This window comes from Amphiura filiformis, chromosome 12 (genome assembly GCF_039555335.1).
Source record: "Amphiura filiformis chromosome 12, Afil_fr2py, whole genome shotgun sequence".
Classification (NCBI taxonomy): domain Eukaryota; kingdom Metazoa; phylum Echinodermata; class Ophiuroidea; order Amphilepidida; family Amphiuridae; genus Amphiura; species Amphiura filiformis.
In genome coordinates this window covers 45,551,356-45,619,601 of record NC_092639.1, presented here as the reverse complement: position 1 = coordinate 45,619,601, position 68,246 = coordinate 45,551,356, and the positions used below count along the sequence as shown (strand labels likewise).

The window sequence follows — 68,246 nt, the reverse complement described above, 5'->3', positions numbered from 1 at the left end:
CAGAAAACGCGAAAATTTGAGTGATGTTTACGATGATGAGCGCATGAACACACGAGGTCAAAACGCGGTTAGCAGTCGGACGTAAACACGGGAAAATCGGGCCTTTTATATAGCGCTATTTTTCTCAAAAAGTAGACCTAAAATATGGTGTCATTTTCAGATATGTTATGCAGAATTTTGTTCTGATTAAGATGATATCAAATATATATTTCAAAGTAAGACGTAACTCGACTTATAGCCTAAAACGTGACCCCTATTTTGCACGTAAAGTCTATGGAAAGCTATTTGGTGGCATGTACCCTTAATAGGCCCGTAAAATGGCGGCACTCCCTAGCTTACTGTAGCGGAACCGGCCTTCGGTATATATGGTAGCGAAGTAAGGCCTATGATGTAGTAGGTGTACGAAACATATCGTACCTGACACTGGCAAAGGAAACACTCTCACACTCACAGATATGAGATCAATTGGCTCAACACCTTTATTGGGCTTCGGGCTGATCCAAGTTCGGAGTGGAATCAGGAGCGGAGAGCGGCGGCTTGGATGCTTAGAAGAGAGGAGAGCTAATTGACCAGTCATCGACCAACCACACTCACGGCTACAGACAGACTGGCCCAGAGTGCTATTGCACTCCGCTTATATAGCCAATGAAACCACGTGACTGAAGGAGGCCCTCTATCGTCTACATCCATTTCCGCCACACACTCCCCTCCCCAAACCGATACGTCCCGGATCGTACATAGTCGGGCCAGGGCGGAAAATGGGCGGTGATTGTATTTCAGAGCTGATCAAATCACACGCAACTGAATCGTTCCGACTCAGGAAGGATTGATCACTTACGCCTACTCGGAGCGGGGATCACCAAAAGAACCAGACAACGGCATGCAAGAGCAATACGGGAGGATACGAACATGGAACGATCAACCATGATCGTGCATTACCCTCACCGGTGCTCATACATATTGCTCTCGGATTCAATCGCTGCTCCACCGGGTCCAAAATCCGGAGTAATTGATGTTTCCATAAACACAATCATCTTTATATTAAAGGATACTCTTCAACACTTTATAACATATAAATAATGTGGGGAAAATTAACTGAATTTTCCCAAAATATCTCCAACAAGTAATTTGGCATATTCAAAACATATTATCATCAACTTAAAAAACAACTTGTTGTCATGCTTTGTGATACTGAATTGTTTAAACAAAGCAGTTTTAAATAACTTCACAGCATGTATTATTATATGCTGGTAACCTTTATAACATTACAGTTACAAATCCGGAGTCGCTTTAAAAACTGTATAATTGCTCCGGTACAAAGCATTATCGCTGGTTATTAATACCAAAGATCATTAAAAAAAAATTGTTTTACTGTCACGATTACAATGTGTATTTAGTTCACACACAAATAATAGAAGTAACCATTTACTCTTTCACGGAGCCATCACATCAAAGAAAGAGCCGGCCAGCGAGGAGCAAGAACACAGGAGGAGTCATCATAGATCGATCATCTATGACAGGCTAACGATCCTCGCTAGTGCACATACCACTCACCGGTAGACTCCCCCTCCGATCCGATGAATCCCCATCCGGAGCAAACAATGTATCCTATTATCATTTAAAACAATCATATCATACAAAATCAACCTGATTAGTTGTGTACACAAAATGCATGGCCATGCTCCTATAAGTACTTTACAAAATAATACAACAACATGAAACACTGTACATCTGTACATTGTAACTTCTATACAATCATGATAAGTCATGCAGTAATATGTTATCATAACATATGCTATATACATCTTTACCCTGTTTTAAACATGCTAAAATATTTTTGGTACGCATACAGGCTACACATTATAATCGCGCTAACTGACTCCGAAATTCCGGAGTTTGTTTTTGTACCAATTATTGCAATGATCAAGTGTTATTAGAACATTGTAAAATTACACAATGTTATGGATTAGAAAGGTGTAGATGGGGATGAAAAAATGTATGTAGTGATATGTGGACGGATGATAAATGAGATGAATGGAATGGACAAAATGGAAATGAACAATTTAAATATATCAGCGGCACTCAATTATGACATGAATTACTGTAATACATAATTTTGGGAGCTCTAGATGCATGGTTTCAGTTCAAAGTTTTACTCAAAAGTATACTCTCTGGTGATGGTTTCCGTAATTCGCACCAGTTTTCCTCTGTGCCCTCCAACATCTGCAAGATGACTCATTGGGAGAAGTCCTGAGGCTCCGGGGGCTCCCGGTACCTCCCTTGGCTGCTCCGTAGTAGTAGTAGCTGTAGTACTAGTAGTAGTACATGGTGCCGGAGTCTTGGACTTACGCGCTCTCTTCTTTGGTGACGTCCCCATTTCACTCGTACCCTCAGATTGTGCTGACTGGGCTTGAAGAGATGCTGAAGAAATAGTTACTGCAGGAATTCCTGATATTTCCGCCATCTCAAGCTCTTCTACTTCTTCTACATCCGCCTCCGGATGCTGGGCTGTATAATGGACTCTCAGATCCGAGCGTCTCGAGAACAACCGTGCCGGGCTGAATGGGCAAGCATATCTGTACGTTACCGGCCCATGGAAATTGCGCTGATGCCGTAAGAGGTTGCGTTTATGGGCGAACCTCCGGTCACATTGTGGGCATTGTATTTGGTTAGGTTCCATCGCCTCTCGCCGGGGTGAATACGTCGCCAGCGTTCCCTGTGGCCTGTATTCAGGATTTACTCGGGCTGTATGTTTTGTGCGAACCATCTGTGTTTTACTTGTGGACTGGAAATATCGTACGGCACGTCTGACACCCAAGAAGCAACTGAGGTCAAAACAGCGTGGCGTCTTAATATATTTACTACAGAGTGACGTCACACTCTTGATGCACGCCCTCTATCAGAATAGGGATTTCCTATCATATCTCGGAGCCACTGAGTTATGCTCCGGATTTCCGGAGCGTAAAATAATTTGAGCGCCGGAGCATATGAGTCATTAATATCTCGGGTAACTGTGCGCCGGATTTCCGGAGCTGAATATCTTTGAGTGTCGGAGCATCTGAGTCCATAATATCTTGGAGTAACTGTGCGCCGGATTTCCGGAGCTGAATATATCTGAGCGTCGGAGCCTGAAATTCACACTTTGTTTAATTTTTCAACCAGTTTCTTAATTGTTCACCTTCGTATGGCTTGAGTCTGTCAAAGTGAACAACTTTGGGCTTCGACTGTGGCGATTTCTGTATTCTGTACACAACATCAGACAACTTAGTTGTAACTAAGTAGGGTCCATCCCACTTGAATTGTAGCTTTGGACATCGTCCTTTCTTTCTGACTTCCTGATGTAGCCATACAAAAGACTCTACTTGAATTGGCTGTGTTATGATACCTCTGTCATAATTCCTTTTCTGTCTCTTCGCTGCTTGTTTTAGGTTTTCTCTAGCTCTATCGTGTACAGCTCTTAAATTGTTTCGCATTTCTTGAGCATAGTCCGTCTTCAACACTCTATCTGTTTCTGCCTCGACCGGAGTTGATGCTAAGTCTATCGGGAGTTCCATCTCCATTCCATACAACATAGCATGTGGTGTTTCAGAGGTTGATTCCTGCACGGAGCTTCTGTATGCCATAAGAGCGAAAGGTAACACTTCTTCCCAATCCTGTTGGTGCTTCTGTGGATCCAACAGGACAGCAATCGTATTCAGCATAGTTCTGTTGAATCGTTTTATGAAGCCATCTGACTTGGGGTTCAGTGGAGTAGTCCGTGTTTTGTCTATTCCAAGCAATGAACATACCTCTGCCATAACTTTGCTTTCAAAGTTTCTCCCTTGGTCACTGTGAAGAATTCTCGGACATCCGTGCCGACATATCCACTCATGTGTTAACTTATTGGCACAGGTGACTGCTTCCTGATCCGGTATAGGATATGCGTCCACCCATTTGGAAAAGTAGTCTCCGACAACAAGAATGTAACGATTACCTTTCGGAGTTACGGGAAGTGGACCAAGGATATCCATGGCTATTCTCTGTCCTGGATGTCCTGCTATGTCTTGTTGTAGCTTGGCTTTTCTTCTTGTAGAAGGTGATTTCCGTTTGGCACAAATATCACATTTTCGGAGCCAAGAACGAATGTCACTGCTAATTCCAAACCAGTAGAACCTGTCGTTCAGCTTGTTCCTGGTTTTATTTACTCCCAAATGCGCTGCTGTTTTGGAGTTGTGCAATTCTTCAAGCACAGTCTCTTTGTACTTCTCTGGCATAATTAACTGCCACTTTATGACTTTACCATCATTAGACTCCCATCGTCGATACAATTGACCTTCTTTCAGCTCTATTCGGTCCCATTCTAGATAATAGACCTTAGCAGCTTTTGACAATGGTGATACTACTGCATACTCCGGTTTCTTATTTAATTCCTTGGCCGTCCATAGCCATGACAAATCGGAATCATTGATCTGCGCATTTTTCATTTCTTCATTCGTCCATTTTGGTGCAGGACATATGGCTCTTACTTTTCTTGTCTGGTTTACTTGACTGTCTGTTAATTCCACTGTTCCGGAGCTGTTTTTACTAACGGATGCTGTTCCATGCTTCTGCGTATTTGGAACTGCTGAGCTTTCTACTTGATCTGAGTCATTACAGCTGGCTGAAACAGATCGCTCGGTAGCACTTACTTGATCCGTGTGTTCCTTATATTCCTCGGAGCAGCTTTACTGGATGTCTGTTTCTTTGGTACTATCCTCGGACTTGCTCCGAATGGCTCCCATTGCTTGTCTTAGTCGAGTCATGATCACCGTATTGCTGCGGGTGATGGTTGTCCTCTTGTCGTGCTTCTCTGGAGTTCGGAGCGTTATTTTGCTCCGGGGGAAATTGGCAAGATTTATCCGACATTATAATGTCTCTCTTTGGCTCCGGATCCTCCTTTATTGGAGGAGTGGTTTCGCTCTCGGAGTCGCTCCTATTACATTGAGAGCAAGGTTTTCTGGATAGAGAATCGGCGTTTTGGTGGCTCTTCCCTGCGCGATGTACGATTTCATAGTCGTATTCTCCAAGTATCTGTAGCCACCTAGCCACTTGACCCTCCGGATTTCGAAAGTTGATAAGCCAACGGGTGATCCGTGGTCAGTGCGGATCGTAAAGTGTCTGCCATATAAGTACGGTCTGAAGTACCGAACAAAGAAGACTACTGCCAGTAGCTCTCTTCGTGTGACGCAGTAATTCCTTTGAGCTCTCGTGAGCGTTCTGCTGGCATAAGCAATAACTTTTTCCTGACCGTTCTGTTCTTGGGAGAGCACAGCTCCTATCCCGTATGCACTGGCATCCGTGTCAAGAGTGAATTGGCCGGAGTATGTAGGATATGCTAAAACCGGACTTGTTGTTAAGCACTGCTTCAATGCCAGGAAAGCCTCTTCGCAACTATTTGTCCAATTGAATGCGATGTTCTTCTGTGTCAAGCGGTTTAGTGGTCTGGCAATATCACAGAAGCTCTTCACATACCTTCTGTAGTAAGATGCTAAGCCGAGGAAGGCACGCACATCTTTGAGGCATTTCGGAGTTTCCCATTCCTGGATAACTCGGATCTTCTCCGGATCTGTAGCAAATACCATCTCTTGACACGACGTGTCCAAGGTACAGCACACTCTTCTGGAATAACACACATTTCTTAGGCTTTAGTTTCAGATTAGCTTGTCTGAGTTTTGAAAAACTCTCATCAATCTGTTCAACTCTTCTTCTATGGTCTTGCCGAACACTATCACATCGTCTAAGTAGATCAGAAGACTTTCCCATTGAAGTCCTGCCATTATGTTTTCCATGAGCCTTTCAAAAGTCGATGGAGCATTACATAACCCGAAGGGCATAACTGTCCATTGGTATAGTCCTCCCCGCACTACAAAGGCTGATTTTTCCTTAGCTTCTTGATCTAACTCCACTTGCCAATATCCGGAGGCGAGGTCTAGTGTTGAAAACCACTGTGCTCCGGATAATGATTCCAATGTTTCTTCAATCCGGGGAATCGGATAAGAGTCTTTAACAGTTACCTCATTCAGCAATCTATAGTCGGAGCAGAATCTCCGGGAGCCATCTTTCTTCGTGACTAAGACAATCGGAGAGGCCCAAGGGCTCTCGGATGGCTCAATTATCCCTCTCTTCAACATGTCTTTAACTTGCTTGTCAGCTTCTGCTTGCATAGCGGGTGCGAGTCGTCTCGGCTTTTGTCGGATTGGTGGAGCATTACCAGTGTTTATCCGATGTTTGACAATGCCGGTTCTCCCAAGATCACCATCTCCGGTTGAAAATACATCTTGATATTCCGTCAGCAAATCCGCAACTCCTGCGTGGTACTCTTTTGGTAACTCCTGTACGCTCGCTTCATACAACGTCTGCAGGTGCTCTGGTACATTCCTCTCCGACTTTTGTTTATTTATTTCTTGATCTATCTTGTTCACAGTCTCCCAACCTACTACAGGGCTGACTGTTCCAATTGCTGTATTCTTCTTTACTGTTAGGTTTGACAGAGTTGGATTGAATACTCTGACGGGTATGTAATCAGGTTTTGTTGTATCTAGGTCTACAACCACTCTTGCTACCACAGCTCCGGCTTCTTTAAGTTTACTGCTCCCCGGTTCTAGGATTCCGAGTCCTTCAATTCCCGGAGTCTTATTAATTTTTCCAGGTATGAGCATCTCATGCCCCGGAGGAATTGTTATGTTCTGACGGAGGGTGACTTTGGCACAAAATGTGCGTGTACTCGATGTCTTAACGTTGCATTGCACAACCTTGTCTCCGAATCTCAACTGCTCCTTATATGGATCAATGGTGCATTTTGACATATACATGAAATCCATACCCAACATAGCGTCGTTTGTTATTTCGGCCACTACTACTGGCGTGAACATAGAAGCGGGTCCAATGTGGACGTTCATTGATGCCCATCCTATAGACTTTAGAGGACTTCCATCTGCTTGTTCTGCTGCCTCTTTCATGGGAAAAAGAGCAGGCCTTGAATCAACTGGAATACTGTTATACATCTGGACGGAAATAATAGTGTCTGTAGTCCCCGTGTCCACCAAGTATTCTACTGAGCAGTTGGCTATGTTTCCTTCTACAACTAGAGAGCGACCACGTTCTACATTTTCAGATGTTGGGTTTATTGACGGTTTCTGGTGATTTGTAGTCGCATTTCTGTTTACTGTTGGTTTTCCTGAGCCCACGCTACCGATTTCGACCCTTCCGGGGCTCCTAGGTTGGGCCGAAAATCGTTTCCCGGATGATTCCATCCTCCTCTCGAGCTGCGAAACGTTTGAGGACAGCTTGCTTTATAATGATCCAATGCTCCACACCTGTAGCAACCTCTTCCTCTGCCTGGGTCTTGTCTACCACTTCCTCGTCGCCTTCCGCTCACTCTGCCGTAGTTAGGAGCTTGTGGGGCTTCTGCCGCTTGTCCTTTCTCAGTAAACTCCGACTGTTTGCTCGACTCCGATTTTGACGCCTTCTCTGCTACGGTCTTCAACAACCCAATGACTTCCCTCAACTGATCCTCTAATACTCTATCACTCTGCTCTACACTTTTCACAAACTTCGTAGGTTGTTTTTGCTTTTCGGTTGTCAAAAACGCTTCTGTCTCTAATGCAGTCTGTAATGCTGCTTCCATAGAAGTAGGACGGGAGAGGTGCACCGCTGATCGTATCTCCCTATCTCGCATGTTACCCATGAAGTGGTCTCGTGCTATCCGGTTCCTGGCTTCTTCTGCCATGCCGACGTAAGCATTATCTGTTAGTTTTCTAACAGCTTGTGCAAAATCTTGCAGACTTTCTTGTTGCTGTTGTTGACGACCACGAAGCTGTGCCAAGTATAGTTCTGCTTGGCCGGAGAATGTGGTTTCTAAGCGCTTTACCAACTCCTGATAAGTAATTGTTCTCCACTCATCCTGCTGTCGAATTACACCTCTGGCTCGACCACGAAGGCTCATAAATAATTGCTGTGCCTTTTGGCTGTCAGTCCATCCGTTCCAAGTGGCGACAGACTCAAATTGGCTAAGGTATTCCTGTAGAGGCACGTCTCCTTTGAATGCTTCGGGCGTAATTTGTTTCTGCTTAGGCCGCTCCATTCGGCTCCGGAATTTATCCATTCCTTTTATGCCATCTTCTCGCCTTAACCTCCATGGTCCGCTGCTGTGATGTGGCTCCTCGACAGATTCTGTATCCGACATTTCTTCTTTGACTCTTCTGATGTTGCCTTTATGTCGTGCTATGCTGACATTACCCGGGGTCATATCACCTCCATCCTTCCTTCGGACCTCTGAGCTGACTACTTGTGATGTCGGAGCCCGTTTCTTATATTTCTTATGACTGTCGGATGGTACCTGATCCGTTAGCATTTGACGGAGCTCCCTACTTTCTTGTTTCAAATTCTCCAACTCCAACTTCATTTGTTCTACCTCAGCGTCCTGATGGTCTCCGACTTGGGATCTTTGTCCATAATTAACACTTGCTGATGCATATGGAACCGCTGGAGTTTCATATCTTTGCGTCAGCTGCTCTTCTTTCATAGATTTGTTGATCTGCATCGGCTCCCGGATAAACACATCTTGGTCGGATGCCGTTGCTCTTCTGTATCCCGGTGGCGTTTCAAATTCATGAACCATTCTTGATTCCATCATAACGCTCACATCTTCCATCGGGCTACACGACGCATCTTTTTGTGTCCTTTCATACCTTTTGTGACTCGATTTGTCCAACTGTCCTTGGTTGCGTTTGTCTATATTGTTCAAGAGTATCGTTTGCATCTCCTGAAATTGGCGTTGCTCCCGCTCTTCTCCCGGAGTTGATGCTCTTGCATACTCCACGTGGTCAGCCTCATCTGAGCCACGAGCTGCAACATGTCTCTCCCCTCCGGAGACATTGACCGTCTCCTTGTACTGCTGCTGGGGATTCCTTTCAGCAGAAGACACTGTTTCTGAGCAGAACTCTGGCGGTGGCTCAATCATTGGTTGGCTTAAATCACTTGCTTTTTGTTTCTCAGTTAATTTTGTCCGTAAGCGTTTAATTTCCTCAACGAATATCTGCCTCTCGTCTTCACCATTCACTCTCAGTAAGTTGATCTCCCCTTGTAAATCCTTTGCTTCTAACTCCAACTGCTTATCACGCTCCCGGAGTCGTTCGATTTCCTCCTCTTGCACCTGGCTGTGGAAATCCTCCATCCAATCTTGATCATCGTCGAAGTTGGACGCCATTCTCCCTGCTTGTCCTGCAATCCCTGAGATGTTGATACTAGTCCAATGTCACAAAAATCCCACCGCTGCCACCAAATGTAGCGGAACCGGCCTTCGGTATATATGGTAGCGAAGTAAGGCCTATGATGTAGTAGGTGTACGAAACATATCGTACCTGACACTGGCAAAGGAACACTCTCACACTCACAGATATGAGATCAATTGGCTCAACACCTTTATTGGGCTTCGGGCTGATCCAAGTTCGGAGTGGAATCAGGAGCGGAGAGCGGCGGCTTGGATGCTTAGAAGAGAGGGAGAGCTAATTGACCAGTCATCGACCAACCACACTCACGGCTACAGACAGACTGGCCCAGAGTGCTATTGCACTCCGCTTATATAGCCAATGAAACCACGTGACTGAAGGAGGCCCTCTATCGTCTACATCCATTTCCGCCACATTACTGAAAAAAAGTACGCGAGTTCATGCAGAGGGTGCTGGACGTGATGACGTTAAAATTTGAACGGTTGAATGCCGGGCGGGCGAGCGCCGTATGAATAGGCCTATGAAATTTTATTTTTTATTTTATTTAAATTTATTTAGGCCTAAATTTATTTTTATTTTATTTGACAATAAACAAAAAAAAAAAAAGAAATTGGTCTAGACCTATAAATAAAAGCAGGCCTAGTTATAAAATATAAGTAAAATCAAATTATGAAACCGTAGGCCTAGGTCTAGACCTATATGCCTAAATTCCGTTAAACAAAAATAATGAATGGGCCTAGGCTAAGACGCTTAGTTAATTAATTTCTAATAGTCTACGGAATAAATGCCATATTTTTAGGACAAACATAATTTCCATGTATTAAATCATGCTATTTATTCCGTCTAAATTGGAAAGGACTAAGCAAATGAGAATTATTATATATAATTTTTTAATATTTGTCACAATTGGTTCTTAAACTTTTATTGGGCTTATAAAATATAGACGGAATAAATAGTAGGCCCTATTTGTCATTAAATGTTCATAACATTCTATTTATTCCGTTAGAAAACACAAATAATAATGATCGAAAGGCCTAATCTTAATTTACACGGAATAAATTGCATTTGTATACGGTACTCAGTAGCCTAAATGATCATTATACTAGGCCACTAGGCCTTACCCTCTATTGTCTAATTTATGCCCTAATGATAATAAATGCTATTTATTCCGTTGAAACAAACACAAATATGAAGATCACATTAAATAGGTCACTTACTGTTATATGCCTAGGCATATGATGCTTGTGGACTCATGGACTTCAATAAAATATCCGGGTAGGCCCCTAATATGCAATACATTCATGCATCGGGGCCACTGCATCAACACGAAGGGGTATTACATGTATGGTACAAACACGCAGCTTCTTGTTGAGTACAAGAACATTCAGCAACTCTACCATGCATGCATGTCTAATATACGTGTTACGGTGAAAATATGTTTCTGCACTGCTCAAGCAATGAGTGCACGTACACACATGCTGTTGAGTGCAGAGCTGTCATGGCTGTGTAGTACAACTTCAAGCATACCCGAGCCAACGTTCAAGAGTGCAATGCTGTGAATTGAGCTCTAATAACATGTACGGTCTATGTCGTGTATGTTGTGTACGTATTTTGCATAGGCATGACAAGCAGTGCGAGTGAGTGCAGAGCTGTTCAAGCATACCCGAGCCTACGTTCGCTACACAAAAGTTTGCGATTTTCTCGTCTGTATAAACAAGCCCCCCTGGAACAAATAGGTCCGTCTAAAACAAATAGATCCGTAACCACTTCTTTCTTAACCTTCTTCCCCAAAACTATCCTAGCCCTCTCTTTTTGCTGGTCATAAAATCCCCAAAAGAAATCCCTTTTCTCACCCCTCCGGGGCGGGTGTTAATTTAAGCTTGTTTGCTATTTTTATTTTGGTCGGACGCTATATATTAGTCCCTTAATAGGCCCGTCCTATGGAGCTTCAACACGTAAAAATCACCAATACGGGCTTATTAAGGGACTAATATAAGTGTGTTGGATATCGTCAAGCTTTATATTAGTCCTTAATAGGCCCGTCCTATGGAGCTTCAACACGTTAAAATCACCAATACGGGCTTATTAAGGGACTAATATAAGTGTGTTGGATATCGTCAAGCTTTATATTAGTCCCTTAATAGGCCCGTCCTATGGAGCTTCAACACGTTAAAATCACCAATACGGGCTTATTAAGGGACTAATATAAGTGTGTTGGATATCGTCAAGCTTTATATTAGTCCCTTAATAGGCCCGTCCTATGGAGTTTCAACACGTAAAAAGTACCAATACGGGCTTATTAAGGGACTAATATATAGCGTCTGACCATAATAAAAATAATACAATAGCAAACAAGTTTATATTAATACCGGGTCCCGGAGGGACGAGAAAAGGGATTTCTTTTGGGGATATATTTTCCAGCAAAGAGAGGCTAGGATAGTTTTGGGGGAAGAAGGTTAAGCAAGAAGTGGTTACGGATCTATTTGTTTCAGACGGGCCTATTTGTTCCAGGGGGACTTATTTGTTCTGACGGACTTATTTAAATTGGAAGTGGACAAGCCTACAATAAATCAAATGTTATTTCATAATTAATTATTACGGTCCTATGGAATACGGAATAAATGCTATGTTCATAGGATAAAAAAATGTGTAATCGTGCTATTTATTCCGTTTGAAATTGAAAGGTCTGAGCTTAGAAGTAGGCCTAATTATGATAATTATGTCCTTATTAATTCTACGGAATAAATGCTATACTTATAGGACAAATTATAATTTTTATATAATCGTGCTATTTATTCCGTTTGAAATTGAAAGGTCTGAGCTTAGAAGTAGGCCTAATTATGATAATTATGTCCTTATTAATTCTACGGAATAAATGCTATACTTATAGGACAAATTATAATTTTTATATAATAATGCTATTTATTCCGTTTGAAATTGAAAGGTCTGAGCTTAGAAGTAGGCCTAATTATGATAATTATGTCCTTATTAATTCTACGGAATAAATGCTATAGCCTACTTATAGGACAAATTATAATTTTTATATAATAATGCTATTTATTCCGTTTGAATTGGAAAGGTCTGAGCTTAGAAGTAGGCCTAATTATGATAATTATGTCCTTATTAATTCTACGGAATAAATGCTATACTTATAGGACAAATTATAATTTTTATATAATCATGCTATTTATTCCGTTTGAATTGGAAAGGTATGAGCTTAGAAGTAGGCCTAGGCCTAATTATGATAATTATGTCCTTATTAATTCTACGGAATAAATGCTATACTTATAGGACAAATTATAATTTTTATATAATCATGCTATTTATTCCGTTTAAATTGGAAAGCGCTAGTGGAGTAACTACAGAATACCCCTCTCGGGGGTATAGTTGTATAAAGTTGTAACATGTTTGTATGTATTGGAATAGGGTGTTTTGTGCTTGAGTGGGGTATTCTGTTTTAATGATTTGTGTATTGTAATGTTCTGAGTATGGTATTCTGGAAACTAAGTATAGGTCTTGGTTTTTTTGTGGGCGCAGTCGGCGCAGACATAGTTGAAAAACCGACAGAGTTGGCGTTTGACGTGGACGCAGTTTAAATTGGCGGGTTAATCAATGCAGCGTAGATGCATTATTTAAGTCGCAAAAAAAAAAAATGAAGTCTGTTTGTTTGTTTGTAATTTATAGTGTTTTTTTGCTAGATGTACTACTCGGGAGTGTATGTGCCCGGTATAGGTGTCGGTTTTTAACAAGGCGCAGTCGGCGCAGACGTAGTCGAAAAATTGACATGTTTGTTCTTTGGGGCGTGGTCGCAGTATTGCATGGGAATCAGGTGTTTTGTGCGTGAGTGGTTGATTGTGTTGTAATGAGTTGTGTATGATAATGTTGTGAATGTGGTATTCTGGAGACTAAGTATAGGTCTTGGTTTTTTTGTGGGCGCAGTCGGCGCAGACGTTGTTGAAAATTGACAGGTTTTTTCTTTAAGCGTGGACATAGTTGAAAGTGAGGATTTTATAAATTGGGCGTGGACGTAGATTAGCGGGGGATTTGGTACAAGATGTGGTACGTTTGTGTATGGTAGTAGGCCTATGTGAATTATATTTGGTACTACACGTATACCTGGACAAATTCTATGTCTAGTTTTTATGTCGGCGTAGTCGGCGCAGACGTAGTTGCAAATTAAAGGTTTTGGGCTTTGAGCTTGGACGTGGATAAAATTGGTGATTTTATGAATGGGACATAGTGTTGGGGGGATTTGTTTCCCTTTACGTTAAATTAGTTTAAATGACTATAATATGTTAGTTTGTGTTTGATTGTGTGTGAATGTGGGCAGTACATGTACAGTTGGACATAGTTCTTGATTTTTATGTCGGCGCAGCCGTAGTTGAAAGTGGCAGATTTAGCATTTGGACGTGGACGTGGTTAAAAGTGGCGATTTTATAAATGGGGCGTGGATGCAGTATTGCGAGGGAAGTTGTCCGCAATGGGGTTGAAGGAGTAGGCCATCAATATGTTGTTTTGTGTTTGATAGTGCTTGAATTTGTTGTTGGTACATGTAAGTTGGACAACGTATAGATCCTGGTTTTATGGCGGCGTAGTCGGCGCAGACGTAGTTAAAATTGGCAAGTTTGTGCTTTGGGCGTGGTCGTAGTTAAAATGTGATTTTATATATGGGAATGGTCGATTTGTTCCCGATGAAGCTGATTGGTATGCTATGTTGTTTGGATATAGGGTTTTTTATGTCGGCGCAGACGTTGTTCAAATGATGGCACGTTCTGGGTTTAGGCGTGGATGTTTAAATTCAGTGTGTGAATATTGTTATATTTGATTACGTAAATGTTAATAATATGGGAACGTAATTTGTTTTGTGGATTTAATAGGATTAGGGGAAGCTAAAAGAAAGGGGTAATCGCGTATGACGTTTTAAGAAAGGGGTCATCGGGTATATTCGAGTTAAAATATTTGGACCTACTCACAAGACACACATATCATCACGTTGAGTGCTGTATAATTATGTTCCGCCCCTTGCCGTGACAAACTCTCTCCGTGGATCGGTTTCTTGGGGTGAACCCAAGCTGGCTACCTCTGAAGATCCTTAAAATACATTGTAGGGTATTTGCCCCGGTCTTCATTTGGTACCATATTATTGAAGGTTATCTTTGAATTTTAATGTTATCGCATCAATTAGGACCAGTCAAATTGAGAAATGATGTTAACAGGTTTGTTGAACCAGAATGCTCTTCTGATATCAAATAATATTCATTTTATGACAAATTTTTAAAATTTGATATTTTTCAAAATTTGGAGATATAACAGTTCTGGAAGTAAATTATATAAATTTAATGATATAGTCTTACATTCTATGTAGCTGGGAGGAAAAGCCGACGATCAATTGAAAATTGTGACTTTTCATATTGAAGATATGGACTTATTTTCAAAAGACCTAATTTTTTTTTGTGTGTTTTGGAAAAAAACCAACATCTTCAATTATGAAAGGTCAAAATTTTCAATTGATTGTCGGCTTTTCATCCCACCTACATACACTTTAGGTAGAAATCATCAGATTTATAAAGTTTATTTCGAGTACTGTTAAATATCAAAAATATAATTTTTTAATGTTTTGCCATAAAATGTGTATTACATTGCGAATTTAAAAAATCAAAGTTAGTTGATATCAGAAGGACATTCTTCGTATTCCGAATGCAATTCGATGTGTGATGTGCGCTAATGTCCCACAATAAATACTGTCCAAGCGTTCATATCTCTTCCCTTAATGTATTGAAATTATGCTCTGGGCTAATCTTTATGTCTAGAAATATGTGGTATAAGGTCGATTAAGAAAATACTCGTTTAGGTTTTCCTGCTTGATTTTGTTTGGTTAGGCCCTCTGTTGATCAAAAACTTCTTGAAGTGTTTCATAAACTATACAGTTGTAAGTCTATAGAACTTATGAACCATTTTCATGAAAAGGTAAAACTGAAAGTTCCGAAGATGATTTTTTTAAGCATATTTAAATAAAAGGAAGTGGGTGGGAATGCTAAACATATTTGTGTTTACTCGCCTACAAATCTTATTCCACATCGCAGCGCAGTGCGATGTTCCGATGCTTTTAGGGAACAAACCAAAAGATCGATGACGTCCTATAAACGTAACTAGTTTCGTTTCTCAGCCGACCCCCTCCCTCCCTGCCAGAAACGTAATAATGAAATGTTGAAAATTATGACATAATAATAATAATGATATATACTTCAGATCGATGTTTTTGTACAAACGTAATCGAGTATTTTTACCCCCTCCCCCCTAAACGAAACTAGTGTCGTTTATAGAACGTCATCGATCTTTTGGTTTGTTCCCTTACAACCTTATTTAGAAAGATATAGCAAACTTTCCATGATAGAGATTGGACCCAAGACAAAGTACACCCAAATTAGGTGACAATTCAGAATTAAGCCATGGCTGGAAAAACACCTAAATGTTGTGACTGGTCCGGCTATGGATAGAATTGGGCTATTCCAGATAAAACATGCACCCCCCCTATAGAGGGCAAATTTTTTTTTTCTAAAATGTCTGGAATTCCAAAGCATACTTGAGGAAGAAATCTGGATTTCCGGCCCTGTTTAGTGCATGTAAAATCTGGAAATCCATGGAGGGGTATAGAGGGTTTTTAAAAATTGTCAAAAAAAAGTTGGAATTTTCAATTGACTTACCCAAAAAAATCTGGAATTCCATCGCCCTCTATAGAGGGTTTCTAAAAATATCCAAATAAAAAGTTGGAATTTTTCAATTGACTAGCAAAAAAGTCTGGAATTCCATGGAGGGGTATAGAGGGTTTTTGAAAATAATTTAAAAAAAGTTGGAATTTTCAATTGACTTACCAAAAAAAATCTGGAATTCCATCGCCCTCTATAGAGGGTATCTAAAATTACACAAATAAGTTGGAATTTTTCAATTGACTACCAAAAAGTCTGGAATTCCATGTTAGGGTTTTCAGAGTTATTTTAGGCTTGTATAGGTGTTTATTGTTCTAAAGGTTTCATTATAATTATTGGCTTTATCTGCATTTATTCCAAGTCATCTATGATGTTTTACATGTATAATATAGGACAACCACCAAGGCATGTGTTTAGTAGTAACGTACGCTTTTCAAAGTCGGGGACAGGGGTCTCGATTCTCTGACTGGTTTAAAATTTAATAACTAATTCCCCAGTTTCCCCCCAATTGGGTGCATTATTTCCCCGAACTTTTTGACAAAAGTGGGGGGGGGGGGCACATCCCCCTGTCCCCTTTGCGCACGCCACTGGTGTTGGTATCCTAGGTAGGCCTAACCACTAAAATTAAGCTTCTCTTTTGTGAAGGGTTGCTGTTCTCCTTACGGGTTTTCAATAACAATGTGTGGTATGTATAGGCCTACTAGTTTCTATATTGGGCCTAAAAAATGTTTGATTGGCGTAATTTTAACATTTTTGTTAAACTGGGTCTTTAGGTCCATGAACTGAACCACACAAAGGGACGCCTACTCTGTCGGCAGCACACATTTCGAACTATAAAAGGATTGTATTGTGAAACTCAGTTTCTTGCTTCAGCTCTTTCTAAAAATTCATTAGGGCAAAATTCGTTCTTTATGTCCTTAATATTCTTTCATCCTGTTCTTCTTTCTTGAGGCCTAGATCTTTTTCCCTACTTTACAACTCGAATATTGTTGTATTGTCAATGGATATACCGTAGAACGTTCGCCTAGTAATGGCGCTATGGGCCCACTTGATATAACTGGTATTTTAGACACAAACTTAAAGTGCGCTCCCACAAAAATCCCACCAGCAAACCATTAATTCTTGTTGTGATTTTTAGAGGAGGTAGCTCTCTCTTTGTACATGAAATTTACCCCAAGGCAAAGGAGCCCATGTGCGCCATTAGGCGAACGTTTACGGTACATAAGAATTAAAACTTTCTTACTTTGGTTTGAGCTGAGACTAAAATACCTAAAGCCTCAAATGTTGTTTTTATATTAAATATATACCTGTATTTGAATGAAATAGATTTATAATAGGCTACATGATAAATACATGAAGCCACAGCAAGTAGAACGAGTGCGATCTTGTCGCGCCGAGGGTGCTTGCTAATTGCTGCAGTACCATGTACTATGCAGGTGCTCCTTTGTTAAAAGGAATTCCCTGATTGGGGAGTGGACGATCAAAGCGAAGTAAGAGCTCATATCTAAAAACTTCTAAATTCGTTGGGGACTGTTACTTTTAAAGTTTCAACGTCTGTATACATACGACATGCATGAATAAAATACGACATGAATAAAGTAATCGTCTTCCAAATCTAGGTATATCAATTTAACACCCAGATTGGGAAGATAGAGGAAATAGTCCTTTTATTGTTACCAAAAATAAATAACTTGACTCACAAATGCTAGTATTTCGAACGCAATGCAACTTCTTTTCTAAAATTTGCAAGTTTCTTGAGTTTTCTTGAGTAAACACGACCAAGCTGAGTTGTCCACACTTGCGTTTTACATGACTTTGTTTATGTAAATATATTCAAGGTTTTTATAATTGACACCTGTCAATTTCTTTCCTTGCCCTGTTGTATAACTATTATTATAAGATGAGCTCAAAGTGTATATTTCTACATTTTGAGCTCAAAATATTTAAGAGGGATATCAAATGTCTATACTACGTACCGGTATTACTATGATGCGCATGCGTTGTGTGTGCTGTGTGGGAGTGTGGGCTGTGGGAGTGAGTGTGATGCTGTTTAAAAAAAAATGTATAGGCCTATAAAAACAAAATCTTCGCACAAGCTAGAATGAAGAGTGAAGACCCAAGTCAAGCTGGGGATCACCATTGCAGGGGATGAACCTATAGACCCACACCACTCTTCGTCATACATAAATTCTCCCAGCCACATTTCCCTAACATAATATGAAATTTAAAAAAAAAAGAAAATTTAGTTCGGCAGAGGTGAGGCTCGAACCCACGCTGCACCGCTATCATGTATACAGTATCGACATATTACCAGCGCCTTTACCGCTCAGCCAACTGACTTGTTGGGGCCATCTTGAAAATTTGAACATATAATCACAACTTCAATTACTTCAACATACCATGTGACAAGCAAAGACAGAAAACGTACCATATTTTGGAATTTTATCTGCTTAAAAACATTAATGTGTAGAGCTACCATTATTAAGTTCTCAGGCGCATACAGACAATACGAGGGGCCTATGATACATACACAATTGATTTCGTGCACGCACATGCTCTGCAAGGTAGGGAGCCTAGTCAGCCTACCATTTTTCTTGTAAGACTGTCTGGATTTTTGCAATTTATAGTAAAAGTCCACGTAGGTCCCCAAAGTCCTTTCAGATATTAAAGATAAAATTCCCATAAAGACGAAACAGTAATCTTTAGTGGGGACCTACGTAAGTGTTAATGTTTATTATTCAGAAAATATTTTGGCGTATATAAAATTGAAATAAAATTCTCTGCTTCCTAATTAAACCACATAAACTGAAGCATGATTGGGTATCACGAATCGTTATATATGATGTAGGCTACAGTTAATATTCAAATATTCTTTTACACATATGATGCTTCAGTTTTTACACAAACAAGAATTTGTCTTAAAAAAAAACAAGTTCACGGATCAGGTGTATAGTACATCTACTTTGAGCTACTTTGGTCTAACATTTAATATTCATATCTAACCTACTCTGCACTTATTCGACAATAAATAAGTGATATGAGGCTTAATAATGATACATGTGTCTTGACTCTGAAAAACAATATTTTTTAAAAACCTCATTTTGCATTTAGTTTTTTAAGCCACCGTGGAAGCCACCTACAGGATCTCATTTTGCATTTAGGGTTTTTATTGCGTCGCAAAGTAGCAAAACTTTCTTTATATATGGCCCAATTCGTGCCTGGAAAAGGCTATCCCCTCTTACAACCTATCAACAGGTCTGATTTCTATAATGAGGTGTCACCGGGTTTCATGAGATAATAATACCAAATCTAAACACCATGAAATTCAACACATCACGCGTCACGACCAAGCTCACATTGGGCGCCCATTCCTTTTTTAAAGGAATTTTTATTAAGCCACCTACAGGAAACAAATTTGGCTATAAAGTACAAAAACATTGTACACGTATGCAAAATGGCTTATCACTAAAGTAAACAAATTACACAGCCATTTGCTCTTGCTAGCTTTTGTCAGGGTCAGGGATATTTGTCTCATAGTCCTGCTTTTATGAACACCAATATTATACAGGTTTATAGGCCTACACATGGGTTATTACAAGAGTCAATAAACATTTGACCAATTAACTATGGGCTTAGTTTTATGCAATGTAGTTATATTGAACTTTTTCTGAAGTAAGTCGCCTGCTGCATAGTTTTCTATACAGATGATATGTTTACTTTGTGATTAGGCCTGATCATGACCTGCTAGTTTGATTAAGCAATCGGGTATGTGTATTGGCAGCATGAGACGGCTATAAGCCAATTGCAAACATGTTTATAAAAAAAGGCTAAAAATTCCTACACTGAGTACACTCTTTGCCGGGTTTAAGAGCTAAATAGTAATATGAGATGTGGGGGCAAGTGGCATCATTTCACTGCCGTGAAAAAATATTTCATTGAAAACCCTCCCACTCAGCTATTTTAAAAAGCTAATCAGGCTTCCTCAGCATGTGCAATAAATTAGCATTACAATTTTTCTTACTCATCTGGAATGGATAACAATTGAAATGGCAGACATGTTGGTTTTAAGTTCTAAGTGACAGAGGGATATTTCTCTAGTTCGATTCCACAACCATTCACACTTTAAATATCACCTGTGTTATGGTATTATTTTGCGAATTGCCCCGTGGTACTTTATGGAGGGGAGACTTTTATTTAAATATAAAGGACTAGTGGCCAGAATTCGGTAGGGTCTATACTAACTATATAGCTTTACAAATTCAGAGTCTTGCAATTATGATTTTAGAGCCAAAGGGGTAACTATATTATAAAATTATAAAGGTTAGAAAGTCAGTATTAAAAGCAAGTCAGTAAGATACACCTCTACACTACAGGCTGCACTCCATAGTAGGCCCACAGCTAAAAACTACACTGACAGAAAAAAAATTAAAAAAGAGGAGAACTTTTTTATTTTTATTTTTTCTACAAAGCAAAATTGATCATTAAGAGGAGGAAGCAAATTATGTTGCCAATACCGTATATTAACTTTAATTTTCCACTTTTATGCAAGAAATAAAAGAAGAAGATAAAATTCCTTTTTAAAGGGAAAGCCAGCTTCAATGCAGAAGAGGTCTTGTAATTAGTTTGGGTGGAAGGCATTTTTAGGATAACTCTTTTTTATGATCCATCATGTTTCATGACAGTCCACCAAACCAGGTGGTGTTCGCATTCATTCTCATCGTCAACCGTGTAATTGAACAAACATTAACTCCTATAACTTCCTGTCAACTCTTCAATTAATTACTCCAAATTGTTCTGTCTTTTCTGCCTTGCTCATTATTAATATAAAGAAATACACTGCAGTTTTTAGTTAATTGGCTAAAAACTGTCATCCTACTTGCCTTATACATGCACATTAATTTTTATATTAATTTATATATTAATTTGCAATTTATGCATATCACATTATAAAATGTATAAAGACTGATATTGTTCAATAGGCCTACATGTATATAAATTATACCCATATTAAAAATGGGCCCTGAAATTACATCGAATTTTTCCCGTTGAAAAGACAAAACTGATGTTTAAGATATCAATTATTTCATAAATTACATTTTGAGTCATTTTTATCCATAAAACGATACAGGATATAGGATATTTTTACTTTGACTTTTACGTCCATAAAGGTTTTAATCATGTTATCAATACACACATCTCATGCTGTGCTGACATGATCTCCAGGAGGTCTGATAACAAGGATACTATCATGTTCTTTCGTTGACATGCTGTGGAAACTATTATAGGCCTGGCATATAACTTTTAATGTCATATTTCCTTCAAACCATAACTTTTGAAATTCTCACTCGTTTTCATTCGTTGAAACGGCAAAACATACTTTCTTTTTCTTACAAATCGAATAACATGTCTTACATATATTTTCACCATAAAAATTTCCGCTAAGTAATTCAAACCAATGCTAGTACCCCGTAATCTCTTTATCAAACAAAGACGATCTCCGAATTAGATAGCCAGCTCTTAGCTGGTGAAAATCAGAATCCCTCAAAGGGACAGGGACAATAAAATGTTTGTTTGTTGTTGTTGTTTTGGCCAAATAATTATTTTATTGTTTTGATTACGTTCGATAAATTTGGTTTTACCATAGACCACTTATTTTTCTATTTTGGAGATTGATGATAAAAGACATAATGTAGGCCTACGATTTTGGTAAAATTTTAATTTTGTTCTTCAGTTTTAACTAAGCGAAAATAATGAGGTAAAAAGTAAAAAACCGACTTAGCCGCTTAACTGTGGAGCTTTGGGGATCCCAGTTTTATTATAAAAACTCTAAATTTTACTTTGGAGGTTTAGTCCTTTACATGGTATTTCAGATAGCATTGGGCAACTACAATCATGTAAGAAGTACAAATTTGAGCAAAATATGCAGCAAATGATAGCTTTACTGTAATACCAGAAGATGGGAGAAATATCTCTTCTGCTGATCAAGCAGACCCCCCCATCCAAAACATAGTGACTGTGAAGACTGCGTGTATTATAAACACAAGTGTGTATAACTTTGTTTGCCAAGTCATGGAACCTTTAATGTGTTTGAAGAGCATTATTATCTTTATCCATGGTTAAACAAACAACCATGAACAAGATCTTGTTCTGTTACACACGTATACATGTACTGCTCTGTGGTTAAAGTTTTGCAAATTACCAGATTTGATTTATTTTTGGCGACAAAAAAGAAAAACCCACCCTATTCTACGGGCGGACCTTTCAACTTCAAGTATAGGGTCGGGTGTTTTTTGTACTTGTTTTTCTAGAGAGAGGCTATCTTGAAATTACGCTAAAATATCACCAAAATCTGAAGAATTTTTACAAACATATTTTCTATGATTTAAGCAAAATAAAAATTTTTTTTAATTCTCAAAAACACAAATTCCAGGTCGGTTGGGCCCGTAGAGAAGGGTTTTTTCATAGCCTTTGATACTATTATTAATTTTTTTTTATTTGCAACATTTTATAAAACTTAACTAAATATTAACAAAAACTGACGCTAAACTTAATTTGTATCCATCATTGAAAATCAATCAATTCCGGAAATTAAACTTGTTATTAGAACCCCAAGCCACGATGGGTTGATTTGTTTTTAATACCCAAATCTGCTAAAAATATTCTAAAAGCACACAGTAAATTTGAAAACAGATACAACTGTAACACTTTGTAGGCCCCTACTTATACTGCATGGATGGAAGTGTGTGTGCACTATGTGTGCAATGTAGGCCTACCATGAACAAACAATTACGTAATAGTATTGGTCAGTCCAGAGAGTTTCTCTGCATGCTCCTACTATAATTACTGTTTAAAGGAGTATTTCGTGATCCTAGCATCCTCTTTTTATGACATTTTTCAGTACATATCCACGTAAAAGCCTATTCCCAAAATTTCAGTTGATTCCGATTTTGCGTTTGCGAGTTATGCATGATTATGCGTATTACACTGCTCCATAGACAATGCGTTGTAATTTCGTTCTGGTGCACCAGAACGAAATTCAAATTTCACGATATCTTTGCAAAACGAATTAATCTGCAAGAAATATTTTGTACATAAACATTATGTAGCCAGAGGTTTCCAGTGATATAAAAATCTCAACTTTTTGGAGAAAAGTGGGGGATGAGGCTGTGGATCACGAAATGCCCTTTAAGTGGTAATTTTCGCGTACAGTTATTTTTGCGATTTGGAGTTCAGTACAGAATAATTTTTGCAATTGTTAATTTCGCGATGCTTAGTCGTGCCCTATACTTCTAATACATTATTATATATACTAGTATTCGCGAGGTGTTGATTTCGCGGATGGAACTCCATTCGCGAAATCCGCGAAAATAAAACCCTCGCGAAGTGCGCTTGCTTTCTGTGAACTTGTTTTCATTAACTCTAGTGGGTAACCTGGTTGACAATCTCATCCCCCACTCAGTTACCTCATCAAAATGCTGATTTTGGTATCAGATGAAAGCTCATATTCTTCTCATAAGGCATGATCACACGGGAGCTTACCTCCGTGTTACCGTAATCCCATCTGTGCAAAAGATGTTGTTTAAGAATTGCCCGTGTGTCATTATTACTTGGTCGATTTCAGATGTAAAGTGATGTATGCACGAAGGAAAAATCACACCTTCTGTAGATAAGATAACATATAAAATGTGAAATCGACCAACTTTTTGAAGGTGTTTTTATTGTAATATATCTGTCCAAATTCAAATTTAACCATGCACGTGTACGTGTGTATGCAGTGGGCGGGCAGTGGTGTCATGTTCACCCCACAGCTATGCTAACCGCAAGACTTGCTGGGAAGTGCTCATCCTCTGGTAGGCCTACCAGCCGTGGGGCGTGCAATACAGCCTCCCCGTTTTGGGCCCGTGCTCCATAGCCAAAATTATCAAAAAAGTATCATTATCACCTTCAAAACATGCGGAATCTTCAATTACATGCTTATGAAGCTTGCATATTTTCAAAAGAAAACACAGTTAACATGAATGACACATAGCCATGCTTACCATTATCAACTCTATTGTACACCTTTCTGTATTTCTTAATAAGGCAAACAAATTCGTGTACATTCTAATCTTGTTATAACTGTATGACTACAAGCATCTCACTTATATTGGCATCCAATTTTGTAAGTATATTTTGTTATTACTATCAATAAACCATCAAGAATTAAACAATAATTGTGTATATCTCTGTCTTTGAGTCACATTTGTATACCATATGCAACTTGGTATAGGTATAGGGCCTATCGGGTACAAAGCGTTATTTTTAAAACTAAGGGGGTCATTGGGTACAAACAAAATAAAAAAGGGGGTCATCGAATATAAGATTTAAAGAAAGGGTCATCGGGTAGAAAATTGTGAGAAAATGTAGCCAAATGTTGAAACTTTCGGCATAATTTTGGACAAATGAAGCAAAATTGGACAGTTTCGGCATTTTTTAGTTGCATTTTGATGATGCTATTATAGAAAAAGGGGTTATGGGTAGCCGCAACCAAAGACAGGGGTTCATTGGGTAGCTGCAACTAAAAAAAAAAAAAAGGGGGGGGTCATCGGGTATGGATTGTAAAGTCCATTTTATCACGTTAAAATTGGGAAAATAATAGAATCCAAATTATATGACTTTGGTCTTGTTGCGATGCATTGCACTATTACATATTTTCTTATACCAAGAAACAGCAAAATACATAAAAATTAATGTGACTGATTGAGACTCTTTTTATGGTTTTTACAACTCAATTAAAAATTTGATACGATTGATTCGAAATATACTACAACAAGAAATGTCTTTAAAAAGACAACGCCATGGATGAAGATCGTGTTTCATAATTTTGCATTGCAAGTACTTGGAAAGGTAGTAAATTTGAATGTTTGGCACAACTAACCGGGTGCGAAATATTGGCATTTATTGGTAAATACCACCAATGACATACTAGGAAATACTCACAATTTTCATGTCGAAAGCTGAATTGGAAAATGTGTGCTAAATTGGTCTACATTTAATTCATACTTGTAACAAACGGCTCAATTGAAATCACATCCTCTGAGTTTTACAACAATCCAACAATCTATATTCAGATAACCTTAAGAATGTTTGCTGCTTAATTAAGGGATTTCATATCAACCACATTTCATGACAATCCAATTATCTATTATCAGTAACTGTTAACCTTGATATTGAAGCATGGTAATTAATTTTAGATATATTTATTTGCAATGTATAGTTTACTGGTAGTTACAATCACATCATATGGCCACTAACAGTCAATTTTGAGTTTCCCGTCACATAATTTCTGAAAACAAGTGAGGTAACTTTTTCATTATTCATTATTTTTCTGCCTTTCGTTATATGACTAACACGAATGTAAAATGTGTTGTTATTTGCCACTCACTCACTTGAAGATGGATGTTTAGCCCTAATGAGATTCAAAAGTATATTAAAAATAGTCACAATAATGAATTCAAATGAGGGTCAGAAAATGAAGTGAGGGCGGTGACGGAAACTCAAAATCGACTTTCATTGGCCTAATCAAAAGACTGATTACTCAATCCCAGGGATTCCCGGTTGCTCTACACGTACCAAAAATGTATAAAACCAAAGCCACTATCTACCCCAATTACTGGTATCCCCCCCTCGACGACTAGTGTCACTCCCAACATCAATTAGTGTTGGTAGTAGTGCACTATTTATACCCAGCTCTGGTCAGATCAGGGAATGGTCAGATAATGCTCATTATTATTGTTTAATTAGTGGTCACACTTTACTTTGCAATGCTTGTTGACAGCTTATCAGTAGTCAGATCAGTAGGGGTGCAATTGTATCCTTTTTCATAGAGCAAAATTGTTCAAAATGTTCTAAAAACCTTATTTGTGAACGGATTTTAATCGTTAACAAAGCAAAATGTATGTTTAATATATTAATTATTACATTAATAGCAATTTCCTAAGTTTCCATCCATAAATAACCACAGAGCATTATCTGTTTACAAAATAAGTGTTTATTTTCAATTAGCCATCTTATCAGTAAAACTGATAGGAGGCCAAATTATAGTCAAATCAATTAGCCATCTTATCAGTAAAACTGATAGGAGGCCAAATTATAGTCAAAAACAGATTCTTTGTCTGGTAGTCCCGGCAACCCAGTCTATATGTGGCTCAGTTGTAAACATACACAACACAAACCGACTGTGAAGGAGCCTATATGCACGTAAACAACTTTCTAGTACATGTATAATAAAATCCGTTTTTGAGTATAATAAAGAAAGTCATGCATTGGCAACATGAAGGAAATACCTATTGCTAACTTGGTAAAATGCATACTCGTAGCCCAATCTTGTACATCATAGCACCCAGTTTGGGTTTGTAGTTTCGAAATGTTGCAATTAAACATTAGTTCTTTCAAATATGAAACGCTAAAACACAAATCTAGAACAAACAATCATTATATTTAGAAAGATATAGCAAACTTTCCATGATAGAGATTGGACCCAAGACAAAGTACACCCAAATTAGGTGACAATTCGGAATTAAGCCATGGCTGGAAAAATAAGGTCTCTCGTCCCAACGCGCAGTCGGGCTTTCTTGTTAGAACGAGCCATTCCCTCATACATTATGTTTAGTCGTGCTTTGTGTTTAAGAAAGGAACACTACGAGTTCTCAACTATGAGGTCTATACCTAGTACCTACACGCAAGTGTGTCCATTAATTACGGAACACTGCGAATTCTCAACTATGTCCACGCCGACTGCGCCAAATAAAACCAAGACCTATAAGCCCTCTATCGAATTCAGAACTACGTCTGCGCCGACTGCGCCAACATAAAACCAAGACCTACACGCAAGTGTGTCTATGTCCTGTTAAGAAGCATGCTGTTTTCAAAGCCCCATATCGAATTCAGAACTACGTCTACGCCGACTGCGCCAACATAAAACCAAGAATAAGCCCTCTATTGAATTCAGAACTACGTCTGCGCCGACTGCGCCAACATAAAACCAAGAATTGCGTGCATATCCTATTTGGACATGGACGCACTTGGTTAATAGCCCATGGTGTGGAACCTTGGACGTACTCAAATAATGAGTTTTCAACGGCGTCTACGCCGACCAACGCCGTCGGGCTGTTTTCAACCAACACGCCCTCTCTGTCTGAAATTATTTGTCCAAATACCAGAATCCAAAAAGCCATGTCGTGACTGTAGGGGGAGTATTTGTCCAACTACTAGATAGATGGCGCTTCGTTGAAGACACTGCGTCTACGCCGACCAACACCGTCGGGCTGTTTTCAACCAACACGCCCTCTCTGTCTGAAATTATTTGTCCAAATACCAGAATCCAAAAAGCCATGTCGTGACTCTAGGGGGAGTATTTGTCCAACTACTAGATAGATGGCGCTTCGTTGAAGACATTTGTCCAAGAACCAAAATGTAAAAGAAATTATGATGTGACTATAGGGGATTATTTGTCAAAATACAAGAAAATATCAAATTGAGGGGGCTATTCCCTTCGAAGCAGCTCGGGGCTGTGCCCATGGTGTGGTGGGTATTGTGTAGTTATGCCGCGCTAGTTATTGAAAATGGTCATTATTGTTTCATATGTCAACGGAATAAATGCCATGTTCATATATTTATTTATTAAATTATTTAAAAACATATTTACTTAGTTTATTTTTTATTTATTTAAAATATTAATTAAATAAATAAAATTTATGAAATGTATTGATTAAAATATATATTAAATCGTTTATTTATTTATTAAAATATTTATTTATTTATTTATGAATTTATTAAAATTATTTATATATTTATTTCATTATTTATTTATTTATTAGATGTATTTATCAAAATATTTATCAAATCTTGTTTTAAATTATTAATTAATTTATTAAGCAATTTATTATTATATTAAATGAATTAAAAAAATTAAATCATTTATTTAGCTATTTTATTTTATTATTTTTTTAATTATTTATTAAATTATTTTATTTATTTAGGCCTATTATTTATTTAGGCCTATTATTTATTTATTTATTTATTTATTTATTTATTTATTTATTTATTTATTTATTTATTTATTTAATTATTTATTTATTCATTTATTAAATCATTTTTATTCACGCTGCGCGGTGTGCTGTGCAGGGCGCGTCGTAGCGCGACCTTTGCTTTGAGTGCGCCGTACAATACGCGTATATTTTCAGTAAGCTAAGGGGTCTTTATTTTATACGGGCTTTTTAGAGGACAATGCCAATTAACCTTTTCTTGAATTCTATTTTGATATAAATTGCAAACGAAAAACTGCAATAAGTCGACTTTTTCAGTTTCAATTAGGCCTACGTTTTTCCTTTTTCCTTTTCACACATTCTTGTGTCGAAAACGGTAAACGACCGATTACTGTTTTTCATTTTCTTAAAATGTAAGAGAAAAAACAAACCCAGAAATATAACGTTTAGATTTCTGATTTTGAATTAGGAAAAAAGAAAATAGGTCATTTTCCATTTTCTTAATGAAACGAAAAAGCGAAAACAGTCATTTACCGTTTTTCTATTTTTATAAATTCAAATTTAATCAGAAAAAATCGACTTGTTACTACTTTTCTTTTGCAGTTTAGACACTAAGAAAATGGTTATTTTAAGTTTACATTCTAATTATATCATAAAAGAATAAAACAAATTGTGTGTTTTTAATCTTTACTCTAATTAAAAGAGACAGGAAAACGAACGAACGGTTAGTACCTGGATTCAGCCCTACACCTATATCCATTTCATATTGAAGTGCCCCCCCCCGGGGTTTGATATATGGTTGTAAATTCAATGAACTATGAATTTGCTAAGGGGGCTGTGCAACGGTGTACCCCCGGAATTCTCAAAGTGGTCTGGCAAAAAATCTTTGGCCCCCCTGGCCGTGCCAAAAATCTTTACGCCCCCCCCGGCCGTGCCAAAATACCTTTGCTCCCCAGTCCCCACCCCTAAAAAACCTTTTCCCCGGCCCCCTTTGCACACTGGGGGAACCCGAATTTAAAACCTATTGTCTTATCATATACATTTAATGCGAGCGCAGCGAGCATGAAACTTTGCATATTTGAACATGTTCCTAATGTTTTCCTATATCTTTTTATGGCGTAATAGGCCTATAATAGGCCTACAATGAAAGAAACGGTGCCCAAAATGTGCCAAAAATTGCTTGCCCCTCAACCCGCCAAAATCGCTTGACCGGTGACCCCCCCTGGCCCTTTCGACCTGCCAAAATTGCTTGCCCCCTCCTTTTGGCCTGCCAAAAATCCCCTCCACCCCCTATAATTCACAACCCCGGGGATGCATAATTATTGCACCACCCCTAAGCGCTTACAAATTGATATGCTTTTTTTCTGTTCTAGGAAGTTGACCCTTTAAGAGTTCTTTCTTAGTGTTTCCTTAAAGGTTCTTCAAGCTTAAGGTTCGACAAAGATATATGGCCTAGGCCTACATGATAAAAAGTGTATAGAGCTTTAAGTGCAGCTCTATGAAGTGCATGCACCTTCTAAGGGTACTCCCAAGAAGTAGGGCCTACTGCCCAAAGGCAAAGATCACCCCCTCTATTTTTTAAAACAACATTTGGGGACCGTTCACAAACACTTGTTAGGGGGGCTGATGCAGGGGGCCCTGAAATTTTGAACGGTCCCTTATATATAAGCTTAGTTACCAAGTTATGAGACTCAACAGGTACAGGTCCAAAGTCAATTTGTATGTTTAAGTTGCTCAAATGTTCGTAAAATGGGTGCAAACTGTTCCACAAGTTCTAGGGATTCGTTCAGGAAAAGAATAGTTTTTACTATCTGCGATGTCAAGGTCAGAAGATAGATGACAAATAAATACAAAATTCAATTGAATCCTGTGGAATACACATATCTTTTGACCCTGTGCTGTGTAACATGGTATAGACATCGCAGATAGTGCAAACTGTTCTTTTTCTGAAACCTCTTAAGGTCCGTTCATACTACCACCGCATTTGCGATGCGTTGCTTTGCGATGCGGTGCGTTGTCGCACTGCATCGTACTGCAAGTAGGCCCTACTGCATTGCGATATCGCAATAAAGTTAAATACATTTTAAGGAAATGCGACGAGTTGCGTTGAGTTGCGGCAAAAGTAATCGATATATCGGCATCGCAAAGCAACGCATCGCAAATGCGGTGGTAGTATGAACGGACCTTTAGCCTAGCTAGGAGAACAATTTGCCTCAACTTTTACGAAAACTTGGGGCAACTTTGACCTTAGACCCATACACAACAAACAAATCGATCTGTGACCTATTGTGCCCCATAACTTCTTAACGATAGCCGCAGTGGCGTATAGGGTTGGTAGCGCCCGGGGCAAGAAACAAAATTGGCGCCCCCACCCGAGAATATCTTAAGGTCCGTTCATACTACCACCGCATTTGCGATGCGTTGCTTTGCGATGCGGTGCGTTGCCGCACTGCATCGTATTGCAAACTACTGCATTGCGATATCGCAATAAAGTTAAATATATTTTAACTTGGAAATGCGACGAGTTGCGTCGAGTTGCGGCAAAAGTAATCGATATATCGGCATCGCAAAGCAACGCATCGCAAATGCGGTGGTAGTATGAACGGACCTTTAGACGCGGGCAGTGGCGTAGCTCTATAGGGGTTGTGGTGCCAAGGGCTAAGGATACATAATGCCCCCCCCCCATTCTAGAAAAACAATTGCGTGCGGAGCGCGCGAAATTTTGGACAAATTAATTTTGGTTACTAGAAGATGAATATCGGTCTTAAAATGTTCTTTCAATTGATTTTGTGCTAAAATGCGAGCGAAGCGCGCGACAATTTTGACTTTCATCGCTTGGAGGGGCGCAGAATCGATGCTGAATTGGTCATATTGGCGCCCCCTAAGGGTCGTACACGGGACAAACATTAGCACTGTTTACACCCTGGTTAAAATCTTACGTGATACAAAAGAACCAAATAACAAGAAACAAATAAAACGTTGCAGTTACTGTTAAAAATCTTTTTTATTTCCCACTCGCTATTCGCCGTAGAAGTGATGATGTAACAGGATTAACTACATATGTATCACAGCAATAGGTTAAAACAATTTTTGAATATATCGCACCGCACTAGTACGTTCACGCGGTACTCTGCATTGAACCATTAAAGGAACACCCCGGCAATCACAACATTATGCCTTATACGTTAAAAAACAAGTATTTTAAAAGCACATAGTTTTAGTTAAAACTCAGACTCATTATTGACCATCATATAAACGAATAAAGACAGCTGGCTCTCAACACGCAATATTCAAAATTCCCGCGCCGAAATTACCTGTGTGGCAATGACGTCATGGTTATTTGTGCTCAATTGTCGTCAGCCTTCATTGTGTTACTGGAACGTCATTGTCACAGGCAATTTCGGTGCCCGGGAAATTTGAATATCGCGTGGTGAGAGACGGCTGTTTTTATTTGTTTTTAAAGTCAATATGAGTTTGTTTTGAATAAACCACGTGATTCGTGCTTAAGAATTATTTTTCTATAAGGCATTGTGATTACCGGGTGTTCCTTTAATGTCAAAGAACAGGGATAAAGATTTTTATCTATGATAAAGACCTGCATGGATCGTAATTCTATAGAATATTCATATCATGCTGATCACTCGCACCTGCACCTGTAAGATTATAGTATCTTCGAAAAGAGAGGTATTGCAATGTATGATTGCAGACATGTATACACAGGTGATGAGTGCAACCTGCTTGTTGTGCAGGGCGATCATACAACATTGTTTTAACCTAGATTGCTAATCCTATTACATCAGCACTTCTGTGGCGAATTATTAAACCATAAAATGAACCAGAAGCATATATATAGGGGCCTACATGAAGTTCATGCACCTCGTTGTGCATAATTTTCTTATGGTAGCTTTAATGATCCAGTGTCTTCATGACTATTCCAAAACGGGTTCGTGTATCCGAATAACTGGAAATCCAAGGCGTATATTTCAGATATCCTCTTTAACTGATACCGAGTTGCTTCTTTAAACTCCCTTCAACTCCATTCATGGATGTATTCGTCGGGTGGCTGTTGGCTTTATTATCAGGGTATCTCACAACATGACTAATGTCCAACCTATCCATGATAAAATCTGCCTCTTCCTTGATATTTTCTAATTTCCCTACATAGTCATAATCAATGGCACACGGGGAACATAACTTGTACATCTCTTTCCAGTGTCGATCAAAATCCATTTGCTCTGTCGGATCCGCAATATATTGTAGCCATTCCGACCATGTCACATTCTCGCCGGTTTCTAAATCTTTTTGAGTTGGGTTTTGTCTATATTTCTTCATAATTCTTATTGCGTATCGTCGCAATACGAGTGGAGCGACTCGAAAGACTGATAAATCGGCGTACTTATTTTTATAGGTCGACACAATTCGTGACAACGGATGTCGGACAAACATAAATTTGCGATAATCTTTTAACCGGTTCTCTAGTTGCTCTCCAGGATAAAATCTTAATAATTTCAGTTTATTTCTGGCATGCGCTTCACGCGAGTCAATACCATCAATTGTTCTATTGTGGTCTTCCAAAATCATTAATATTCTTTTCCAGTTACTGCAGCCTACTTTTGGGATGTAACAAAACATTAATTTATATTTATCAACAACATAGATATGTCGTTTAGTATCATCATAAAGTTCCGTTACAGAATCGTTTTTGGATCTACTTTTCTCGCAAACTTTTCGGATTAAATCTTTCCTCCTCTTCTGTTCCCCCTCGAAATTTTGAAGTCGTTCTTTTTCGGGAATTACCATTGTTCCCGCCATTGCTTTGTTGGTAGCGTGTTTCTCGGTATCCGTGTTATGGTCATTGTTGTGGTCTTCGTTTTGTACCTTGTTGTTAAAATATGAAAATGTTTTTTTGTAAGAATGAACTATATATTTTATAGAAATGAGCGCAATATTTGAAACTGTGGCTGCACATGTACTTGCAGTGGCGTAGCCAGGATTTTTGAACCGAGGGGCACAACTTGTAAATGTACCGACGGAAATATTTTTTGCCGACGGAACTTAATTGTGATTTGTTGACCCATATTTTTTTTGGCATGGTTTGAAAAACTGAAGAGCAAAAAAAAAAAAAAAAAAAAAAAAAAAAAGGATAATAGGCGATACCAACATAAAAACACACAATTTTTATGTAAAATTCAATTTCATTCACAATTTTTCATCATTTTTTGGATAATTCTCCCCCTTTTGCTGTCACACTGGGTGAATAATAGCCTATTGTTAACCCATTTTTTTTCACCAACACCTTCCGTCTACCGACGGCCTTACATGAACCGTCGACGGCCATGACGAGGCACCGGCCCCCCCTGCCCCCCCCCCCTCCCCCCCCCCCACTGGCTACGCCACTGTGTACTTGTGCAACGTCAACTTTCACATGTGTGGCGTACGTTTGTTCAGATTTTCGTGTGTCATAAGCCAATTAATACAGTCGGAACTTGATAACCTATGTAATCGAAACTTGACGATGACCTATTGATATAATCAAAACTTGACGCTTCGTTTCGTCTAGCACCCACAACAGTCATGTAACTTGGGTGAAAGACAAAAAGTTTCGTCAAGTTTAGATTGTTCACAAAAAAAAATCCGAAATGATAAACTGGTAATAATTTTACAAAGGTGTTATAGAAACCTCAAATATAAACGTCTTATTGTATGTTAATCGCGTGCAACTCCTCTCTATACTTTTACGTAAAAAGTAGGCCTACATAACAGAGACATTGCGATTTTCCAAACGCAGCACGTAGCACGTACGTTTTCGCGTACGGTGTTAAATATTGCTAGTCTCAGTTCTAAACTGGATTTTGCTCATTCGTCACGAACGAGAACAAAATGAGCTGAAATAAAGACTATACTATTTGATCAAATCTCAACAGCTTCTAACCTAGGTCGATAGAGGGCATAGTATTTGAAAAAATAACAGTGAGCTGAGTCTCTCGCTTCAATTCAAACAGACCGCTTTTTGATTTTGATTACAATTTTGACCTACATGCTCATTAAACCTAATTGTTTTTTGTGCTCCCCAAATATTTTAGTTGCCCCAAAACATATATTTTGGTAGATTAAAGATCACTACATATACATACATCATGACTTTAGTTTCAAAATGAGAATTTTTCGTCCTGAAAATTGGGCGCGTTGCATGGACTTAGACATGAGGTAAAATCAGCATATTTCACGTAGCATCTGCGTTTTTATTCTACGTTGGAATCCAAAATGGGAAATCGCAATGTAATTTTCTTAACGCAAAGTATCACACACATTTCAATGGGCAATCTCTGCGTGTGAATATTGCGTTTAAATTTAGTCCATTTTTAACACATCGCTGTACCTTTATTACAATGATTTGTTACAAACAAAAAGGATCATAATAATAATTATACTTTCCTTCATATGTTCATTATCTTTGACTGTCTTTAATATATTGTGAAATGGACCAATTTTGTGCATTTTCAACGATGTATCTACGTCGATTTCGCACGTGGAATATCTTCAAAAATAGCTAAATACGTGACCTCGCTTCGATACAGGAGAGTGGTTTTGAATAGATCAACGTACGTCCGATGTCTACGTTTGGAAATCGCAATGTCTCTATTATATCGGACGAGTTAAAGTGGATCATGTTAGACCTAGGCCTACTTCTAATTTTTAGAGTGTAATTATTATATGTACTCACATTCATATTGAATTTGGCGTCCAATGAGTCGTCCGCTTGTCTTCTAGACTGTTTGCTTTCTGCCATAGAATTTAAAAAGAAAGATCATTGCAATGATATTACCGTTTGAAATTAAGACAATATTGTCAAATATTTAGAGGACATAAATCATACTCTCTTAACCCCAACCCTACCCGTGGGATTTTTTTTGCTATCGGAAGGGAAAGAAGAAACGAAAAAGGAGAGAAGGTGAAGAAAGAAGTCACTTGGTACCCCCGGTATTCGAACCCGGGTCCCCTCGCATGCCACGCAGAAGATCACCGACCAGTAGCCACGGAGGTTACGCTGCCCCGGCCGGGCAGCGATTGGCCCTGGGTATTAATTAATGACTTAGGCTGATTGTGTCATCAAGTCACGTGGAATGCATGCACGCACAGTGGTTTTAATAGTGAGCTTTAGTGAGACTTGGTTGGGTTAGGGTTAAATTTTCCAATGAATATTCAATCAAAATTTTTTATTTTCAATCTATTGCAAATTGCAATTTGCATAGTTAGGCACAAATCGTTTTCGAATTATTTGAATTTTCAATCTTTTTAATCAAACAAAACGAGTGAATTTCAATCTTTTGAACGATCGAAGTTAGGGACAAATCATTTCCGATGGAATGTTCAGTCAAAAAGATCGGAGTAACTACAGAATACCCCTCTCGGGGGTATAGTTGTATAAAGTTGTAACATGTTTGTATGTATTGGAATAGGGTGTTTTGTGCTTGAGTGGGGTATTCTGTTTTAATGATTTGTGTATTGTAATGTTCTGAGTATGGTATTCTGGAAACTAAGTATAGGTCTTGGTTTTTTTGTGGGCGCAGTCGGCGCAGACATAGTTGAAAAACCGACAGAGTTGGCGTTTGACGTGGACGCAGTTTAAATTGGCGGGTTAATCAATGCAGCGTAGATGCATTATTTAAGTCGCAGTTGAAAAAATGAAGTCTGTTTGTTTGTTTGTAATTTATAGTGTTTTTTTTTCTAGATGTACTACTCGGGAGTGTATGTGCCCGGTATAGGTGTCGGTTTTTAACAAGGCGCAGTCGGCGCAGACGTAGTCGAAAAATTGACATGTTTGTTCTTTGGGGCGTGGTCGCAGTATTGCATGGGAATCAGGTGTTTTGTGCGTGAGTGGTTGATTGTGTTGTAATGAGTTGTGTATGATAATGTTGTGAATGTGGTATTCTGGAGACTAAGTATAGGTCTTGGTTTTTTTGTGGGCGCAGTCGGCGCAGACGTTGTTGAAAATTGACAGGTTTTTTCTTTAAGCGTGGACATAGTTGAAAGTGAGGATTTTATAAATTGGGCGTGGACGTAGATTAGCGGGGGATTTGGTACAAGATGTGGTACGTTTGTGTATGGTAGTAGGCCTATGTGAATTATATTTGGTACTACACGTATACCTGGACAAATTCTATGTCTAGTTTTTATGTCGGCGTAGTCGGCGCAGACGTAGTTGCAAATTAAAGGTTTTGGGCTTTGAGCTTGGACGTGGATAAAATTGGTGATTTTATGAATGGGACATAGTGTTGGGGGGATTTGTTTCCCTTTACGTTAAATTAGTTTAAATGACTATAATATGTTAGTTTGTGTTTGATTGTGTGTGAATGTGGGCAGTACATGTACAGTTGGACATAGTTCTTGATTTTTATGTCGGCGCAGCCGTAGGTGAAAGTGGCAGATTTAGCATTTGGACGTGGACGTGGTTAAAAGTGGCGATTTTATAAATGGGGCGTGGATGCAGTATTGCGAGGGAATTTGTCCGCAATGGGGTTGAAGGAGTAGGCCATCAATATGTTGTTTTGTGTTTGATAGTGCTTGAATTTGTTGTTGGTACATGTAAGTTGGACAACGTATAGATCCTGGTTTTATGGCGGCGTAGTCGGCGCAGACGTAGTTAAAATTGGCAAGTTTGTGCTTTGGGCGTGGTCGTAGTTAAAATGTGATTTTATATATGGGAATGGTCGATTTGTTCCCGATGAAGCTGATTGGTATGCTATGTTGTTTGGATATAGGGTTTTTTATGTCGGCGCAGACGTTGTTCAAATGATGGCACGTTCTGGGTTTAGGCGTGGATGTTTAAATTCAGTGTGTGAATATTGTTATATTTGATTACGTAAATGTTAATAATATGGGAACGTAATTTGTTTTGTGGATTTAATAGGATTAGGGGAAGCTAAAAGAAAGGGGTAATCGCGTATGACGTTTTAAGAAAGGGGTCATCGGGTATATTCGAGTTAAAATATTTGGACCTACTCACAAGACACACATATCATCACGTTGAGTGCTGTATAATTATGTTCCGCCCCTTGCCGTGACAAACTCTCTCCGTGGATCGGTTTCTTGGGGTGAACCCAAGCTGGCTACCTCTGAAGATCCTTAAAATACATTGTAGGGTATTTGCCCCGGTCTTCATTTGGTACCATATTATTGAAGGTTATCTTTGAATTTTAATGTTATCGCATCAATTAGGACCAGTCAAATTGAGAAATGATGTTAACAGGTTTGTTGAACCAGAATGCTCTTCTGATATCAAATAATATTCATTTTATGACAAATTTTTAAAATTTGATATTTTTCAAAATTTGGAGATATAACAGTTCTGGAAGTAAATTATATAAATTTAATGATATAGTCTTACATTCTATGTAGCTGGGAGGAAAAGCCGACGATCAATTGAAAATTGTGACTTTTCATATTGAAGATATGGACTTATTTTCAAAAAAAGACCTAATTTTTTTTGTGTGTTTTGGGAAAAAACCAATATCTTCAATTATGAAAGGTCAAAATTTTCAATTGATTGTCGGCTTTTCATCCCACCTACATACACTTTAGGTAGAAATCATCAGATTTATAAAGTTTATTTCGAGTACTGTTAAATATCAAAAATATAATTTTTTAATGTTTTGCCATAAAATGTGTATTACATTGCGAATTTAAAAAAATCAAAGTTAGTTGATATCAGAAGGACATTCTTCGTATTCCGAATGCAATTCGATGTGTGATGTGCGCTAATGTCCCACAATAAATACTGTCCAAGCGTTCATATCTCTTCCCTTAATGTATTGAAATTATGCTCTGGGCTAATCTTTATGTCTAGAAATATGTGGTATAAGGTCGATTAAGAAAATACTCGTTTAGGTTTTCCTGCTTGATTTTGTTTGGTTAGGCCCTCTGTTGATCAAAAACTTCTTGAAGTGTTTCATAAACTATACAGTTGTAAGTCTATAGAACTTATGAACCATTTTCATGAAAAGGTAAAACTGAAAGTTCCGAAGATGATTTTTTTAAGCATATTTAAATAAAAGGAAGTGGGTGGGAATGCTAAACATATTTGTGTTTACTCGCCTACAAATCTTATTCCACATCGCAGCGCAGTGCGATGTTCCGATGCTTTTAGGGAACAAACCAAAAGATCGATGACGTCCTATAAACGTAACTAGTTTCGTTTCTCAGCCGACCCCCTCCCTCCCTGCCAGAAACGTAATAATGAAATGTTGAAAATTATGACATAATAATAATAATGATATATACTTCAGATCGATGTTTTTGTACAAACGTAATCGAGTATTTTACCCCCTCCCCTAAACGAAACTAGTGTCGTTTATAGAACGTCATCGATCTTTTGGTTTGTTCCTTACAACCTTATTTAGAAAGATATAGCAAACTTTCCATGATAGAGATTGGACCCAAGACAAAGTACACCCAAATTAGGTGACAATTCAGAATTAAGCCATGGCTGGAAAAACACCTAAATGTTGTGACTGGTCCGGCTATGGATAGAATTGGGCTATTCAGATAAAACATGCACCCCCCTATAGAGGGCAAATTTTTTTTTTCTAAAATGTCTGGAATTCCAAAGCATACTTGAGGAAGAAATCTGGATTTCCGGCCCTGTTTAGTGCATGTAAAATCTGGAAATCCATGGAGGGGTATAGAGGGTTTTTTAAAATTGTCAAAAAAAGTTGGAATTTTCAATTGACTTACCCAAAAAAATCTGGAATTCCAGATTTTACATGCACTAAACAGGGCCGGAAATCCATGGAGGGGTATAGAGGGTTTTTGAAAATAATTTAAAAAAAGTTGGAATTTTCAATTGACTTACCAAAAAAAATCTGGAATTCCATCGCCCTCTATAGAGGGTATCTAAAATTACACAAATAAGTTGGAATTTTTCAATTGACTACCAAAAAGTCTGGAATTCCATGTTAGGGTTTTCAGAGTTATTTTAGGCTTGTATAGGTGTTTATTGTTCTAAAGGTTTCATTATAATTATTGGCTTTATCTGCATTTATTCCAAGTCATCTATGATGTTTTACATGTATAATATAGGACAACCACCAAGGCATGTGTTTAGTAGTAACGTACGCTTTTCAAAGTCGGGGACAGGGGTCTCGATTCTCTGACTGGTTTAAAATTTAATAACTAATTCCCCAGTTTCCCCCCAATTGGGTGCATTATTTCCCCGAACTTTTTGACAAAAGTGGGGGGGCACATCCCCTGTCCCTTTGCGCACGCCACTGGTGTTGGTATCCTAGGTAGGCCTAACCACTAAAATTAAGCTTCTCTTTTGTGAAGGGTTGCTGTTCTCCTTACGGGTTTTCAATAACAATGTGTGGTATGTATAGGCCTACTAGTTTCTATATTGGGCCTAAAAAATGTTTGATTGGCGTAATTTTAACATTTTTGTTAAACTGGGTCTTTAGGTCCATGAACTGAACCACACAAAGGGACGCCTACTCTGTCGGCAGCACACATTTCGAACTATAAAAGGATTGTATTGTGAAACTCAGTTTCTTGCTTCAGCTCTTTCTAAAAATTCATTAGGGCAAAATTCGTTCTTTATGTCCTTAATATTCTTTCATCCTGTTCTTTCTTTCTTGAGGCCTAGATCTTTTTTCCTACTTTACAACTCGAATATTGTTGTATTGTCAATGGATATACCGTAGAACGTTCGCCTAGTAATGGCGCTATGGGCCCACTTGATATAACTGGTATTTTAGACACAAACTTAAAGTGCGCTCCCACAAAAATCCCACCAGCAAACCATTAATTCTTGTTGTGATTTTTAGAGGAGGTAGCTCTCTCTTTGTACATGAAATTTACCCCAAGGCAAAGGAGCCCATGTGCGCCATTAGGCGAACGTTTACAACATAAGAATTAAAACTTTCTTACTTTGGTTTGAGCTGAGACTAAAATACCTAAAGCCTCAAATGTTGTTTTTATATTAAATATATACCTGTATTTGAATGAAATAGATTTATAATAGGCTACATGATAAATACATGAAGCCACAGCAAGTAGAACGAGTGCGATCTTGTCGCGCCGAGGGTGCTTACTAATTGCTGCAGTACCATGTACTATGCAGGTGCTCCTTTGTTAAAAGGAATTCCCTGATTGGGGAGTGGACGATCAAAGCGAAGTAAGAGCTCATATCTAAAAACTTCTAAATTCGTTGGGGACTGTTACTTTTTAAAGTTTCAACGTCTGTATACATACGACATGCATGAATAAAATACGACATGAATAAAGTAATCGTCTTCCAAATCTAGGTATATCAATTTAACACCCAGATTGGGAAGATAGAGGAAATAGTCCTTTTATTGTTACCAACAATAAATAACTTGACTCACAAATGCTAGTATTTCGAACGCAATGCAACTTCTTTTCTAAAATTTGCAAGTTTCTTGAGTTTTCTTGAGTAAACACGACCAAGCTGAGTTGTCCACACTTGCGTTTTACATGACTTTGTTTATGTAAATATATTTATAATTGACACCTGTCAATTTCTTTCCTTGCCCTGTTGTATAACTATTATTATAAGATGAGCTCAAAGTGTATATTTCTACATTTTGAGCTCAAAATATTTAATAGGGATATCATATGTCTATACTACGTACCGGTATTACTATGATGCGCATGCGTTGTGTGTGCTGTGTGGGAGTGTGGGCTGTGGGAGTGAGTGTGATGCTGTTTAAAAAAAATGTATAGGCCTATAAAACAAAATCTTCGCACAAGCTAGAATGAAGAGTGAAGACCCAAGTCAAGCTGGGGATCACCATTGCAGGGGATGAACCTATAGACCCACACCACTCTTCGTCATACATAAATTCTCCCAGCCACATTTCCCTAACATAATATGAAATTTAAAAAAAAAAAAAATTTAGTTCGGCAGAGGTGGGGCTCGAACCCACGCTGCACCGCTATCACGTATACAGTATCGACATATTACCAGCGCCTTTACCGCTCAGCCAACTGACTTGTTGGGGCCATCTTGAAAATTTGAACATATAATCACAACTTCAATTACTTCAACATACCATGTGACAAGCAAAGACAGAAAACGTACCATATTTTGGAATTTTATCTGCTTAAAAACATTAATGTGTAGAGCTACCATTATTAAGTTCTCAGGCGCATACAGACAATACGAGGGGCCTATGATACATACACAATTGATTTCGTGCACGCACATGCTCTGCAAGGTAGGGAGCCTAGTCAGCCTACCATTTTTCTTGTAAGACTGTCTGGATTTTTGCAATTTATAGTAAAAGTCCACGTAGGTCCCCAAAGTCCTTTCAGATATTAAAAGATAAAATTCCCATAAAGACGAAACAGTAATCTTTAGTGGGGACCTACGTAAGTGTTAATGTTTATTATTCAGAAAATATTTTGGCGTATATAAAATTGAAATAAAATTCTCTGCTTCCTAATTAAACCACATAAACTGAAGCATGATTGGGTATCACGAATCGTTATATATGATGTAGGCTACAGTTAATATTCAAATATTCTTTTACACATATGATGCTTCAGTTTTTACACAAACAAGAATTTGTCTTAAAAAAAAAACAAGTTCACGGATCAGGTGTATAGTACATCTACTTTGAGCTACTTTGGTCTAACATTTAATATTCATATCTAACCTACTCTGCACTTATTCGACAATAAATAAGTGATATGAGGCTTAATAATGATACATGTGTCTTGACTCTGAAAAACAATATTTTTTAAAAACCTCATTTTGCATTTAGTTTTTTAAGCCACCGTGGAAGCCACCTACAGGATCTCATTTTGCATTTAGGGTTTTTATTGCGTCGCAAAGTAGCAAAACTTTCTTTATATATGGCCCAATTCGTGCCTGGAAAAGGCTATCCCCTCATACACTTCTAGTGCCCGTTTCTATTCATCGTTATGTATTCTTCTCCCGTGCATTATTTTCGCGAACTACCCTTCACAGCCCAAATTATATAAACCTGCACGCTAAACAATGCATTATCTAAAACCTGCACGCTAAACAATAGATTCTAGATAATACGTGCACGCTCAAATACTAGAAATACTACTTTCACATAACCATAAAGTAGAGTTAGGTGGCGCTTTAGACACAGAGATCACATAACTATATAATTATCTGTTCGATATATATACCAACAAAAAAGTACAAATATACATTCTGTGGTGTTAAAATGGTATAGTTACAAACGGTGTTCTATAATAGTGTACAATTACCGAATAAGGTGCAACTCGCTAGACTTGAGTCCAGTCCTCGTTTACGGAGTTTAGGATTAGGGTTTAGGGTTGGGATAGGGCAGTCTTGTAATAAGACTAGTAGAGTTGCACCCTTGCAAATATCATTGTCATAAATTATGATTAATGACCTCAAATAAATCAAACATCAAATGAGAATAATCGAGCTTCTATTAATTAAAAAGGGCCAAAAACAGGTGGATCATAATTATACAAGATGACACCATTGCAAAATATTCAGCATTTTACAAATGAAATACATGTAGGCCTATATCTAAAATAACATAGCCGGGCCCGGGAAACACACACTAGCGCATAATATCATGATCATGCTTTATAATACCATAGGCCTTCAAACACATGTGTTTGAAGGCCTATGATAATACTTAACAAATTGTTAAATCCCAATGTCGTGTGTTTTAATATAAGTAGTTCAAATTATAGAGCTATAAAGTCCAGTTGATATTCACCGTAGTAGGCCTACTAGTCTGACATCTAAATCGATCGTTTCCAACTGGTTCAGTGCTCTCTGTGTTCGAAACCACAATATTAAATGATCACAACATAAAGTCAAGTCAATTAAACCATGCGTGAATAAGTTACCTAAGTATGACGTATGGCGCAATCGATACCATTGATTACAGGGATTGATTTTCTTTACCAGTTAAATGCTACGTAGCTGGTCAATGTCCTGACGGTGTTTTTAAAATGTAAGATATTTTCCCTAATATTAAAACTAATATAATGAATGCAGCAATTAATATTGCCTATTGTTTTAATAGGCCTACACTCAAAGTGTATGACGGATAATGTACTCGTGCAAATGCATTCGTCAAGATAATTGCACTTGCCATGGAGTTATTGCATTTAGCTTTCGAGCCTATCGGCTCTCAAGCTAAATGCAATAACTCCACGGCGCGTGCGATTATCTTGACGAATGCATTGCACTCAGTTCATTATCCTTATCTTACAACCTATCAACAGGTCTGATTTCTATAATGAGGTGTCACCGGGTTTCATGAGATAATAATACCAAATCTAAACACCATGAAATTCAACACATCACGCGTCACGACCAAGCTCACATTGGGCGCCCATTCCTTTTTTAAAGGAATTTTTATTAAGCCACCTACAGGAAACAAATTTGGCTATAAAGTACGAAGAAAATTGTACATGTATGCAAGATGGCTTATCACTAAAGTAAACAAATTACACAGCCATTTGCTCTTGCTAGCTTTTGTCAGGGTCAGGGATATTTGTCTCATAGTCCTGCTTTTATGAACACCAATATTATACAGGTTTATAGGCCTACACATGGGTTATTACAAGAGTCAATAAACATTTGACCAATTAACTATGGGCTTAGTTTTATGCAATGTAGTTATATTGAACTTTTTCTGAAGTAAGTCGCCTGCTGCATAGTTTTCTATACAGATGATATGTTTACTTTGTGATTAGGCCTGATCATGACCTGCTAGTTTGATTAAGCAATCGGGTATGTGTATTGGCAGCATGAGACGGCTATAAGCCAATTGCAAACATGTTTATAAAAAAGGCTAAAAAATTCCTACACTGAGTACACTCTTTGCCGGGTTTAAGAGCTAAATAGTAATATGAGATGTGGGGGCAAGTGGCATCATTTCACTGCCGTGAAAAAATATTTCATTGAAAACCCTCCCACTCAGCTATTTTAAAAAGCTAATCAGGCTTCCTCAGCATGTGCAATAAATTAGCATTACAATTTTTTCTTACTCATCTGGAATGGATAACAATTGAAATGGCAGACATGTTGGTTTTAAGTTCTAAGTGACAGAGGGATATTTCTCTAGTTCGATTCCACAACCATTCACACTTTAAATATCACCTGTGTTATGGTATTATTTTGCGAATTGCCCTGTGGTACTTTATGGAGGGGAGACTTTTATTTAAATATAAAGGACTAGTGGCCAGAATTCGGTAGGGTCTATACTAACTATATAGCTTTACAAATTCAGAGTCTTGCAATTATGATTTTAGAGCCAAAGGGGTAACTATATTATAAAATTATAAAAGGTTAGAAAGTCAGTATTAAAAGCAAGTCAGTAAGATACACCTCTACACTACAGGCTGCACTCCATAGTAGGCCCACAGCTAAAAACTACACTGACAGAAAAAAATTAAAAAGAGGAGAACTTTTTTATTTTTATTTTTTTCTACAAAGCAAAATTGATCATTAAGAGGAGGAAGCAAATTATGTTGCCAATACCGTATATTAACTTTAATTTTCCACTTTTATGCAAGAAATAAAAGAAGAAGATAAAAATTCCTTTTTAAAGGGAAAGCCAGCTTCAATGCAGAAGAGGTCTTGTAATTAGTTTGGGTGGAAGGCATTTTTAGGATAACTCTTTTTTATGATCCATCATGTTTCATGACAGTCCACCAAACCAGGTGGTGTTCGCATTCATTCTCATCGTCAACCGTGTAATTGAACAAACATTAACTCCTATAACTTCCTGTCAACTCTTCAATTAATTACTCCAAATTGTTCTGTCTTTTCTGCCTTGCTCATTATTAATATAAAGAAATACACTGCAGTTTTTAGTTAATTGGCTAAAAACTGTCATTCTACTTGCCTTATACATGCACATTAATTTTTATATTAATTTATATATTAATTTGCAATTTATGCATATCACATTATAAAATGTATAAAGACTGATATTGTTCAATAGGCCTACATGTATATAAATTATACCCATATTAAAAATGGGCCCTGAAATTACATCGAATTTTTCCCGTTGAAAAGACAAAACTGATGTTTAAGATATCAATTATTTCATAAATTACATTTTGAGTCATTTTTATCCATAAAACGATACAGGATATAGGATATTTTACTTTGACTTTTACGTCCATAAAGGTTTTAATCATGTTATCAATACACACATCTCATGCTGTGCTGACATGATCTCCAGGAGGTCTGATAACAAGGATACTATCATGTTCTTTCGTTGACATGCTGTGGAAACTATTATAGGCCTGGCATATAACTTTTAATGTCATATTTCCTTCAAACCATAACTTTTGAAATTCTCACTCGTTTTCATTCGTTGAAACGGCAAAACATACTTTCTTTTTCTTACAAATCGAATAACATGTCTTACATATATTTTCACCATAAAATTTCCGCTAAGTAATTCAAACCAATGCTAGTACCCCGTAATCTCTTTATCAAACAAAGACGATCTCCGAATTAGATAGCCAGCTCTTAGCTGGTGAAAATCAGAATCCCTCAAAGGGACAGGGACAATAAAATGTTTGTTTGTTGTTGTTGTTTTGGCCAAATAATTATTTTATTGTTTTGATTACGTTCGATAAATTTGGTTTTACCATAGACCACTTATTTTTCTATTTTGGAGATTGATGATAAAAGACATAATGTAGGCCTACGATTTTGGTAAAATTTTAATTTTGTTCTTCAGTTTTAACTAAGCGAAAATAATGAGGTAAAAAGTAAAAAACCGACTTAGCCGCTTAACTGTGGAGCTTTGGGGGATCCCAGTTTTATTATAAAAACTCTAAATTTTACTTTGGAGGTTTAGTCCTTTACATGGTATTTCAGATAGCATTGGGCAACTACAATCATGTAAGAAGTACAAATTTGAGCAAAATATGCAGCAAATGATAGCTTTACTGTAATACCAGAAGATGGGAGAAATATCTCTTCTGCTGATCAAGCAGACCCCCCCCATCCAAAACATAGTGACTGTGAAGACTGCGTGTATTATAAACACAAGTGTGTATAACTTTGTTTGCCAAGTCATGGAACCTTTAATGTGTTTGAAGAGCATTATTATCTTTATCCATGGTTAAACAAACAACCATGAACAAGATCTTGTTCTGTTACACACGTATACATGTACTGCTCTGTGGTTAAAGTTTTGCAAATTACCAGATTTGATTTATTTTTGGCGACAAAAAAAAAACCCACCCTATTCTACGGGCGGACCTTTCAACTTCAAGTATAGGGTCGGGTGTTTTTTGTACTTTTTTTTCTAGAGAGAGGCTATCTTGAAATTACGCTAAAATATCACCAAAATCTGAAGAATTTTTACAAACATATTTTCTATGATTTAAGCAAAATAAAATTTTTTTAATTCTCAAAACACAAATTCCAGGTCGGTTGGGCCCGTAGAGAAGGGTTTTTCATAGCCTTTGATACTATTATTAATTTTTTTTTTATTTGCAACATTTTATAAAACTTAACTAAATATTAACAAAAACTGACGCTAAACTTAATTTGTATCCATCATTGAAAATCAATCAATTCCGGAAATTAAACTTGTTATTAGAACCCCAAGCCACGATGGGTTGATTTGTTTTTAATACCCAAATCTGCTAAAAATATTCTAAAAGCACACAGTAAATTTGAAAACAGATACAACTGTAACACTTTGTAGGCCCCTACTTATACTGCATGGATGGAAGTGTGTGTGCACTATGTGTGCAATGTAGGCCTACCATGAACAAACAATTACGTAATAGTATTGGTCAGTCCAGAGAGTTTCTCTGCATGCTCCTACTATAATTACTGTTTAAAGGAGTATTTCGTGATCCTAGCATCCTCTTTTTATGACATTTTTCAGTACATATCCACGTAAAAAGCCTATTCCCAAAATTTCAGTTGATTCCGATTTTGCGTTTGCGAGTTATGCATGATTATGCGTATTACACTGCTCCATAGACAATGCGTTGTAATTTCGTTCTGGTGCACCAGAACGAAATTCAAATTTCACGATATCTTTGCAAAACGAATTAATCTGCAAGAAATATTTTGTACATAAACATTATGTAGCCAGAGGTTTCCAGTGATATAAAAATCTCAACTTTTTGGAGAAAAGTGGGGGATGAGGCTGTGGATCACGAAATGCCCCTTTAAGTGGTAATTTTCGCGTACAGTTATTTTTGCGATTTGGAGTTCAGTACAGAATAATTTTTGCAATTGTTAATTTCGCGATGCTTAGTCGTGCCCTATACTTCTAATACATTATTATATATACTAGTATTCGCGAGGTGTTGATTTCGCGGATGGAACTCCATTCGCGAAATCCGCGAAAATAAAACCCTCGCGAAGTGCGCTTGCTTTCTGTGAACTTGTTTTCATTAACTCTAGTGGGTAACCTGGTTGACAATCTCATCCCCCACTCAGTTACCTCATCAAAATGCTGATTTTGGTATCAGATGAAAGCTCATATTCTTCTCATAAGGCATGATCACACGGGAGCTTACCTCCGTGTTACCGTAATCCCATCTGTGCAAAAGATGTTGTTTAAGAATTGCCCGTGTGTCATTATTACTTGGTCGATTTCAGATGTAAAGTGATGTATGCACGAAGGAAAAATCACACCTTCTGTAGATAAGATAACATATAAAATGTGAAATCGACCAACTTTTTGAAGGTGTTTTTATTGTAATATATCTGTCCAAATTCAAATTTAACCATGCACGTGTACGTGTGTATGCAGTGGGCGGGCAGTGGTGTCATGTTCACCCCACAGCTATGCTAACCGCAAGACTTGCTGGGAAGTGCTCATCCTCTGGTAGGCCTACCAGCCGTGGGGCGTGCAATACAGCCTCCCCGTTTTGGGCCCGTGCTCCATAGCCAAAATTATCAAAAAAGTATCATTATCACCTTCAAAACATGCGGAATCTTCAATTACATGCTTATGAAGCTTGCATATTTTCAAAAGAAAACACAGTTAACATGAATGACACATAGCCATGCTTACCATTATCAACTCTATTGTACACCTTTCTGTATTTCTTAATAAGGCAAACAAATTCGTGTACATTCTAATCTTGTTATAACTGTATGACTACAAGCATCTCACTTATATTGGCATCCAATTTTGTAAGTATATTTTGTTATTACTATCAATAAACCATCAAGAATTAAACAATAATTGTGTATATCTCTGTCTTTGAGTCACATTTGTATACCATATGCAACTTGGTATAGGTATAGGGCCTATCGGGTACAAAGCGTTATTTTTTAAAACTAAGGGGGTCATTGGGTACAAACAAAATAAAAAAGGGGGTCATCGAATATAAGATTTAAAGAAAGGGTCATCGGGTAGAAAATTGTGAGAAAATGTAGCCAAATGTTGAAACTTTCGGCATAATTTTGGACAAATGAAGCAAAATTGGACAGTTTCGGCATTTTTTAGTTGCATTTTGATGATGCTATTATAGAAAAAAGGGGGTTATGGGTAGCCGCAACCAAAGACAGGGGTTCATTGGGTAGCTGCAACTAAAAAAAAAAAAAAGGGGGGTCATCGGGTATGGATTGTAAAGTCCATTTTATCACGTTAAAATTGGGAAAATAATAGAATCCAAATTATATGACTTTGGTCTTGTTGCGATGCATTGCACTATTACATATTTTCTTATACCAAGAAACAGCAAAATACATAAAAATTAATGTGACTGATTGAGACTCTTTTTATGGTTTTTACAACTCAATTAAAAATTTGATACGATTGATTCGAAATATACTACAACAAGAAATGTCTTTAAAAGACAACGCCATGGATGAAGATCGTGTTTCATAATTTTGCATTGCAAGTACTTGGAAAGGTAGTAAATTTGAATGTTTGGCACAACTAACCGGGTGCGAAATATTGGCATTTATTGGTAAATACCACCAATGACATACTAGGAAATACTCACAATTTTCATGTCGAAAGCTGAATTGGAAAATGTGTGCTAAATTGGTCTACATTTAATTCATACTTGTAACAAACGGCTCAATTGAAATCACATCCTCTGAGTTTTACAACAATCCAACAATCTATATTCAGATAACCTTAAGAATGTTTGCTGCTTAATTAAGGGATTTCATATCAACCACATTTCATGACAATCCAATTATCTATTATCAGTAACTGTTAACCTTGATATTGAAGCATGGTAATTAATTTTAGATATATTTATTTGCAATGTATAGTTTACTGGTAGTTACAATCACATCATATGGCCACTAACAGTCAATTTTGAGTTTCCCGTCACATAATTTCTGAAAACAAGTGAGGTAACTTTTTCATTATTCATTATTTTTCTGCCTTTCGTTATATGACTAACACGAATGTAAAATGTGTTGTTATTTGCCACTCACTCACTTGAAGATGGATGTTTAGCCCTAATGAGATTCAAAAGTATATTAAAAATAGTCACAATAATGAATTCAAATGAGGGTCAGAAAATGAAGTGAGGGCGGTGACGGGAAACTCAAAATCGACTTTCATTGGCCTAATCAAAAAGACTGATTACTCAATCCCAGGGATTCCCGGTTGCTCTACACGTACCAAAAATGTATAAAACCAAAGCCACTATCTACCCCAATTACTGGTATCCCCCCCCCTCGACGACTAGTGTCACTCCCAACATCAATTAGTGTTGGTAGTAGTGCACTATTTATACCCAGCTCTGGTCAGATCAGGGAATGGTCAGATAATGCTCATTATTATTGTTTAATTAGTGGTCACACTTTACTTTGCAATGCTTGTTGACAGCTTATCAGTAGTCAGATCAGTAGGGGTGCAATTGTATCCTTTTTCATAGAGCAAAATTGTTCAAAATGTTCTAAAAACCTTATTTGTGAACGGATTTTAATCGTTAACAAAGCAAAATGTATGTTTAATATATTAATTATTACATTAATAGCAATTTCCTAAGTTTCCATCCATAAATAACCACAGAGCATTATCTGTTTACAAAATAAGTGTTTATTTTCAATTAGCCATCTTATCAGTAAAACTGATAGGAGGCCAAATTATAGTCAAATCAATTAGCCATCTTATCAGTAAAACTGATAGGAGGCCAAATTATAGTCAAAAAACAGATTCTTTGTCTGGTAGTCCCGGCAACCCAGTCTATATGTGGCTCAGTTGTAAACATACACAACACAAACCGACTGTGAAGGAGCCTATATGCACGTAAACAACTTTCTAGTACATGTATAATAAAATCCGTTTTTGAGTATAATAAAGAAAGTCATGCATTGGCAACATGAAGGAAATACCTATTGCTAACTTGGTAAAATGCATACTCGTAGCCCAATCTTGTACATCATAGCACCCAGTTTGGGTTTGTAGTTTCGAAATGTTGCAATTAAACATTAGTTCTTTCAAATATGAAACGCTAAAACACAAATCTAGAACAAACAATCATTATATTTAGAAAGATATAGCAAACTTTCCATGATAGAGATTGGACCCAAGACAAAGTACACCCAAATTAGGTGACAATTCGGAATTAAGCCATGGCTGGAAAAAATAAGGTCTCTCGTCCCAACGCGCAGTCGGGCTTTCTTGTTAGAACGAGCCATTCCCTCATACATTATGTTTAGTCGTGCTTTGTGTTTAAGAAAGGAACACTACGAGTTCTCAACTATGAGGTCTATACCTAGTACCTACACGCAAGTGTGTCCATTAATTACGGAACACTGCGAATTCTCAACTATGTCCACGCCGACTGCGCCAAATAAAACCAAGACCTATAAGCCCTCTATCGAATTCAGAACTACGTCTGCGCCGACTGCGCCAACATAAAACCAAGACCTACACGCAAGTGTGTCTATGTCCTGTTAAGAAGCATGCTGTTTTCAAAGCCCCATATCGAATTCAGAACTACGTCTACGCCGACTGCGCCAACATAAAACCAAGAATAAGCCCTCTATTGAATTCAGAACTACGTCTGCGCCGACTGCGCCAACATAAAACCAAGAATTGCGTGCATATCCTATTTGGACATGGACGCACTTGGTTAATGGCCCATGGTGTGGAACCTTGGACGTACTCAAATAATGAGTTTTCAACGGCGTCTACGCCGACCAACGCCGTCGGGCTGTTTTCAACCAACACGCCCTCTCTGTCTGAAATTATTTGTCCAAATACCAGAATCCAAAAAGCCATGTCGTGACTGTAGGGGGAGTATTTGTCCAACTACTAGATAGATGGCGCTTCGTTGAAGACACTGCGTCTACGCCGACCAACACCGTCGGGCTGTTTTCAACCAACACGCCCTCTCTGTCTGAAATTATTTGTCCAAATACCAGAATCCAAAAAGCCATGTCGTGACTCTAGGGGGAGTATTTGTCCAACTACTAGATAGATGGCGCTTCGTTGAAGACATTTGTCCAAGAACCAAAATGTAAAAGAAATTATGATGTGACTATAGGGGATTATTTGTCAAAATACAAGAAAATATCAAATTGAGGGGGCTATTCCCTTCGAAGCAGCTCGGGGCTGTGCCCATGGTGTGGTGGGTATTGTGTAGTTATGCCAAAAGATCAATGTTCAATGTTTTTCAATTCACCGAATGAAGTAAGTTGGGGTAAATCCTTTCAAATTGAAAGTAATTCGCTCTAAAAATGTTTGAAATCTTATTATTCCAACCATATGCAACATTTGCCATTTTGAACTTTTTGAAGTTATACTTGATTGGTTTCAATGCAAAAAATGGGCGTCAATTTCAGTCGGCGAATTGAAAAAACATCGAACATTAATCTGTTTGACTGAACATTCAATCTGAAAAAACAAAATGAGACATATCAAAATGTATTTTTCACACAAGGTATAGTTTAATGTGCGTTTTTTTCGTTGCCACCAACGCAATAACATGCAACAGGAAGAGAACACATAGGATATTTAATACTAATTTAGTATACTCAACAAACACAATTTTTCAAAAGTCATAATCGTGTTATAAACGGACTTATATAAAACGTTTTTAATAACAATTAAATGTCGGGTTATGTAAAGGTTATATAGGGTCCACAACTTATAAGTTCCCCCTAGTACTTTTTAGAAAAAGTCAAAAATATTTTACGAAATGTAAAAAGATATGTATAGCCCGATTTGTTTTACACATGTGGATCAATTTATAGCGTCACACGTCATTGCGTTCAGTCACAATGGTTAATTGTGTAAGAAAAGAAGCCGTTTTAAAAGTTACACCTAAGTCCATAGCAGTCAGGGTTTCTTTAAGGGGGTACTACACCCCTCGATAAATTTGTGTCTATTTTTGCATTTTTCTCAAAAACTAATAACACAGTGGTACCAAAAGTTATGTATATTATAGGGGCAAGGAATCCAATTATTACACTGGAATTTCAGTGAACCAAGACAAGCGGTTTGTTATTTATGATAAGAAATAAGGTACCGCTAGGATGTACCTCATTTCTGATCATATATACTGAACCGCTTGTCTTGAGTCACTGAAATTTCAGTGTAGTATTTGGATTCCTTGCCCCAATAATATACATAACTTATTTTACCAGTGTGTTATTATTTTTTGAGAAAAATGCAAAAATAGTCAAAAGTTTACCACAGGGGTGTAGTACCCCTTAACAAACACATGAATAGACTTGGCCTACTGTAAGTTGTTTGAGAGCTGACTCTATGGACTCAGATGCAACTTAAGGGATCTAGAATGAGCGTTTATTGCGTTTCGACAGTATTTTTTGAGGGACATGAGAGCACCTCAGACCTATCGAATTGCATTCTGAATACGAAGCATGTCTTTCTGATATCAAATAATTTTCATTTTTTGAAAATCACAATATAATACAAATTTTATGACAAATTATAAAAATTTAATATTTTTCAAATTTTTGATATATAACAGTCCTCGAAGTAAATTATAAAAATCTAATGATATATTCTTAAAGTGTATGTAGCAGGGAGGAAAAGCCGACGGTCAATTGAAAATTTTGACTTTTCATATTGAAGATATGGATTTTTTTCCCAAAAAGACCTTTTTTTGGTGTTTTGGGGGAAAATCCATATCTCCAATACGAAAGGTCAAAATTTTCAATTGATCGTCGGGTTTTCATCCCACCTACATACACTTTAAGTATAAATCATCAGATTTGTAAAGTTTACTTCGAGTACTGTTAAATATCAAAATATAATTTTTAATGATTTGCCATAAAATGTGTATTAAATTGCGAATTTCAAAAAATCAAAATTATTTGATATCAGAAGGACATTCTTCGTATTCAGAATGCAATTCGATATGTCTGATGTGCTCTAATGTCCCAAAATAAATACTGTCCAAACGTTCATACCCCAGCCCTTAACACTGTTTAAAACGGTCTCTTTTTGGGGCGCCCGCAACGGCGGGGGCACCTTATTGGCATGACTTTGTGAAAAGCTTCTAATTTCACTCTTGCTAGATTTACTTCGCAATTGTTTTGCTAAAAGTATGCCCAGCTTGGAAATAAAACCACAATTTGCTTGGATTTAATTTTATTATTGTTTTCTGATATGCACGGGATAAAATGTTGTGCGTATATTTCTTTGTTTAAAATACAAAATTAATGGACTTATAAAAACACCAAATAAACCGAGACCTTTGTATGGCTTAAACCAGTTTAACGCCTCTTAGAACCTGATAGACGGTGACCAACACTATGGACCACAATAGCCTAATCTCAATGGCATAGTCCAATAACCTCAAATAAACAATCATAGTGAAAAATTTGACCTAAGTTGCAGAGTATGAGTTATTGCACCCAAAGTTTCAAAGTCATTCAATGAATGTACATATGTATTGGGGTTAAAGAACCGTGTGCTGATAGATGCGCATGTTGTGGATCCTATAAATTTTGGAAATCTGAAAAAAGTTGTTTTTTTCTATTTACTGTACAAAAGAATACCGACCCTATTTTTGGAAATTCATGCAAAGTTTTTTTTCTTTTCAAATTGTTGCATTCTGAAGATGTAAAAAAAAATGTATTTTAGAACTTGTGTTCAACATTTTAGTTGTTTTGTAATGTTAGTTGATTCATTTTGACACCAAAATTGTCTGATTTTTCATATTTTGAGCCTTAATTAATACAAACAGAAGAATTTGCTAGTACTAAAAAAAAAGAAAAAAAAGAAAAAAAACCCGAAATCCCAACTGATCGACCGAATTTTGAAAATTCATTTGAGGGCAAACAAACAATTTTTTTTATTGGCCTAAGATCAATAACGAGGCAGTAAAACGACTACTTTGACTATACAATGTAAACATGAGCAAGGCCATGTTTTTGTAGCATCAGCAGGTAGTAGTGATAATGATAATTGCACGCTAATTAAATCTGAATATATAATTTAAAAAAACCGCTTATTTTGTAAACAGATAATACTCTGATTATTTATGGAAGAAATTTAATGGAAATGCTCTCAATGAAATAATTAATATATTAAACATACATTTTGTTTTGTCAACGATGAAAATCCGTTCACAAATAAAGTTTTTTAGGACATTATTTGACAATTCAATTCATTCAGAAAATGCAAGACTGGATTGAGTAATCATGCAGTCTTTTTGATTTAATGTGCTTGTAACTAAATCCTGTTATCTACCCAGCAATGTTTGCTTATCTTTTAATTGTAAAAAACTGTAGTGTACTAAATGGTACAAGACAGAAAAGGCAAACAGACAGAAATTTAGAGTTATAAATTAGAGAGTTGACACGAAGTTGTAAGAGTTAAATTATTAAGGACATGATGGGTGTAACTGTAAGCGCGAAAATGTTGAATGTCAGATCAAAGTCATCCGAGGTGAATTAAGTATTGTCGAGAATGTTCAAAGTCGTGTTATAACGTAATCACAATTAAACATTAAAACCATCAAGGTCGTATCAATGTTAGCAGTTACTGATAATAGATATTTGGATTGTCATGGCTGGTTATGATCACCGGCAGCAAACATTCTTATTTGATGCGAAACTCGGTGGATGTGATTTCCATTGATCCCTTTGTATAAATTAAATGTAGACCTATTTAGCACACATTTTTCAATTTAGCTTTCAACATAAAAATTCTTGAGAATTTCCTGTAGTATGTCATTGGTGGTAACAACATTTCCCACCCGGTTAGCTGTGCATGTGCTACACACAAAAAAATTACTAGCAATAGCATTCCAAGTACTTGTCAATGTAAAATTGTGAAACATGAATTTTATCCATGGCGTTGTCTTTTTAAAGACATTTCTTGTTACTTTTTAATGCTAAGAATCCTTTTAGATATCGAGGATGTTACAGAGGATGTATAGATGTGTCGAGGATGTTACGTTTATGAACAAAACGTAACGTTTGTATTTTCAACATTGTTAATCATTGCTACGTGTATGCTGAGACGAAGGTATATTCGTCTCAGGTGTATGTTCACAATGAAAGTTCTGTAAAAATTTTTTTAATTCTTCAATGCTAAGTATTCTTTTGGATATCATCAAATTGTACATTTCTAGTCAGATTTTCAGTGTGTTAACAACTATGTATCAAAGATGTTACGTTCATGTACAAAACATTAAGGGATGGGGTATGAACGTTTGGACAGTATTTATTGTGGGACATTAGAGCACACCAGACATATCGAATTGCATTCTGAATACGAAGAATGTCCTTCTAATATCAAATAATTTTAATTGTTTGAAATTCGCAATGCAATACACATTTTATGGCAAATAATTAAAAATTGATATATTTGATATTTAACAGTACTCGAAGTAAACTTTATAAATCTGATGATTTATACTTAAAGTGTATGTAGGTGGGATGAAAAGCCGAATGATCAATTAAAAATTTTGACCTTTTGTATTGAAGATATGGATTTTTTCTCCCAAAACACCAAAAAAAAATTAGGTCTTTTTGAGAAAAAAATCCATATCTTCAATATGAAAGGTCAACATTTTCAATTGATCGTTGGCTTTTCCTCCCAGCTACATACACTTTAAGTATATATCATTAGATTTATAACATTTCAACTTCGAGGACTGTTATATGTATCAAAAATGTGACAAATATCACATTTTAATAATTTGTCATAAAATTTGTATTATATCGTGAATTTCCAAAATATGAAAATTATTTGATATCAGAAAGAAAGATTCTTCGTATTCAGAATGCAATTTGATATGTCTGAGGTGCTCTCATGTCCCGCAAAAAATACTGTCAAAACGCTCATTCCAGATCCCTATAACGTTCTTATCTTGTAAACATTGTATATAGCTACTTTTATGAAGAATGAATGTTCTGTAATTGTTTTTTATCCTTCATCTCTATTTGATTTTCAGTGTATTAGCAAGTAGATGATGTATATGTATCACAGACGTTATACATTTATAAAAATTTAACGTTTTCTTTTGGTCAACATAGGCGTTAGACTACCCCGTAGTCCACTTGCCCATTGTGCATACTCTGGATATTGTATTTAAGCTTAAAACTCTGATTTAATTAATGTGTGCACAATTGATCGATTTTCACATCTGATCTTTTCAGTCACCCTACTCCCTCTGTTTGTTAGCTTCCCAAGTGGACTACTGACTTTGGATTGCGGTTTAAATCCAGCTGTCTAAGCCTTGTATATGAGCTTCTATGGATGAGATTGTCGGAAATCTGGCCTATAGTACTAAAATTGGCCATGATGTAATGCATCTTTAAATGGATCTGGCTTGTGATTGGTCCTCCGGGTACCTGTCATTAACATTAATAACTACATGGTACACAAGTATGCGGCCTTTGTGTTGTGTAATTGCATGAACGCGTCAGTAAGTACATGAGCGTGTCTTGTATTTGCTTGCGGTTACAAGTGTGAATGTTAGGGACTTTGCCCGTTCAAAATCCCGTTTAAAATTGAAAGTCCATAGTCGATTTTTAACCGGGAATTTCGCGATTAATAAACTGACAGATTCTAAAATCAGAATTGTTCAGTATTGAAGTGCCAATACAATTATGACATTATGATATGTTGCATTCAATAATATAAGCCAAACTTTTTCATAACAATTTTATACTAGTATTTTGATGTGATAAATATCAGTATTATTTCGAGTTCAACTGAATGCTTTCATCATGATTAACATTAATAACATGCTTTTATTTATCAAAAATCGACTATGGCATAGTCTACGTAGATCCCGGGTGGGGGATACCCCCCCCATATTTTGCCAGGGGGAGCTTACTTATTTGTGTCTTCTATACTATTCTCATATACCCCTGCATAACGCAATTCAACAATATTCAATATCCAAAGTAATATCCTCACTACAATAGGCCCCCAAAACAGAACTCCCCCACCCCACATAATCGCAAATTGACACGAAAGCTTCATTCCAATTTATTTCATCCAAAATTGGTCCTGTCATACACCTTCACCAATCAAACACATTTCTCTTGCATTTGATCATCATCTTCTCTTCCCTAGAAAAAATCATTATAATACCAAATCTACACACCATGGAATTCACCACATCACGTCCAAGCTCACATTGGGCGCCCCATTCCTTTTTTAAAGGAATTTTTATTTACATAATGAACCATTGTGAATGTGACGCTATAATTTGGTCCATACCTTTTTACACGTTTGCATTTTGTCAAATATTTTTCGATTTATTTTAAAAAGTACGAGTATTCAGGGGGAACTTATAAGTTGTGGACCCTCTATAAACATTGTTAAAACGTTTAGTATGAAAAAAACAAACAAAAACAAAAACACTACACATTTCAAAAATGTCGTCAAAATGTTATTGCAAAATATTTTTTGTCAACACTTAATAAGATTTTGCCTTGAGTTACCAAAAATGTTTTCTGAACGTTATGAAAACGTTTTATACCCTTTATAACCCGACATTTCCGTTTTCTATAAAACGTTTGTGTTTGTTGGGTATAAACACATCACAAGAAATAAGACTGAAAATATCGTCATAACCCCGGGGTCATAAGTATCGTAAAGTAAAACTTTGTACCAATAAAAACTGATTTAGAAATAATTATATGATTGTTTACTAAGTGTTGTGTGAAAATAAACATGTCTATGACTTCATGTCTGAATGAACCCAAATTGAAGACAAAACTGCCCTTTCCAAAAGTCACAAAGTATAGGCCTATGCATACTGCAGTTACTGTCCGTTTTCCTATACACAATACACAGAGCTCTTACCATTGACGCGTGACCTCTACAAATAGCGTATGTTAGAAGTATGGGTAATTGCCTAGTTAACGTCGCTGTGTGAAAAATAACCGGCCAATATTAAAAGTACTCTTCTAAAATTCTAGAAAATATAGTTTTGTAACATGTCCTAAATTTTTAGCTAATTTAGATGTTTGGAAATATTCGCACTTTGGTGTTTTAGTGTATGTTATAGGTAATAGTACATTGCCTAGTTAACGTCGCTGTATGAAAAATAACCGGCCGATATTAAAAGTACTCTTCTGAAATTCTAGAAAATATAGTTTTGTAACATGTCCTAAATTTTTAGCTAATTTAGGTGTTTGGAAGTATTCGCACTTTTGTGTTTTAGGAAGGATATGTAAACGACAGATAACACAAAAAATATGAAGAAATTATTTCCAAACCGTGTTAAGTCAACAATCATTATGTTGCTCATTTTCAAGAATGCTGGTTAACAATAAGCAGACCATTGTCTCCATTGTTACCTTGCGTTTCCTTTATAATCGGTTACCCAACTGAAACTATAATACCAGCTCATTGCGATACCGCACATGTAAAACAGACACATATGCACAACCAGAGAAGATCTGATTTAATCAGTTGAGCTGTTTTCAATGAGTGTTATCTTGGTTTAATAGCTTTTAATGGGGTTTAAGTCCTGCAAAGGTCGTGGAGAATTCTACTGTAGACATGCATGACTGCATCATGGCTTGTTAACTGCAAGGCGTATTGGGACAAGTAATGGAACTGACCATCTTATCTTACAACTCACTGTGGTGAACTCTTTGCACCAAGGGGACATAATACAGTAAATAATGCGGAGGATTTTAAACTGCACTAAATCACACGGGTTTTTTCCATTATAATAGTAACAAGCCATATGAATCACCTTTTGTGACAAGCATCTAGACCTTTTGAAAAGGGCAGTTTTTGCCTTCAATTTAGGCTCATTCAGCCCTGAAGTCATGGAAATCTCTCATTTTCACACAACACTAATACTAACTTGGGTGGTGCAATAATTATATGTACCCCCAGGGTGGTGAATTATAGGGCAAGCATTTTTGTCAGGTCGAAAGGGGGGGGGTCAAGCGATTTTTGGCAGGTCGAAAGGGGGGGGCAAGCGATTTTTGGCACAGATATTTTGGGCACCGTTTCTATATTACGCGCTAAAAAGGTGTAGGAAAACATTAGGAGCACGTTAAAATATGCAAAATTTCCTGCTCGCTACGCTCGCATTATATGATAAGACAAAGGTTATAAATTAGGGTTCCCCATAATCTTAGTGTGTAAAGGGGGGGGCAAAGGTTTTTGGCACATCGAAAGGGGGCAGGGCAAAGATTTTTGGCACGTCGAAAGGGGGGGCAAGCGATTTTTGGCAGACCACTTTGAGAATTTACCACCCTGGGGGTACACATAATTATTGCACAGCCCTAACAGTCATATAATTATTTCAAAAATAGTTTTATTGGGTACAAAACGAAACCTTACAATGTTATGACGAAATGGTTGAGAGGGGTTTCTTGTGCTGTGTTAGTAATACTGTGGGACTCACCTTTGCTGCCCAATGTTAAGTCCATCAGATTATGTAGAACAAATACTACTATTGCTACCACCACGATTAAAGTAATGCTCTTGCACTTGTTCCTGCACATCTGCCAAACCATCGTACTATCTACAGTAAATCATAGATGGCGCAACTCGAATTATGAATTCAATTAAGGTTAGCAGCTGTTGCGCTTTGGTACTTCCCAGCAGCATCTTGCGAATAGTAGTGAGCTTTGGCAAAAATTGCATCGATCATTTCATAGCGAATTCAAATATCACAGATATAGTTTTGTAGGTCCTGTGGTTCTTGAGTTATGTTACAGAGGGCTGAAACAACAACACATTTGGGTGGAATCCCTCCCGGTTGTGGTTAAAAAAATTAACTTTATAAATTGGAATTAAGGAAAAAAATACCTTTCTTTTGCTTTTTGTTTGACAACAATCGGAGCTTCCATTCAAAAGTTATATTCAAAAATGTAACTTCGTGAGGCAAATTTAAAAAGATTAATTCTTATGTATTATATTGTTTTCTCAAGCTGCGATATTTAACGTTTTTCCATTTAAAAATTCATATCTCAAAAAATAATCAAGATTTTGACCTCTAATCTTCACTATCATTTGTGATAATTCAATTGTGTCTTTTCTAAATTAAAATGAAAGTAAAACAGTGTTTCTAAAATATAAAAAATCCTAAAAACAGTGTTTCTAGACTAAAATTCACTAAATTGCTGATACCTCGAAAACTTTTTTCGCAAACGTATGTCCACACGGTGCGCAATATCTCAAAAAGTAGCCTATTTGAGGTATGGACTTCAAATTGTAACTGAGTGTTGCTGATATGCAGGGCTATAAATTAGACTAGAAGTTTTTAATTCCAAGCTTGGGAACTATGTTGTTGCTATGGCAGCATCAAATTAGCATACAGCAATAATTATTAAATTTGACCTTTGACCTCCCGGTAGACCCTCAAGACATCACATGATTATCAAGTTCTAGTTCAGATTCGAGTCCTGCCTATGAAAAACACATTTTCAAAATTCCATTTCTATTGATAAAATACTTTTTGAGATATCATGTTCCAAAGGTCTCTACCTTTGAAATTCACCAAATCCAACATGGCGGCCGTTACCATGGCAACGGGTGATATGACCAACAATCAGAGTATTGGATTTGAATAAAAATTGTTTAAGGTATATACATGCCACCTAGTTTTGGGAAGTTTCATTCACTAAGTTGACCCATACAAGCTTTAGATTCTAGATCACCCAAACCGGGGGGATTCCACCTTAAACGTACAGAACTCAAGCAAGTTTTCAAAATATATGATTTGTCTATAAGCTTCTATAAGAGAGTTCCCGTGTTTTCAAGCGGAACGGACTACAATAGTGTTTATAACGTGATTCGCACCGCCGTATTCCTCATTCCTTTGATTTGGTCAATGACCCTATTGGTGCTACGTTCTACAAAATAACATTTGCTAATTATTGCGCGAGTGTTGGTATTCTGAAAATTGTAAACGGAGTTTAGGTTTCCCTATACCCTGTGTGGGCAAGTCATACTTCAGTATGACTTGCCCTGAACGTCCATATATGTTCGCAAGCGACGGTGACATTGCATGAGAGCCTGCCAATTTAAGCTTCCTATAATATCAATTGCAAATAACATACGAAGTCACAAACTTACAAACTTCAATATGCACTTTAAATACAGCAGACCAGCTGTTAATTATTGCCGATCCTGTAGAATAACTTACATAATCGTCCATTTCATGGAATCCCGTTGCTCAGAATTGCCAATTTCATTTTTATCTGTCAAATACGCTGTGTATACGCTCCATTAAGAACAGGTGTGAAACTGATTTTATACCACTCGTTCGCTTTCTCAGAAAAGCCAGCCTCGTGGCTAGGGCATGACGTCATCGTGGACGTAGGCCTATGCAAAATTTCCCCGGGGGTGCCAGTTGAACCGTCAATGAAGTCATCACCGACCAAAATTTCGCGGTAAAAGGGTATCTTTTTAAGCATAGGCCACGTCCCGCGCGGGACGCGAAAAGGGTCTCAATTTTGGTGTTTTCTGGAAAAAAGGGTACCTTTTTTACAATAGATATGTCGGCGTTTTGGGTTCATGAAAATCAAAGTCCAGCATTTGACGTCAGCCGCTGTTTTCGTTCCTGATTGTAAACAACTTCTTACTTCCGGGTCTGTAAGTGTAATATATTAGTCTTGTGCCCGGTCTTGGGACATGTAAGGTCAGTGATATGGGTAGGGGCCTACCTTTGTTTGCACCATGGCTGTGGTCAGTGATTTGGGTATCCTTTTTTCATAGCAGGTCAGTGGTAAGGGTTACCTTTCAGCCCTTGGGCATGTCAGTGTTTTGGGTGAAAAATAAAAGTGTCTGGTCAGTGATGACAACATGCAATGGTATATGAGTGGCACCCCCGGGAAAATTTCCGACGGGCGTCATATAACCCGTATTGTGATTGGTTGCAAAAGCCATTCTTTGAAATCATAAGCCAATCAATGAACGCGACGGCCTTTTACGGTATTAATTAATGTGACTCGCCAGTAAAGTACGTCTAACCTGATTGGTTTACAAAACTACTTTGATAATTGCTAAGCCAGTCAGCGTGCTCGATGCAACAACCTCGTAGAGGTTTTCGAGAGGCGAATTCACGTGGTGATCCAGCGATCGAGTATAAATTCAGGTTGACAACTGCTCTCGCGCGAGATCGCAGCTGCAGGGTCTATGAATAACAATACATGGACACAATCAGTGACATTTACACAATGCAATAATGAATTATTTATGACATGCATCGGCTGGATTTTACGATCGAGGTAAGGTTTTTGGCCTGTCCCTGCGTGAATATCCTTAGTTTTCAGCATCAAAGATACTTGCGATGACCAGTTTTTTGCGGACACTTTGATAACAGGTAACTTTTATAGGTCATAGGGTAGAAACTATAGTTGTACAATTTGTACGAAATATACATTTTGTCGAGGCCTAAAATGTTTACAAAAATATATTGGTCCGTACGTTGTGCTTTTATTCAGTTGTTCGACGTATAAGGTTTCCCTCCAAGATGGCGGGTAACCGGCCCAAAACACGGGAACTCTCTATTGTAGAATGAACTTTTGCAAAACATCATTTTTATTTTTAATATTGATTTAGATAATGAAAATCGATTTTTTTTTGCTGTTTCGACCAACAATACCTCATCTACCTTGGAATTTATAACCATTTAAATAAAAAGCTAGGGCTAATTAGTCACGATTATCGCACTTTCAGTTTCCCACGCGTTTGAACGGGAATTGGATTGCGTACTTTTTCGATGTCTAGTGAGCAAATTTCTTCAATATTTTGAGAAAATGATGTCAAATTTTCTATTCTATATTGTTTGGTAATAATGTCTTTTGCCAATAGTATGTTTAAAGTTGTAATTTTGTGTTTTTGATCGCAAAGATCGGATATTTTCGTTCCGGATTCGAATTCTGAACCCTTCGCAAGGGTGCCGATTTCAGCAGAACTTTGACGATAATTTTGCCTTTTTGGACACTAAAATGCATTCGATCCTTAATTTTGTTTCAACCGAGTCTTAAATTAGCAAGCACAATAAGGTTGGTACCACTTTTATATACATTGATAAAATTTTAAAGATTTTTTTTTAGTTTCTAACCGGCGCAAATCGTTAAGTGTGTATTTCCCATTGACATCCAAAATGGGAAATACGAGTCTGATGGACATAGGAACGGCGTCCATGAGACTCAGCGAGTCTAGGGCTAATACTAATAGTGGTGTTTTTTTCTGCAAATGAAATCACACATTTTATGTAAAATTGTAAAACTCATGCCTTATCGTGGTCTCACAGAATAGGCCTAATAGGCCTATGAATATAAAAGTCACACATACCTTTTCATGAAACACGTCAGCTGTGATAGGCTTCCATCAACCCAGACACGAGCCAATCCTAAAAAGTGGGTTTTCTTATTTCTAAAGATTTGTTGCCCATTCATGAGATGTTAATTTCTGTTATGACGAACCATAGACACGGGGGTGACACTAAATTCACGGTTATTCTATTAAGCACGCAAACCTATGACAAATCCCGCTGGTTTGCTTGGTAGAAAACAGGTGGTGTATGACGTGCATTCCCTAAATTCAGTAAATTTTCATCGTCAACCGTGTAATTGAATGGGATTATTTTGAAATTTTAAAACGCTTGAAATATCACAAACAAATAGGCCTATGTTGATAAATAATATAAATACAAGCTAAAACCGTTGGGGTTCGATAATGAACCCCACAAAACTAACCGAGTATATGGAAAATGCCATACGGCCGGGCGGTTTCACGAGTTGCCGGCTCGATCATGTCATCCGCCGCCTGGTAGAAAATGAGTCCAGTTATCGATCGGTTATGAATATTCATGTTCGACCCCTTGATCATGTTAATTACGGTTGACAAATAAAGCCGCCATTCAGTTTTGCGAACTTTGTCTGTTCAATGCGAGTACCAAGCTTGAAAGTGCGCCCGCTCTGAGAGCTGAGACCACTGACCTCCACTGACCTCGTTTGTTTTGAAACGCCCTCAATTGAGCTGAGGCCACTGATTATATAATCACCCGAGTGTTTTGAATTTTGATTTATACACTACAGCGTGTGAGCCGGTTAGTAATATTAATGAAGTGACACACTGATGCACGGCGTTTATATCACTTGTACATTGCACTGATATGTCACTTGCTGAATTACGTGTAGGCCTACTCATAGTATTTAAAATCCCTACTAGAAGAGTTTAGGTCTATCAAAAGAATGATTGAATGATTTTGGAGATTTTCCCCGGAGATTATCAAGGGCTGTGTAATAACTTCCGAGCCGGGGGAGAAGGGGATTTTTGCACATATTCATGGTAGGCCTACGCCTATTAAATAAAACGCTATAAAAAGGCTTAGGATAACAGTACGCGTCCGGAAACGCTTAAATATGCAAATTGTCTTTTGAACAAAACCAAATTCTTCGCCTGTTTAATAGGCCTATGGTCAATAATGAGTAAAAAATCGGTTTTGTTAAAAAAAAAAGTTTCTTACTGTAAGCCTATATAGGCATGATAGGAGGGCCTATCCACCAATCTGATGAATCTATTTAATTTAAGGTTTGCGGGATCGGATCCCAATAATTTGGATGTGCAACGAGGGGTGGGGTGTCACAATTTTATTTGCAGATAAGCGATTTTTGGCAGGCCGGTGGGGGGGGGGGGCATTTTTGGACACGCCGTTTGGAAATTTTATCCCCGGGGACCCATAATGAGCCCCCGGGGTAAAATTTCCGAACAACCCGCCAAAATCGCTTGCACCCCCTCTCGGTCCGCCAAAATTCTTAGCCCCCCTTCCCCTTGCACATGCCAACTTTTTGGGATCCCAATTTGCGGGTATCATGCGGTATGGCTTATTATGTTGCGAGCGCAGCGAGAAAGAAAATTTGCTTATTAAAGCGTTTCCGTACTGTTTTCCGAAGCCTTTTTAGAGCGTTTTATTTAAAACGCACCCCTCTCGGCTGGCCAAAAATTGCTTGTCCCCCCCCCCACTTGCGGCTCGCCAAAAAATTCTTGCCCCCCCAATTTTACCCTCCCCCAGGGCTTATAATTTTGCACAGCCCTAGCCCCTAATGATATCAAAATAGAAATAGACCTACAACAATTTTATGAAAACAAAACAAATATACCGATGTATAGCCCTAAACGAAATGGGACATCTATTGCATTGATTTTTCATGCACAACTTTTATTTATTTATCTAATAATTAATTAGTTAATTAATGAATGAATGTATAAATTAATTACTTAATTACTTAATTAATTAATTTATTTATTTATTTGCTTGTTTATTTATTTAATTTAGGCCTATTGAAGTAACTCAGCTCTTAAACATTTCACGTACTCACTTGCAACGGCTCAACGAATTAATCAATAAATCAATACTTCAAGTTATCAATCAATCAAACAATAACAATATTAATAATTATATAATAGTCAATTTCGATCAATAGACTTATCAAACCATCAAACAATGAAACAATGAACTGATCGACCAATCAAGTTGTCGATCAATTTTAATTTTATGACTTGTGATGACGTGAGACTAAATGACTGACAGATTGACTGATTGATATGTTGATGTATGGATTGATTGATTGATGAATTGATTGATTGATGATTGATTGTTGGAATAAAGTGTGAAGGTATAACAGGTAAATGAATGAATGCAAGAGTGATTGAGAGGAGGGTGTTGATTGGTTGATTGATTTACTGACCACATATTATTTCACACAATATTATTTTGTAAGATGGATGATTACTGAATCTGTCATTATGGTAAAATACACAGTGGTGACGGTAGATTTCTTGGCATTGGTGGATGAATTATTTTTTCTGAAATAAATGCGAGCAATACATTGCCATTTTGAAGTTAAATTGAGACAGGTGTCAAGAGAAATAAAAAAATCCTCATTATATCAATGTGTTTTTCATTATTAGACACATTAACATAATGCACTTTTGATAATACATGTACATTAAACAAAATTTTAAAAGTTATGCAAATCGGATAAAAAGATTTAAAAACAACGTTTTTTTTTTAATTTTCAAACGCGTTTTTTACACATTTCATTTTTTCACCATATTTCGACCTGAGATAAAATGTAGCTCCAAAAGTATACCCACCATAATAGGCCTTAAACTTTGCATATATTGTCTTTAGACTATTTTCTACTGCATGCACCTACAATCAAATTGATCTATCTGAGACATTTATAAAAATATTTGGTCAAATTTAAAAAATTTAAAAAATTTAAATAATATTGTTCATGATATAATTAATTGGGTTGTTTTGTCATCAGAATGAGATTAATTTTAAGTGAGTGAGTGATGAAGTGAGTATAAATGTTAGTGATTAAATAATAAATAAATAAATAAATAGATAGATAGATAAATAAATAAATAAATAAATAAATAAATAAATAAATAAATAAATAAATAAATAATAAATTATAGTATAGACAAGTTATTGTAATATATTTTTTTCCAATAGAGGCGTAACATTCTGTTTCAAAATATTTATTTATATTTATTAGATTATTTTCTAACTTAAATATTTTCTTTAGAGCAAAGACAAATATTTTCCCTTTTCTCTAGTAGAGCTTTCTCCAATTTGAGCCCTAAATAAAACTCTGCTTCTTTTATTATTGATTTAATTTCACGATTTATTCCATTGAGCAATATCAAGGATTAAAATCACACGTCTCACAGCAGATAGTTACTTGGTTTAGTGGTTGTACGCTGTGCCTTTCACCCGAGAGGTACCGAGATCGATTCCCGCTTCCGCCTTCTATTTTGTTCAAGACTGGAAAGAATGAAGCTTACTAGTATTTGTCTTTAGGCCTACAACACTAAATTATTCATGGTTTACCCTATGTGGTGGTGTAAAGTGCTACCGGTAAACATGAATATGAATTTATAACACAATGGCTAATTTAAATAAGAATGCGGCCTCATGCTAATTAGGGAGTGCCTCTTCCTATCAATTATTCCATGCCATAGACCAGCTGTTTTAAATGGTCTATGGACGAACACGCATATTCAATTCTCTCTCACTCAAGGCTCAGTCACAATTCAGTATCGAAGTTACGTAATGTTACTATGTCAACGGGATCACGCGCCAGAGTAATGAACCACGATCGAAATGATCACCACATAAAGTATATGGCACTCGAAGGCATACCAAAGTAGCGTGATCCGGTAACCAAGAGAATTACGTAACCACTTCGATGCTGAATAGCCATCGAGGTCGCGTCACTGTCCTCACTGAAGTCATGAAAAGATTATGACCAAAACTTTCCATTATTTTCATAAAAAAAGTCAATTATCTGAAAATCTCATTTGAGATGGAAATAATCAGAATTAAAACTCTCAAAATGTCTGACTTCCCCTGATGATCATAATCAGCAGTGTTTTTTAGTTGTAGGGGTAGATGATGTGGTAAATAATGGAAATTTAAGGATTACCTCATAATTTTTCCCTTAGTGATTACAAAAATTGCAAATTTCTTTCGCCATTCGTATACGGATATCCGTTGTCGGATATCCGATTCGGAGATTTAAAAATGTTGTAATTCCAAGCAATCAACCTGATAATCCCTCATGTCGTCATGCGGGAAATAATTTAGTTTAATTATGACATTTTAAGCTTCAAATTTCTAACATCCGTTCATCCGGTGTTTACCAACCTCCAATTTCTTTATTTGAATAAAAACAAATTCAAATCTTTTCTCAATCTGTTATGTTGCAAAATGTCTGTAACCCGTGGGGGGGGCACTGGTCATTGACAAGGGGGTATCATGCGTGGCCACGAAGTCTCAAATAGCACCCTTAACAAGTATTTACGAGGTCTGAAAATGCACCCCTAAACAAG

At 37.3% G+C, this 68,246-nt stretch overlaps 1 protein-coding gene across 1 annotated transcript; it reads right to left on the bottom strand.

The window, feature by feature from the left end:
• Positions 1–30,825: 30,825 nt before the first annotated feature.
• LOC140165393 (carbohydrate sulfotransferase 11-like) lies at positions 30,826–60,106 on the bottom strand. Its single transcript, XM_072188708.1, has 3 exons — positions 59,791–60,106; positions 34,706–34,764; positions 30,826–32,859 (listed from the first exon to the last, which is right to left on the bottom strand). Exons 1-3 carry the CDS (start codon positions 59,900–59,902, stop codon positions 31,978–31,980), a joined length of 1,053 nt encoding a protein of 350 aa, XP_072044809.1. The 5' UTR covers positions 59,903–60,106; the 3' UTR covers positions 30,826–31,977.
• Positions 60,107–68,246: the final 8,140 nt, after the last annotated feature.

Bases quoted from the DNA above. Each gene is read 5' to 3' on its own strand.
- LOC140165393 (XM_072188708.1), bottom strand. From the start codon at position 59,902: ATGGTTTGGCAGATGTGCAGGAACAAGTGCAAGAGCATTACTTTAATC. The intron at 34,765-59,790 runs GTGAGTCCCACA...ATTCTATGGCAG, and splicing joins CTTAACATTGGGCAGCAAAG to AAAGCAAACAGTCTAGAAGA. The intron at 32,860-34,705 runs GTGAGTACATAT...TTTAACAACAAG, and splicing joins ACGCCAAATTCAATATGAAT to GTACAAAACGAAGACCACAA.